Below are 72,089 nucleotides of genomic sequence, written 5' to 3'. Positions count from 1 at the left end.
GCCCAGCCATGGCGGAGATGGTCGGGATGGAGAACACCAAGAGGAATGGATGGCCTGGCGGCGGACAAAGGGAGGAGTAGGATGTGGCTAGGGTTTCGAGACATCGTCCGGCTTAAATAGTCGGAGCTTCTCCTCGGGCGACGAGCCAGAGCGGTGTCACCAGAGGAGATGCCCATCGGACCACTGGGTTTCCGGAGCAACGTCATGTGGCGTTCACACGTGAATGCGAGGAGACGCCCGTCAAACCGTTGGGTTTCCCCAATAAAGGCACGAATGTGACTCTTTGTAAAGCATAACCATGCCTGTCTGGGCTTCACGGCTGTGCCTGTGCTCGCGGACGGCTCAACGGAATCATTTGGAACACGAAGACAAACTAACATGACTCTACACAATAGCACACCGTGACTTTCTGGGACTCACGACCGTGCGAGCAATATACCAGACCAACGTCTCTCGAATAGGCCATTCCATGCCTCACAGAGTAAACAGTGGGTGTTCACATCTGAACCAATTCCGCTGGGTCTCCGCAATTAAAGAATGAACGTGACTGTGCGTAAGACAAAGCTTTGCCTTTGTGGGCTTAACGACCGTGCCTCTCCATCTGATCAAGTGGACGGAATCATTCGGAACACAAACACAGGCGAGCGTGACTATATATAATACAATACCATGCCTGTGAACCTTAACATTGTGACACATACAACGATGAACCTCCACGCCTCTATCGAATAATATACGTAACATCAAGCAAAAAGCGTGACGCAACTCAGTACGCAATTGTGTCCGTAGAGAGTTCATGTTCGTGCTTTTAAAAACAAGGGAATAAGCTTTTAAAAACAGCGTCTCGCGAATTGGCCATTTCGTGCCTTACAGAGTAAACAGTGAGTGTTCACATCTGAACCCATTCCGCTGGGTTCCCCCAATTAAAGAACGAACGTGACTGTGTGTAAAAATAAGCTTTGCTCTATGGGCTTAACGCCTGTGCTTCTTTGTCTGATCGAGTCGACGAAATCATTCGGAACACAAATACAGGCAAGCGTTACTCTATATAATACCGCACCATGGCTTTGAGTGCACAGGTCAAGACGCTACTTGGTATAGAACCGTGGCTGTAGAGACTTCATGCTCGTGCTTGGTCTGCGTGTACAATAGTGCATCTCGTACCATCAAAGTCGTGGCTCAATTCAATATTTCAAGCAGCCATCTACCATTTACTTGTTTTTCTTGTTACGAGTAGTACTTAACCCGGACCATCCCTTAAAAAAAGTGGTAATTAATCTGGACCCCTCCGCTCCTCGTCGGTATTTAAGTCATTTCATGGATGGATATGCCATAATTCATTTTTCCAGATCCACCTCACTGAGCGCTGGTCGTGGGCGGCGCCACCCCAGGATTGGAGGTGGAGATGCAATGCGCTGCTCGTAGCACCAAGAGGTCGAGAGTGGTGCCACCGGCGCCGCCGACTTCTGGTGGTGTGCTGGTCATCGGAGCGGAGGGAAGCGGCGAGCATGCTCTCCCTCGATCCAAGGATGAAGAAGGAGAGTCTCGTCCGGACCGCATCAGTGAGCTCCCGGACGCCGTCCTTGGTGAGGTCATCTCTCGTCTCCCCATCAAGGAGGACATCCGTACTCGAATCCTCGCACGTTGGTGGTGTCCTTTTGCATGGAATCATCTGTACCAATATAAGAAGCAGTCCACTATATCTACCTATATACGTTATAACCCGTATGATTCCAAGTTCATACATTATAACACGGTAGAACCATTCACGCCGTGTTAAAAGGTCGGCCATTACGTTAATGTTCACATATGTACCCATAAACTTGGAATGAACGTGACACAGGAAACCAAAACACATTTGTTATCAAAGTTACTGACAACACGAGGTAACGCAAGACAAAATAAGAAACTTTTAGTGCACTGCTTAATAGCTTTAGATACGACGATCAGGGTCGCTGTTGTCTAGTTAGTCCGGCGAGACTTCTTTTTTGGTGCTCGGCGCGAAGTTCCTCGATCTGTTTTTTCATAACGTATGATTCCACCTTCAGCTTGTCGCGCTGAAGTTTGATCTGCGCCTTCTCATCCATAAGACGTGCAATGATGGCTTTGTTCTCGTCGTTCAACTTCGTGCTTATCTCCACGAGGTTGGAGAGGTTAGCTTCCACAGTCTTGATCAGGTTCTTCACCTGGACAAAGGAGAAGGTGTCAGATTGATGGCAAGACGCACCCTCATCAACTTAGGAGGAAGCTCACCACAATAAGCCACGTTTCACAACTAAATCAAGTAGACGAAAGAAAGAAAAATGAATGAAGCTGAAGCAGAGCGAACTTATAGCTGAGTAAGTGCTGGCAGCCGAGATCTCCTCCTGCGCCTGGACATGGCACTCCGGAGTAGTCTCCTTCCGCACAGCCATGGCTGAGAGTGTCAGGATAGAGAACAGCAAGATGACTGGATGGCCTGGAGGTGGACATAAGGAGGAAGGGAATGTGGCTAGGGTTTCGAGACTCCGTCTGGCTTACTCATGTTTCATAACTAAATTAAGTAGCCGAAGGAAAGGAAAAACGAATGAAGCGGAAGCAGAGTGAACTTACAGATAAGGAACCCTCACCAGCCTGGATCTCCTGCAGTGTCTCGACACGGGGTTCCGCAGTAGTCTCCTCCTACCCAGCCATGGCGGAGAGGGTCAGGTGGAGAGCAGCAAGACGAATGGCTGGCCTGGCGGCGGGTAGAGGGGGGATGAGTGTGTGGCTAGGGTTTCGAGATTCCGTCCGGCTTAAATAGCCCTAACCTGGCCTCGGGCGAAGAGCCAGGGCCACCGGAGAAGACGCCTGTCGGACCCTTGGGTTTTCTGGGGCGGCGCCACGTGGCGTTCACATCCGAATACGAGGAGACGCCTGTCGAGCCATTGGGTTTTCGCAAAAAATGCACAGGCGTGGCTCCGTGTAAAACGCAAGCATGCGTTCCTAGGCCTCCCAACCGTGCCTCTCCTGGTGATAGAGTCAACGGAGTCATTTTGAACACAAAGGGACACGAACGTGACTCTGGATAGTAATAGGTCAATGCGTTTGTGGGCTTGACAACCGTGCCTATGACCTGAAACACTGAGACACAGAAAGTAGCCTTCATGTGTAAAGAACCGTGACGCTACTAAACACAGAAAGTCGCCTTTGTGCATTTGAGTTAAAATCTCCCAATGAGAACAATTGTAACACAGACAGTCGCTCGTCACTCTGCATGACTTAATGACCATTTGTTTACGAATATAATTGAAGCAATTACAGAATTGCGTGTTCTCACGGCCGTTCTTCTGCAACCAATGCTTGTCTGCAAGTAATTGAAATATAAAGCACATAACCGTGCTTGTGATGCGTGTTCAACCGTGCCTCATGTGCGTTCACTTCGTGCTTCTGTGATGCAAAGATTTCAAACACAACGAGTCACGGTTGTGTTTGTGTTTCTGTTTCACAAATGGATATAGTGCCTGGCAGTAGGTTCACGGTGTTTCCTGTGAGAGAATCACGTCTTTACATGCTACTACAGCACGTGGAATCACGGCCGTGCCTGTGTGGCATGTAGAACAGTGCGCGTCATATCACTTCATGACCGTTGTGTGGTACATGGCAAACCATGTGTTTGCCATGGTCGTGCCTATGTGACAGGTAGAACAGTGCGTCTCGTATCACTTTCCTACGAAGGCATGATCGTGTGTGTGGTTGCTGACAAACCATGGCTCTGCCATCACTTCACTTGCTTGCTTTTTCCTGTGAGCTTTTCGGCAGAATCATCTGCAAGGCAGAGGCACAGCCTTGAATCTACTTAACTTTGACACAGTCTTTATAGTTACTTAATTGTCAACGTGCCCGTGAAAATTTTGCCGCTTACAAAGGCAAGATGATTATAGAACCGTGTTTCTGGCGTCGAACAGATTCTTCAAAGTAATGTGTGCGGTAAATAATTAAAACACGGAGGGGCACACCCGTGCCTGGTCTCCGTGTTCAACCGTGCATCTCGTACCTTGAAAGCCGTGGCTCTATTTAATGTTTCAAGCAGCCACCTACCATTTACTTGTTATGAGTAGTAATTAACTCGGACCCTCACGTAAAAAAAAGAGGTAATTAATGCGGACCATTCTGCTCCCCGTCGTGGGTATTTAAGTCGTTTCTTGGATTGACAGGCTGTAATCCATTTTTCCAGATCCACCTCATTGAGCACTGGTCGTGGGCAGCGCCACCCCAGCAACAGAGGTGGAGATGGAAAGCGCTGCTCGTAGCATCAAGAGGTCGAGAGTGGCGTCGACGGCGACGCCGCGTTCTGGTGGTGTGCTGGTGGTCGGAGGGGATGGAAGCGGCGACCGTGCTCCCTCTCGATCCGAGGAGGAAGAAGAGGGATGTCGTGCGGACCGCATCAGCGATCTCGCTGACGCCGTCCTAGGTGAGATCATCTCTCGTCTCCCCATCAAGGAGGGCATCCGTACTCGAATCCTCGCTCATCGGTGGCATCCTTTATGGCCCACCACTCCTCTGAATCTCGACTGTTGCGAGATCCCTCTCTTTCACTTTTAACGATGGAGAAACAATTCATATCGAGACCACGTCTAGGTTGTCCGCCTTCACCGACGAGCGCGTCCGTAAATGCTATTCCGGAACTCGGTGCCCTCTAAAATGTTTCGCTGATGTTGTCAGTCTTCCGGAATGCATCCTGTCCAGTCATGCTGGCTCAGTTAGCCGCCTCTCTCTCCCGGCGTGCTACCTGGAGTGCAGATCCTCCACTGTTGATGCCTGGCTCGAATCTTCAAAGCTTAACAATATCCAGGTTCTTGTGTTCTACTACCTGTTCCCAGGATTCCTGACGAAAGAGGTTACACTACTGGATGTATGCAATTCATGTACGCCCTCAGCACCCGAGTCCGTGTTTCGGTTTTCCTCCTCACTACACACCCTCGCCTTTGCTCTTTGCCAAATACCAGACAATTATGTAGGGACGCTTAAGCTACCGCTGGTGAAAAGACTCTCGCTTGTGGAGGTTGATATTCCAGACGTCTCGCTGGAAAGCATAATCCACTCTAGTTGCCCTGCACTTGAGTCTCTGCTGCTTGTTTGCAGTAGAGGAGGTCGTCGGATCACAATAAACTCGTCTAACCTTGTATGCATTGGCGTTCGTTGTGCACATGGCGAACTAATTATTGAGGATGCCCCTTTGCGTCGACGGTTGATCCATGATATTCAGGTCGACGACTCGGTGATAACCGTCGTCTCTGCACCTAAACCGGAGATGCTGGGTCAATTTGTGTTTGTGAAAGTCAGTAAATTTTTTGAGGTACTCACTTTCCATGATACTTTCAGCTGTACTTGTCCGGGTCTTTGTTTCTATTTAATCTGATGATCTATGTTTTATGGTTCACGAAGATGGAGGACTTGGTGAAAATCGGTGTCTCTGCAACTGTACTAGATAAATTCACGGATACTTGGGGTGTGTCATGCCTTGCGGTACTGAGTTTTCCTAATACTTGCAGCTGCAAACAAGTTTTATGTGATCCAACCTTTCTTATATTAGTTTTGTGATCCATCTTCTGTTAATTTTTATGAAGGGTTTGGGGGCATTCGGGCTAACACGATTGCGGCATTCTGTCAAGACCTTATTTATCCTCATGCCTTATATAGTCGACTTGGTTGTTCCCTTGTTGCAGTTGTTTCCAAATCTGCAGAACTTGTTTGTCCAGGTGATTATCTTCATAAACGTTCATACTGTAGTACTCCTTCCATCTCAAAAAAGCTTGTGTTACATTTGACTGTAATCGTTACACCCGTATCTTGACAAGTGTATGACAAGCTTTTCGGGACGGAGTTGGTAGAATTAATTGTTTCAGTCGTTCTTTCGATGGGCTATCTCTTTTTATATAGGTCAGCTATTTGTTGCTTTCATGTATTTTTTTTAGGGAGGATGCATCCGTCATGGTGAAAAAAAATGGCGTGTTAAGCACGGGCAGTTTCTCAAACATCACAACATTTGCGTGAAGAAATAACGCTGGAAGATTATGATACCTTGCCAAGTAACATTGAATTTGCAAGGTTCTTTGTTCTCAGTGCAAAGGAGCTTGACACCATCAACATTAAGTTCCGCTCGCCTCCTACAGAGTTCAAGGAAGCATTTACAGAGAGCATCAAAGGGTTCTCAAGTGTGCCAAAAAGGCTTCTAAATGTGCTCGTCTTAGGTTATGATCAAGTTGCAGGCATGCTTTTTCGGAATTAGAAAGCAGAAGTGTCGAATATCTGGATTTGACGGATCCATTCAGATGTGCATGCTGAAAATAGGTCTTGAGTTGGTTGGCCAAGTTCTTGGGACTTATTTCTTGTTGTGAACTTTTTGTGTTCGCGTTTTGTGTAAATCTTGTCAAACAACCGTTGTACTCTTTGCACTATCTGTGGGCTTTGTTTGTCTTTGTGCTGTGCGCAGCCACGAAGGAGATTCCAACTGATGAAATCAATCTACCTTCATGTCTTTTATGTTTATGTTACTTTATGTCATAGTCGCCAGTCATGTGGAAATGCGCCAATAAACGTGTGCCTCTTTCTATCTCTCCAATTGGCCATTACGTGCCTCACAAAGTAAACAGAAAGTGTTGACATCTGAACAATATTCTGTTAGGTTTCCGTAATAAATGCACAAACGTGACTCCAGGTAAGAACAAACCATGTCTCCGTGGCAGTCACGTGCGTGCCTATCCTTCTGACCGAGTCCACCGACTCATTCAGAATACAAGCAGAAAACCTTTGTGCGTTACTCCGTATAATAGCATGCCATGCCTTCAAGGGCTTTATGTCAGTGCTTGTGACCCTTAACAATGAAACACAGACAGCCACGAACGTCCACGCCTTTTATATCGAATAATATACGGAACATCAAGAAAGAAGCGTGACACAACTCAATACGGAACCGTATCCACAGGTAGTTCACGTCCGTGCTTTTAAATAGAAGGAAAGAAGCTTTTAAATACAGCGTATCTCAATTAGGCTATTCCGTGCCTCACAGAGTAAACGCCCGTGGCTGTGCGTAAGACAAAGGTTCACTTCTGTGGGCTAAATGCCCGTCCATCTCCATGAGCATGACTCTATGTAATACCATCGACCATGCCTTTTGAGCACTTCAAAAACAGCGTCTCTCGAATCTGCCACTCATTGCCTCACAAAGTAAATAGCGAGTGTTCATATCAGAACCCAATTCTATCCGGTTTGCGCAATAAACACATGAATGTGACTCTGCCTAATACTAAAGTATGCCTCCATGGGCTTCTCGTCCGTGCCTCTCCATCTAAACGAGTGGACGGAATCATTCGGAAAATTGATACAAGCGAACATGACTCTATATAATACCACACGATGCCTTTGCGAATTTGGCGCCCGTGCCTGTGACCCTTATCACGTAAACACAGAAAGTCACAAACGTACATAGCTTTGGCTGCAGAGACTTGAAGTCCGTTTAGCTAATGAAATGTACGGCTTGCGCAATAAATGCATGAACGTGACTCTGCCTGAAACTAAAGTATGCCTCCATGGGCTTCTCGTCCGTGCCTCTCCGTCTAAACGAGTCGACGAAATCATTCGAAAAACAGACACAAGCGAACATGACTCTATATAATACCCGACGATGCCTTTGCGGATTTGGCGCCCGTGCCTGTGACCCTTATCACTGAATCACAGAAAGTCACAAACGTACATAGCCGTGGCTGCAGAGACTTCAAGCCCGTTTAGCTAATGAAATGTACGGCTTGAGCAAAAGACCGTTTAGCCAGAGACCAAAATACCGCGTCAACTGTTGGCAAGATTTACAGATTGAGCAAAAAGGTACGGGCATTGTTTCACCACACCTACGTAAAACCAAAACCGGAAAGTGGCAGCAACATCTCACTCCATCACTGTTTATAGCACTTACAAGTGAATGGATCCTTTAAATCCTGGTGCTCAACGCATGCGTGCCTTAGATCCAAGTTCCCGTGCTTGCAACTTGACGACAACCTAAGGCAAGCATGTTTAGAAGCCTTTTTGTCCCACTGAAGCACCTCTTGTTGCTGTTTGTAGAATTGTTCCGTGAAGTCTTCTTGAAGAAGAAACTTGATCCTGATAGTCTCCAGCTGTGCTTTGTTGAGAACAAAGAATGTCGCGAATCGAATGCTTTCCTTGCATTGTACATAGCTTTCCAGCGTCAGTGACTTCAAACGAACGTCGTGATGGTGCTTACAAGAACAGTCGTTCGTAAGACTTTCTTCATTAGAGGCTCTTCCCTAAATAAACATGAAGATTTGAAATGGTTAGGCTCCATAAAGAGTGATTCTGTTGGGAGAGCAAGTGAAGGAATAATTCTATAACCTCCATTGTGATAAAAGCTTTTTTTAGTTTTGTCTACACACAGATGTGCCTAATACTGGTCCATGACCATATACAACTTTTTCCATTACATACAAATGTAAGTGACGTTTTTTTATGAATGGAGATCTACACCATGCATGGTATGTGTTTAAAATTTGTGTGAGAAGCATCACCTTGATATACAAGTTCTCCAAGCTTCGGAAGCGTTGCACCATGGCAAAGACTGCGTGCACGTCATAATCCATGCTAATAGATAACGTCTTGATAGAATGAACCGCTGTGGATGTGCTGACTGTCGGCAAACACTTCATGTAGAATAAAACATCATATTATTAGAATAAAGGTTGGATTACATGGAACTTGTTTGTACGAACGAATGGAGGTGAAAGTATTATCGAAAGTCGATACCTGAATAATTATACGGCCATTTGCAATGCTGGAAATATAAGAAAATTTGCCCATGACCTGCAGTTTAGGTGCAGAGGTGATAACTATCCGCAAGTTCTTGCTATGATCATCACAAAGCAACCGTTGAAGTGAGGAGGCATCCTCTATAACAACTTTCCCATAGTAACCACAAATGCCGATGCTTATAAGGTTAGGTGAGTTTATTCTGATACAATGGTGCCTGACTGTCCAAACAAGCAGCAGAAACTCGAGTGTAGGAGAACTAGAGCTGATTATGCTTTGTAATGAGACGTCTGATACATCAACATCCACTAGCGAGAGTCTCCTAAGCAGAGGTAGTTTAAGCGCCCGTACATAATTGTCTGGTAACTTACAAAGAGCAAAGGCGATGGTTTGGAGAGAGGAGGAAATCTGAGGGTTGAATGCTGGTGGTGATGGCATGAGCGAAGGGTATGAGAATGGCACTATGTCACGTTGTCTCAAACATGGTGGAAACAGGTAGTAAAACTCGAGCACCTGGAGATTGTTCAGTCTTGGGGATCGAAGCCAGGCGTCGACTGTGGAGTGTCTCCAGTGGAGGTAGCTAGTCGGAATGCAGAGGCGGTGAACTGTGCTCTCACGGCCGGAGAGGATGGCCTCTGGAAGGTACGAATCATCTTCACCGACATGTTCTTCACTAAAAAAAGTTCTGGTGTATGTTATGCGGATGAGTTCCTCCGGTGTGGCGGAGTTCGCGGTGATAACCCCGAAATGTACTTGATCTAGAGGGTTAAAAAGAAGTGGGACATGGATCTCACGGCAGTCGAGATTCAAAGGAGCAGCGCGCCACAGAGGGTGCCACCGACGTGCGAGCATTTGAGTGCGGATGCCCTCCTTAGTGGAGAGACGGGAGATGACCTCACCGAGTACGGCGTCCGGGAATGCGGTCTGGAGCAAACTCCTCTTCCTGATCCTCTGAATCAGTGTGCGGCAAGCCGCCGCTTCCAGCCGCTACCTCCAAACCACCGGAGGAGGCTGTCGTCGGTGGCCCTAGCCTCGCACCCTTGGTGCTCGGGGCACCGGAGTGGACCTCCATCTCCGTCTCCATTGCTGGGTTCGCGCCGCCTGCGAGCGCTGCTATTTGTGGCGTGGATCTGGAAGGATGGCTAGGTCTTCACTGCAGGCGGATCCCGCGTGTGAGGAAGGGAGGGGAGGGGACGTCGACCAGTTGGTGGACGTCGACCAGTGGATCTGGAAAGACGGCTAGGTCTTCACTGCAGACTTCGCAAATTAGCAGCTAGCGACACCCTCCTATATAAAGAACGCAACTCTCTAACCACGGGTCACCCTCCATCTTCTCCTACTCGGATCCAACTACCTGGCCATCAGAGCAAGAGCAAGACGGTGAGAGATCGGCCATGGAGGCGATTCAGGCGACCACCGTACGTCTTATCGAGGTGGTCAGGGAGAGCAACCCGCAACCCAACGCACTGCAGCGCCTCCAGGGGCTGCTCATGTCCGCCATGACGCGTTCCTTCTTCGACGCCAGCTTCGCCGCCTGGCTCAAGGGTGCACTGGAAGACTTCATCCACAAGTTCAGATTCGCCAACAGCAAGGTGAAGGACCTGACTGCTCGCCTCCATTCCATGTGTTGCCTCCGTAAAGGCTGTGCCTCCACCTCGGCTTCTGGGGCCCGGCTCGCCGGCCTCCATGGGAACGATCTCTTCCGCGCGCTGATGGCCCTGCAGCTCCCGGTCGGCGCGCCACCTGAGGACCACCTGGAGGTCGCTCTCTCTGCGCAACGCCTCATCGTGCATGATGACATCGACAAGTTCAGCCAGATCTACGGACAGATTGTTTATGAGGACACCTGCAGCGCCGTCCACGAGGTGACCATGGCGGCCTACTTCGACCACAGGAAAACTTTGGCGAAGCTCGTTCAGGAGCACATCCACCTCGCCGACGCCACCCCCACTTCCCGTCCAACCTATGGACCATCAAGGGCACAAGCCCGGGCGCCTTGATTAGGTCCTTGCCTTGGCTCTCCGTTTATTTGCTGCAAGCCACATCCCACATGCTTGGAGGCAAGTTCTATATATTTATGCTAGCTACTACTACTTTTGAGTTTTCAGTGACCCAGTCGATCTCTCATGATTAGGACTTCTATTTATTGAGTGTGTTCTACTATACGTTTGAGTCTAGTATTGTATGCCTGTCGTTAAGTTCCATTATTAATTAATACCATCAATCATTTACTATTACCAACTTAGTTTATCTCTTGTAGTCCACTTTTTATGCATCTCTCTATATGCGTGTGCATGTATAATCTGTTTCATTTCGGATGATGTTAATCAACATGCCTCCTCATGCCTCTTGTACCTGTAAGATTGTGCGTCTGTTATCACTGCACGACACTTCCTCTATGTATGTCCGTGACCCTGTGGTGAACGTTTGGGTGGAAACATGCTGCACAGCCTAGAACATAGGGTCCTGTAGAACCACGACAGTGCCGTTTCTGCAAATCGAGACATGCTTGTAGTGGAACCACTGTGCTTATGCTTTGTTTAAAAGCGTGCCGTCGTTCGCTTCGCAAATTACTGTGCTCGTGCTTCACTGTGAAACAATGTAATACAGACAGCCACGAACGCCCACGCCTTTTATATCGAATAATATACGTAACATCAAGAAAGAAGGGTGATGCAACTCAGTACGGAACCGTGTCCGTAGGGAGTTCACGTCCGTGCTTTTAAATACAACGAAATAAGCTTTTAAAAAACAACATCCCTCACATAGGCCATTCCGTGGCTCACAGAGTAAACGCCCATGGCTGTGCGTAAGACAAAGGTTCAGCTCCGTGGGCGAAACGCCCGTGCATCTCCGTCTGATAGAGTCACAGGCTAGCGTGACTCTATGTAATACCACCGACCATGCCTTTGAGCGCTTCATGCCCGTGCCTGTGACCCGAAACACAGAAACAAAGAAAGGCAGGAACGTCCACGCCTTCATGAGTGCACAAGACATGACTCTAGTTGGTACAAAGAACCTTGGCAGCAGAGACTTCACGCCCGTGCTTTTAAAAACAGTGTCTCTCGAATCGGCCATTACGTTAATGTTCACATCTGTACCCATAAACTCGGAATGAACGTGACCCAGGAAACCAAAACACGTTTGTTATCAAAGTTACTGACAACGAGGTAACACAAGACAAAATAAGAAACTTTTAGTCCACTGCTTAATAGCTTCAGATACAACGATCAGGGACGCTGGGCGCGACGTTCCTTCATCTCTTTTATCATAACGTATGTGTCCAGCTTGAGCTTGTTGTACTGAAGTTCGAGCTTCGCCTTCGCCTTCTCATCCATAAGATCGTACAACCTCGTGGATATCTCCACGATCTTCAAGAGGTGAGCTTCCGTAGTATCGAGCAGATTCTTCACCTGGACAAAAGAGAAGGTGTCAAATTGATGGCAGGACACACTATCATGAACTTAGGATGAAGCTCACCATAGTGATCCACGTTTCACAACTAAATCAGGTAGCCGAAAGAAAGAAAAAACGAATGAAACGGAAGCAGAGTGATTACAGATGAGGAAGCCTCGCCAGCCGAGATCTCCTCCTGCGTCTAGGCACGGCGCTCTAGAGTAGTGTCATCCTGCACAGCCATGGCGGAGAGTGTCAGGGTAGAAAACAACAAGAGGAGTGGATGGCCTGGAGGCGGATGAAAGAAGGAAGGGGATGTGGCTAGGGTTTCGAGATTCTATCTGGCTTATTCACGTTTCACAACTAAATCAAGTAGCCGAAGGAAAGAAAAAAGGAATGAACCGGAAGCAGAGTGAACTTACAGATGAGGAACCCTCGCCAGCCTTTATCCCCTCCAGTGTCTGGACACGGGGCTCCGCAGTAGTCTCCTCCTGCCCAGCCATGGCGGAGAGGGTCAGGATGGAGAGCAGCAAGAGGAATGGATGGCCTGGCAGCGGGCAGAGGGGGGAAGAGGGTGTGGCTAGGGTTTCGAGACCCCGTCCTGCTTAAATAGCCGGAGCCTGTCCTCGGGCGACAAGCCAGAGTGGCGTTACCGGACGAGACGCACATCAGACCCTTGGGTTTCTGGAGTGGTGCCACGTGCCTTTCACACCCGAATACGAGGAGACACCCATCAAAACATTGGGTTTCCGCAATTAACGCACGAACATGACTCCACGCAAAACACAAGCATGCCTCCCTAAGCATCCTGACCATGCCTCTCCTGGTGATAGAGTCAACGGATGCATTTTGAACACAAGGAGACACGAAGATGACCTCTGAGCTGAAACACTGACACACTTGATGGTTTGGCGACGGTTCGTGCATTTGAGTTAAAATCTTATATCTTACAACGAAAACAATTGTAACACGGATAGTCGCCCGATTCTATTAGGTTTCGGTAATAAACGCACAATCGTGACTCCGGGTAAGAAGAAACCATGCCTCCGTGGGCTTGACTTCCGTGCCTCTCCTTCTGACCGAGTCCACTGACTCATTCGGAATACAATTAAAAAACCTCTGTGCGTGACTCTATATAATTAGAAAACCTTTGAGCGTTGTATGACCGTGCTTGTGACCCTTGACATTGAAACAAAGATAGCCACGAACGTCGGCGCCTTTTTCGAATAACATACTATGGACTGCATGTCCGTGCTTTTAAATGCAAGGAAATAAGCTTTTTAAAATAGCATCTCTCATATAGGCCAATCCATGCCTCACAGAGTAAACGCCCGTGGCTATGCGTAAGACAAAGGTTCAGCTCCGTGGGCTAAACGCCCGTGCATCTCCGTCTGATAGAGTCACACGCTAGCGTGACTCTATGTAACACCACCGACCATGCCTTTGAACGCTTCATGCCCTTGCCTGTGCCGCGGGTTTCCGCTATAAACGCACAACGTGACCCCGCGTAAAACGCAAGCATGCCTCTCTGGGCCTCCATACCGTTCCTCTTCTGGTGATAGAGTCAACGGAATCATTTGGAACACAAAGAGACACGAACGTGACTCTGGATAGTAACATGTCAATGCGTTTGTGGGCTTGACAATCGTGCCTGTGACCTGAAACACTGACACACAGGAAGTCGCCCTTGTGCATTTGAGTTAAAATCTTACAACCAAAACAATTGTAACACGGACAGTTGGCTGTCACTCTGGAGCACTTAATGACAGTAACGTTGCACTGCAGAGAAGCATGGTGTATGTACAACCTGCTCTTGCTACTCGGATCGACGAGCGTGCCTCTATTGCATGCAGGGCAGTGCTCCCCTATTCTAAAAGGCTGTGCCTCGTTTCCTTCCTCAAACAGGAAAGAAATAATTTTAATATTTATTATTTTGTGGGGGAAATAATATCAATATTAATAATATACTTGTTCTCCAACCGCCCCTTCGATCCTGTTAAGATTACTTAACATGGTGGTTAAGGGATTAACTCCCGCTTGTAACGGAGGTTGCTTTCTGCAATCGCGTCGGTTCCGTCCGAACGGACGCCCCCTGAAAACGCCTGTTCCAGTGCTATATATAGCACTTCATCTAATGCAAAGAGAGGAGTTCGATCATTTTTTCTTGTCGATCCTGAACAGATCCCTCCACTCCTCTCCCCTTCCTTCCCGTCCCCAGTTACGCTTAGCCGTCTTTTCAGATACACGCCACATATAGCGGCGCTCGCAGGCGTTGCGAACCCAGGAATGGACACGAAGATGGAGATCCACTCCGGTGTAGCATGCAACAAGAGGGCGAGGCTCGCGCCACCGGCGACGCCGTCCTCTCGTAGTTTGGCGGCAGCGGCTGGAAGCGACGAGGGTCCGCCAACTGATTTCGAAGATCAGGAAGAGCAGTCTGGTCCGGACCGCATCAGCGACCTCCCGGACGCCATCCTCGGTGAGGTCATCTCCCGTCTCTCCACTAGGGAGGGCATCCGCACCCAAATGCCCGCACGTCGTTGGCGCCCTGTTTGGCCCACCGTTCCTCTGAATCTGGACTGCCGTGAGATCCCTGTCGCTCGTCTTTTTAACCATCTAGAAACAGTTCATATCGAGATCATAAGTAGGGCCTCTGCCTACAGTGAGGAGCTTGCTCGCATACGATACATCGGAACTTGGCATCAGGGAAAAACAGTTCCTGATGATGGTTCGTGCCTTCCAGAGTCCATCCTCTCCAGCCATGTGGGCGCAGTTCTCCGCCTTTGTATACCGGCGTGCTACCTCCAATGCAGACCCTCTACTATCCACGCCTGGCTTGAGTCCCCCAGATTGAACAATCTCCAGGTGCTTGAGTTTTACTACCTGTTTCCACGATTCATGAAAAAACGGTCAAACTATCACACACATGCTCTTCATCTACGCCCTCACTACCGAAGTCCGTCTTTCGGTTTTCCTTTTCTCTACGCACTGTCAACTTCGCGTGTTGCCAGATACCAGACCATTATGTAGAGGTACTTGAACTACCATTGGTCAAGAGACTTTCGCTTGTTGAGGTTGATATATTAGACTTCTCGTTGCAAATCATGATCAACTCTAGTTGCCCTGCGCTAGAGTGACTGCTCCTTGTTTGCAATAGAGAAAGCCATCGGATCACAATAAATTCGCCTAACCTTGTAAGCATCGGCATCCGTGGTGAGAAAGGAAAATTCATCATCGAGGATGCCCCCTCACTTCAAAGGTTGATCCACGATATCCAGAGCAATAACATGGAGGTATTCATCGTCTCTGCACCTAAACTGGAGACATTGGGCAAATTCAGGATCTCGCTTGGCTCCACAGGTGTTATGGTACTGACATCTATCTATCTATCTATCTATCTATTATCTATTATATACATAATACAGAAGACAAATAAGACACCACGTTCTTCCACATATGCTAAAATAATGTACATCGTTGATTAATAATATTTAAGGCTGAGATTGAAAGATATTACGTTACACCCAAAAGTTATATGTGTTGAACCGACACGTACAAGGTGCATGAATAAGAAGTTGGGAAAAAAGGAAAAAAACTACAACTATGTTTTTCTACAAAAGGTTGCAGGAGACACATGTATGTACGTCTTAGAGTCCAACACATGTATGGGGTGCAAGCGTTGCATGTTCTAATAGGAAAGAAAAGAAGAGAGAGAGAGAGAGAGAAAAGTGCTACTACGCTACGTAAAATAGGATAGTACAACTAAGTTTTATTTTTCTAAAAAAGGTTGCCGGACAGACACATATGCACGTCTTAGAGTCCAGCACATATTCCCTCAAAGAAAAAATAGTCCAGCACGTATACGACGTGAAAGCGTTATAGGAAAGAAAAGAAGGGAGAAAAGAAAGTGCTGCCACGTACTGCTACAAGCATTAAAAAAAGCAATTACTGCTGCTATATCACATTTCTCTTCAAATCAAATATATTGACACGTATTATAATGATTTTTATCGGTAAAAATACTGTTGCAGGGAAAAATCTTGCATGCTCCAAAGAAAAGAATATGTGTTCCTTTTTCACAATTCAAACAAGAATAAAATGGAACATCAATGTGGAACATTGACATGTACAATTTTTCCAGCTGACACGTGACCACGTTCAGCCAAATTAATGTACCAAAAGCGTGATGAATTGCTAAACCTGGTGCAATCCGATAGTAAAAGGCCGTAGTGTCGAGCTAAAAAAAAAGAGCGGTGGAGTCTGATTCTAAAAGGGTGCAGTGTTCATCTAAAAAAAGAGCACAGTACGATTTCATGCAGGAGTAGTAGACCGGCCGGTTTCATCCAACTGATGTCAGCCGTCATTGGATTAAACAAATTTGTTTCATACATGAGTGCTTAGCCATGTTATATCTGGCCATGAATTTTTGGCACTTGATCGAGATACGTAAAATCATTGTTTTATTGTTTGGATAATGAGTAAATGTATGATTTAAACCTACTTATTTATATAATAAACTTTATATGAAAGATTTATTAATATGAGATTAAACCAAAAATTAAAATGAGTGATTAAAATAAAATAAAATTATGTGTCAACGTGCATGGCTTATCTAGATGTGTCAATGTACACGGGTTTAACAATATACTGAGAAAAGATAAAAAAATAACATGAGTTTGACAGAGTCTAGCAGATTGTGTCTCAATTGTGTTCATGTGAAGCTCATAGTTGCGGAAAGTAATTATCGATGACGTGGAAGCATAAGGCATGCCTCACACCCGGCAATAGAATAGGCAATATCTCCCAATGTCTCCAGGTGATGTATCGTCTGATGGAAATAAAATTTTGCTGCGGCTAAAAAATTCATGTGAAGTATACTTCATCTTTTACAAAATATAGGACGCTAACCAGCCAAATTCAGTCTTCATGTGATTATCATTCTCTTAACGATCAATGAAATAAACATTCACGACCAAAACTTATAATTAGAAGACATGTACCTTATGTTTGTTAAGCAAAAACTATGCAATAAGTTATTTTAATCATGCTCCCTGATGGTACGTAAATAAGATTGCATGTGTCAGAAAGAGTAAGCTATCACGATGGTATAGAGTGAAAGAAAATGTTCTAGAAAATGCGGATATATTGATAATTGCTTTAGGTATACCATGAAAGAGGTATTTACAATAAAATGAAATATGAATCTAAGTGATGAGATTGCATACCCACTCCTCTTTACAAAGAGCTAGGCCTACTATTTCCTCTCATGATTATATTGCCATATATAGGGAAGTGAATTAGGCAAAGAAACTTGACCATGGTGTAAAACATCAACTATGATTAAAGTGATTGTGGGAGTAAGTATTAGCAAAAATGGCAGCTCTGAAGGGGAACGCGACAGAAAACAAAAAATTTCCGACCTACGCACCAGCCCAGGACCACTATTGAGACTGCATACATGGTTTGATCTTTTTCGTTACCGACTCGTAGCGCAGCGGGAAGTAGAGTCGATGACGATCGGCGGTGCAGATCCCCGCAGCTAGGATTTACAACCTCCCAACCGCGAGGATGTATACCCTCATCTGCTCCTCAGACAGCCCTCCGGGAGGCGGTCGAACAGCCCCCCGGACGGTGTCGCGGACAGCCCTTCGGGAGGACCTTCGAAACTCGAACGGTCACTCGGACAGCCCTTCGGGAGGACCTTCGAAACTCGGACGGTCACACGGACAGCCCTTCGGGAGGCACTCACGAACTAAGACCGAAACTACGATCTCTCTACAGAGTTGCACACATACGGTGTCATCTATCCGGCAGGGCTTCGCCGTCCAGAACTAGTTCCTGCCGGAACCCAGACAGCCTTACGGCTCTACGAAACTCTTTTTGTGGAAGGGAGAGAAGAAGCCAGATAATGCATGGCATGTGTATGAGAGCAAGGGATGAGTGTGGAGGGCTGCCCCTCCACCTCTATTTATAGGAAATCCCAAGGGGGTAGGGTAGTTTCACAAAAAACCCAAAATGCACATGAATGAAGTCCTTCCACAAGGACCGAGGGGTGAAACCAAGGAACAAGAGGGTCCCCAAGGGGGGATACCCCATGTGGCCGGCCACACCCCCATGAGGGGCCCAAAAAATGGCTCCTATCCATCCATGTCATCCCCAAGATCTTTTGGAGCAAAGCCCCAAAAGGTGGCTTTCCATAAAGTAACCATAAAGCTGATTTTCACTATTCACGATGACATTTTTCAGCGTCTGATCGAACTGAAAATATTTATGTGGGCTAAGAACATTTCCAGTACCCACTAAAATGATTTTCAACGTGTTCCAAAACAATTCCGGTTTTAGTGATTTTCATCTGCGAAACGCATCTGAAGTGGCTCCGGCAGCTCCGGAACATTTCCGGTTTTTATCTCAGAAAATTCCAAAAAGCTTCCAGCATGATTCTGGCATCCTCCAAGAATTATCAGGCATGTGCCGAAACCAATTTGACTTCATGGTGTATCCCGAAACAACTTTTCGGTATCATCGAAACTTATCCGATGACCTCTCTCTGCGGTACGATTCCGCTGTCCGAAACTTTTCGGTGTCCGAAACTTTTTCGGTGATTTTCTCTCAGACTCCCTGTCTAGTATTCAGCAGATAGATGACCCTTAAGCGTGTGACCCTATAGGTTCGGTGAAGTATAGACATGACCCGGAACCCCTTTCGATCAATGATCAACATCGGAGCCGTGGACACCCATATTGACCCCTATACCCACACGAATAAATATTCGAGTGAACCTCCAGTTGCCGTGTGCTATTCCTGTTGCTTCGCGATATGTTACAAATACCCGAGGTGAGACATGTTGGCATTCCCGTGGATCAACAACATGTCCACTATGCTACTTACCTCGTTACCGGTATTGTTCTCTTTTCTCGTTATCGTGTTCCGGCATCCCCGTGATCAAATCACAAAGTGTCTGGCCAGACGATGATGGATACCGTAACACCGAGAGGGCCCAGAGATATCTCTCCATCGTCGGAGGAGCAAATCCCAATCTTGAGCTATCAAGTTACTTGACACACTTTTCCATGAACCCGTAAGCCGCCGTAATAGCCACCCATTTACGGATGACGTTTAACAAACCCCAAAGTTCATGAAGCAAGCATGAAGAAACTCGATACTCTCATGGTCTAAGGAATCATGCAAACGTTAACCATCTCTGTGTTATGTACCAATAAACTTGTGACGAATGAATCTCATAGCATAACATCAATCCGGGTCGATTCAACACAAATGTTCTCTTAACATTGTGCCCTCAAAGTTGCTGGCATAGACATGCCCATGACCAGGAAAACAGAATCATCATGGAACACTTGAGCTAGTCTTAGAGGCCAGACTAGGAATACTTCTTACCGTTTATTATTCCACACGTGCATTTGAGTCTTCCTCCGAGCCTCGTGGATATTGCAGACTCGAGAATCATTGCAGTTATAGCATGGAACATAAACATAATTATGAACTCGGAGATAAATAATATCATTTATTATTGCCTCTAGGGCATATCTCCTACAAGCTCAAGTATGCAGTGAATTATGCTAAAAAATACAACTCGGTACAAAGAATATAGACACGATTTGAGAAAACTGCCATGTGCATCTCCGAGTAAAAAGTCATGTAGATGACATCACTTAAGAAGAATTGAGAAATCATGTGGGATTGACTATCAGAAATGAGGAAAGTTGACCATTATGTAGTAAGTCTTTTCAGTTATGGGAAATAACATAACTTGGAGCAACCAATACTTGCACGATGAAAGAAAGGTAAGTCATGTTGCAGATACTACATGCATGATTTGATAAAGGCAAGGTGTACATATATATGCAAGAGTTGGAAGACACGTATTGTTCTAGCAATTTTTGTTGAATATGAATACATAACGAATTAGAGCAAGACTGCATGTGTTAGACATGTCAATGTATGTTATTTCACTAATGGAACCTAATTGAAATTCCACTGATGATAAGATACGGCGATAAAAAAAATCAAGTATTTTTATGACCCAGCAATATCTCAATTGGTCCTTATTTGAAATTTCTCTAAAATATATAGAATGCTCAAGATGTGTTGCTATTTTTTGGTGTCTGAATTCTCAAGGTCAGTGAACCAGATTGAGAAGAAATCACATGGTTAAATGTAATATAGCAACTATGTTACAGCTATAATTAAACAACACGAAAAAATCTAGTCGCGCAAATGCGCGGGTCACCCCGCTAGTTTCACAATTATTCCAGCTGCATTTGCTTGAGAAAGTAGTTTCATGTCATCCAACCTTTTGTTCTAATAATTTTATGTTTTATTTTCTATGTTTTGTGAAGGGTTGGCGACGGTCATCCTATCTACAATGCGACAATCTGTCAAAACCTTGCTTTTGGTCATGACTTATAAAGTGGACCTGGTCATTCACTTGATTAAGTGCCTTCCAAATCTGGAGAACTTGTTTGTTGAGGTGATGATTCTCACGCCCAATGAGAAGCTCATACCGTGCATAGTGCAGCACTCCTTGCATCTCAAAAAGCTTGTCTTACATTTTGTCTGCAATGGATACACCCTATGTCTAGGTATGTTTTTTTATTATACATACATCCGTATCTGGGGAAATGTTCGACGAACTTATTGGGACGGGGGTCATAGAATTTATAGTTCATTTTCTCCTTCCATAGATCTTAAGTATCTTTCAACCTTTATACGTTTTCAGGGAGGATTCGTTCCCTATGGTGCAACAAATATTTGGCGTCGCAAGCACCGTGCGTTTGTCAAAGAACACATCATTCGTTTAAAGACAGTAACGCTGGAAGATTATGAAAAACGCGGGAAGAACACTGAGTTTGTGAGGTTCTTTATTCTGAATGCAACAGAGCTAGAGACCATGAGGATTAAGTTTCGCTTTCCCCCAGACTTCACGCAAGAATTTTACGAACAGCAACAGAAGTTGTTTCTATGGGAGAATAAAGCTTCCAAACATGCTCATCTCAAATTATCAGCATGCTGCAATCATCTGTGCTTGGATTTGAAACACAGGCGTGTTGAATGCCTGGATTTGTCAGATCCGTTCACTTGTGCCTGCTGGACACAGGGCTGTAGTTAGTTCCTCAAGCTAATACAGTTAGATGTTTTTGCGCCAATCCGACACTGTGTTATGTCTAAACATGGCCAAACAATCCATTCGCCTTTTGCACCATTTTCTAAGCTTGTTATAACAATGCTTTTGTGCTATGCACATGCTGTTCTAATAATTTGATAGTTTTATGTCATTCTATCGTGATGCTACAAAACATTCGTGTGCGCTAGTTGAGCAGGGAACAAAAACATTTGGAAAAGAAGAGGCAGTGCCTTGTCTGTTCTACAATGAACGTGCATCTAGTGCATGTAAACCAGTGCATCTGCTGTGACCGGATGGCACTGCCTCCTCGCACATACACACATGGCCGTGGCTCTGCTTAATCTCAAACCATGCTCCCGGCGACCTCAGACTGTACGTGCCTTTCGTGAAAACGCATGTCCGTGAAAGAGTTTATGTCTGAGTACAAACAATCGAGTCACGGAGGCACAGACGTGCGTCGGCTTCAGGAGTAAGCGCGACTCTGTTGATTGTAGATTTTATGTGTGTCAGCGCTAGTGCGGTGCTCCTGTCTCACATAGGACTGTGCCTTTGACAAGTCAGTGCCACGTTACCAGAGGCATGGTTCGCCATGCCTGCCAAAGCGATATCTGTGCCTTGCTAGATTATAGTAACCCATGTCCCGTGGAACAATCCAAGACGAAAGATTGCCGATGCGCCTCGCTAGCAGCACGTTTCTTTGAAATATAGAATATTCAAGAGATCAATATTTGATGTGCGTAGACCGTCACACACCCTCTGAAAGATTGCAAAAAATGAGATACATGCCTTTAGCCAAGTAACCATGCCTTTAGTCAAGTAACCATGTCCAAGCATAAACTTATACTAGACGAGTATCCCTTGCAACGTTTCAAAAGAAGGCAACTGTTAATGATCATTCTTCGAGGATTGCCTTGATCATCAGGAGGTCATCAGTGTTTGCGAACCCTTGCCCCAAAAGATCACAGATGACGCTTTGCATCTTCTTTCTGTTCTCCTTCAGCTTATGCACCTCCTCCTTTTGAAAATCCCTGTCCAGCTTAATCTCACCCGTCTCGTCCTTAAGATTCTGAATGGCACTTGTGAGAGACCTCTGTATGCGCTTGACGTCTTTATAAACGATACCATCTGCTTCTTCTGCCTGTCAATCTTCATGGTAGTAACATTAGTTCTTTCCGCAGTTGCAACAAGATTCTCGAGCTTAAGGTTCACTTGTTCAATATCCATTTTAAGCCTGCTTATCTCTTCATTCTTTGCTTGCCTATCATCATTGCTCTCATGCAACATCCCCCAAAGCTTGAGTAGGCACCTCTGCATAATGATAGGCCATGGGTGGTCAACCCATTCGATGACTCCACAGTTCACGCCTCTCTGCAAACAAAAAGGAAGAAAATGAACAGAGACTATTAATACACTACTGCACAAGCTCTGGGATATAATAAAGTTGACATATACTTGGTTTATAACCTCATTCAACTAACTATGTACCGTGTTTGTGCAATGTGGCACGTCAATGGTTTGGTACCCACATTACTAATTATGGTACTTCGCCCACCCTGTCTGCGGAGTTATTTCATAATTGTACTTGGTCCCTTTTAAGCCAGCTTGAATTAATCTGGAGCAACCTTTGCATTCAACTTATTTAGAGTTTTTTTTGGGAAGTATATACTGACCATTAAACAGAAGTCCCATTTGTAAACAAACATTAGAGTGTCTAAATCACTTCTTTTGTGTTCGGTGATGTATAATAAGTAGTGACCTTTACCTTTTATGTAAAGTAAAAGGACTACACAATGTTTCCTACAATCAACCGCAAAACACAAGAAGTTATCAGTCTTCTTTGGAAGACTACATGTCCTATATCCAAATAGTTTGATTCAATAAGAAAGTAGCTCAGATTTTTGAAAGTGACTAACATTCTCAGCACAGCCATAGAACCTCCTCCCCGTGTCACTTCCTTTAAAGGCCACACACCTGAGAGGCTTGGTATCATGGAGAACGCAAAAAGAGGACGGTCGAGCTCTTTGCCACAGAAATCACGGTCTTCGATGGTATCAGGATTCTCCTACAAGGACAAATGAACGTTTAGAGCTCAGATATTCTCTTGGGAAAACAAACCCTAGTTCAACGCTCTGCATGTAGCAGGAAATCACCTACATAGAAATCAAAATCCAGCTCAAGGAAGTTCAAGCCTTCCTTCCTCCCCTCTTCTCCAAAATTTGGTGTCGATATGGCCCGGAGGATGTGAGCAGATGCGGTGCCATAGGCGGCGTCGAATTCGAGAGGAGAGAGAGATGGGAAGAGATATAGTGAGAGTGCGAGAGGGTAAAAGAAAGTGAGGGACTTCGACATGGTCCGGCTCGACCAAATATTCCACCTACTCGCCAGACCCACCACCACCCTCCCACCTTCCCCTCCTTTTTTTTGCTGGGATGGCAAGGAGCCATTTACTATTGTCAATAGTTTCAGTTTTGGCGAGCGAGTACACAAAATTACTCCCCTCTCCATAATTACTCCATAAATATATCGTTATGTGTGTCTTCTCTCCCGAGTCACTTGCTCTTCCGCTCCCCCTCTTGTTTGGTTCCTTCCGTCTTTCTTGCTTTGTCTTCTTGACTCTACAGTCCACACAGATAGATCTACGATTCGCCCACTTGCTCTGAAATACAGTAAATTTTTCCCCCTGCTTACTACTTACGCGTTGTGCACTGTGTTTTGTTAGTTGGATTCTTGTTGTTTGTTACCCTTTTAATTTTAGTTTTTGTGTTAAGATCTTACCTCTTTTAAGAGGTTCTATAGGGGAATAATCTTGGAGGACAACAGAGTATTTTTTCAGCTAGTTCGCTGCAAGCTTGTAGATTTGAGGAGGGCTGTGCGTGTTTTTTCATTTTTTACAGAGGCACTAACATCAAGGGATATCACCATATCAGCATTCGCTCCGCTCTATCTTACTTGTTGAAACATGCGTATATCAGTGATGTACAGTCCTTTAATTCTTTGTACCATTAGCGGAGTGTTGAAATAAATTTATCTTTAATAATTAATGAACCTGAGTCTTATATATTGTTACATCTCGCAGACAAACATGGCGTGTGGTGTTTGCAGGAACCTCAACTGTCCCGGTGTTGAATCTGATATTGCCCAATCTTTCTTGATTGTGTCTTTGCCTCGTTGTTATGAGTCATGCCTGGTAAGTTTTACTACCAATCACGTGGCCAGTAAAAAATCTTCGTCACTGTATTTGTTGCAGTTGTCTTTATTCCGCGGTCAGCGCATGCTTGTTTTTATTTTATAGGCCTTGATGTAATTAGAAGCTCAATTGTGTTGTATAGGTTTAATCAAATGTCATAGATGGTGCCTGTGCCTGTGCCTGAAAGCCAAGAAATTTCAAGGAAAAAAACACTTTCATGCATTTTTTCTAAAAATCAGTAAAACATTTATATACCTTTGTCTTAATTTTACTTTTATGCAGTATGTCCCATGCTACTACCGGAACCAGGTCCTTTCTTTGATCTCTTTATGGAAAGATGAAGCTTTCGAGGATGGTTTTGAAGAAGAAGATTTTGACCTTGTGGTCGGCACTACTGAGGAATTGTCTTACAAGATTAAATTTACAGATGGCAACCATAGGTCTAAGTTTCATGGACGTGGATGGGAAAAGTTGATACGTGACTATGATCTGTTTTACGGTGATATCATAAAATTGGATTTGGAAGCAGAAGATTTCTTCTTTCCCATTGACTTGATGTTGAGTGAATCTCGAGGAGGTCACAAAGCGTTTCCCAAACCTTCCGTTGGTATGTTCTGATCGCTTATCAATATTTGTTCTGGTTTAACATTTATCTATTATAATTTTACTGTCGCATGCCGTTGATATTTATGTGCTTAATCTCTGTGATATAATGTATTAAATCTTTCTTTGTACTCACAATGTAGTTTAAAACTGAAATTTCCCATTTAAAACCCATTATTCGTTTATTTTAGTTTTAACTGCTCTATTCACTGCTTCACACATAGTGGCTAATACATGGTTGTATTTATTTAGCCCTTGAAGGCCTCAGTTTATCGGAAATGAGCTACATAGACGAGACAGTCTACACCCGGGGCATAAAACTTTCCTATATCGACATGGCTTGCATGATTAAACTAGTCCTAAATGCTAAACACACCCCTGCCATTACCTTTGTGCACTGTCTATGTTTCACCAACGTTCACACAGACCGTTTGGTACGTCGCTGTTTCTTTCTCTAAACCACAGTCAACATGTGTGTCCTCCTAGTCTAATGCCAGAATAATTTGTTATTGTACAGAAAATCCTAGCTACTGTTACCAATGATCTTAGGATGAAGCTTGATATTTTCCTCTCAAAGGAAGCATCAGGCTTTTTCAAATTTTCAGCAGCCTTGATTTGCCTGGCACCTACTGTATACACAAAGATGGAAGGATGGCGATCACCGGGATTTCTGCTTTTGCAGATGCAGCCAGGCTTACAGTTGATTGCGTTGTACTCATCAGTATCCAGTGGCACACTGTGCGCGGGGAGGACTCTCTCTCTCACTTGTGATCACCGGTCTTTACAAAAAAAACGGCATGACGCGAGATGTGCAGGGTGATGGAGGGATGGCATTACACCATATAAATTTTAACTACTATGGTATTAACTTAAGTATCGTATGTGTGTTATTTCAAACTATGAGTGCAGTTGAAATCCTCAGAGTACATACCTAATATAACTTATCACTTCAAATTCTTATTCAGAGTATGGTACTGAAAGCAGATGCAATCCTAAACGTGGTTGTCGTCGCTGTTGTTGTTGTTGTTGTTGTTGTTGTTGTTGTTGTTGTTGTTGTTGTTCTGGTTGTTGTTGTTGTTGTGGGTGTGTCTCTCGGTTTGACATGTTTCCTTCGACATGTTTGCTCAGAGAGGCACTTGAACCTAGTGCAGCTTCAGTCCTGTGTTAAGAACGCCCATGGTCATGCCTCTGTGCTTTGATTAACTTAGCTGACTTGTGCAGCAAGAGAGGCACAACCGTGAAGTTAGTGAAGGCACGGTCATATAGTATAAGAGGAGATGGTCGTGCCTCCCAGTTGTCATTATTTCAGCTGAGTTGTGTACTCAGATAGGCACATTGGTCGAGCAAGCGGAGGCACGGTCCCATATTAGGAAGAAGACTTGCGGTCGTGCGTCCCATGTAAAAAAAGAGCTGTGATCGTGCGTCCGTGTTCAGTATGTTTGTAGTGACACGTTGCTCGGAGAGGCATCTGCGTGAATCAAGTGGAGGCATGGAGTCCGACTTGTTGCCACTGTCCGATGTCACTGTTCTTGCAATGACATCAGTTAAAAAATACTACTTTTTTTGATAAACGGTGTTGTTGCAACACCTCCGTCCTCCAAACCGTCTTTCCAGATCCACCGCACCCGTCGCTCCTAGATGGAGTCCGATGCTTCTAGTACCAAGAGGGCAAGGCTCGTGCCACCGACGACGCATTCTTCTGGGTGTTTGGCGGTTCCCGCGGGGACTGGTGAGGGTCCGCCCACTGGATTTGTGGAGCACGAGAGAAAAAACTCGTCTGGACCGCATCAGCGATCTCCCGGACGTCATCCTAGGTGAGATCATCTCTCGTCTCCCCATCTTGGATAGCATCCGTACTCGAATCCTCGCTCGTCGGTGGCGTCCTTTATGGCCCACCCTCCTCTGAATCTCGACTTCCGTGAGATCCCTGCCGCTCGTCTTTTTAAGCCTCTAGAAACAGCTCATATCGAGAAAATCTCCGTAGCACCTCCTACCTAGGAGCTCTCCCGCGAAAGGCACTTCGGAACTCGGTGCCCTCGCAAATATGGCACTGATGATACGACCCTTCCGGAAGCCATCCTCTCCGCCCATGGGGGTGCACTTCACCGTCTCTGCATCCCGGCGTGCTACCTCCAGTCCAGACCCTCCGCCGTCGACGCCTGGCTGGAATCGTCCAAACTGAACAATCTCCAGGTGCTCGAGTTCTATTACATGTTCCCAGATTTCGTGAGAGAGTGTGTCGTACGACCACTCACACACCCAGCATCTGCACCTTTTGCACCGGCGTCCTTCTCTCGGTTTGCATCCTCCCTACACACCGCCACCTTTGCTCTTTGCCAAATACCAGACAGTTACGTTATGCTCTTAAACTACCACTGCTCAAGAGACTTTCACTTGTGGACGTTTGTATATCAGACATCTCGCTTGAAAGCATGATCCACTCTAGTTGCCCCGCACTCCGGTGCCTACTGCTTACTTGGAATATGGAAAGCTGTTGCATAAGAATAAACTCACGTAACCTTGTAAGCATTGGAATTCGCTGTGGACATGGCGAACTTGTTATAGAGGATGCCCCGTCACTTCAGCGGTTGCTTAACGATATTCTCAGCAGCAACTTGCAGATAACTGTCATGTCTGCACCTAAACTGGAGACTCTGGGCAAATTCCATGATTTTTTCCCTGAATCCAAGGTCACGCGTAACCCTACAGTTATCCAGGTACCTGGTTTTCAGCTGCATTTGTCCGGGTAAACAAGATTCATGTAATAGAACCTTTCGTTCAATTTTTAAAATCGTTGTGCGTGCACCATGCAGGGTTTGCCAGCAGTCAGTCTGTCAACAGTGCTTCGAACGGTCAAGACTTTGCCCATCAAGATGTGTTTTGAAGTGGACGTCGTGGTTTCCCTGATGCAATGCTTTCGAAGCCTTGATAACTTGTTTATCGAGGTGATGATTCTCGCACACATTGAAAGCCCATAACATGCATACTTTACTACTTCTACTGTATGTCTTAAAAAACTTGTCTTACATTCGTCTGTAAATTGATTCACCCGTGGCTATACATGTTTTAGTATTACATACACTTGTATTTACAAAAATTCCAATAAATACTTTACAAAGACGGAGGTAATAGAATTAATCATTCATCTCCTCTTTCGACAGAATCTCGTTTTTTGAGCTCAAATATTTTCAATCTCTGTGTACATCTAGGGAGGACTCTGTTACGGAGAAACAAATACATGGCGTCGTAAGCACCGACCATTTGTCAAACGAGATGACTTTCATTTGAAGACAGTACTGCTGGATGACTATGAACCCTGCTTGGTAAACATTGAATTTGTGAGATTCTTTGTTCTAAGTGCAAGCAAGCTTGAGACCATGAGACTTAACTATCGCTTTCACCAAGACTTCACGGAAGAATTTTTCTAAAAGCAACAAAAAGGCTTCTGAATGTGCTCGTCTTATATTATCAGCAGCGTGCAAGCACCGATTCTTTTATTTAAAACTCACGCCTGTTGAATACCTGGATTGACGGACCCATTCAGCTGTGAATGCTGAACACAAAGCCGGAGTTAGTTGTTCAAGCTTGCAGGGTTACATGTTGTTGCGCCCTTTTGAACGTGCGTTTTGTCCAAACATGAACAGACAACCCTTGTACTTTTTTGCACCGTCTGTAAGCTTGCCATAACAATCCTTGGTTAGAAAGTGTTGTAACTGTGCTTGTCTTCTAACAGGCAACACCAGTTGTAAGCAATTTTAATATGGTGCCATTTGATATGGCTTTATATCATGTTACTAAATTGGTTCTGTGAAGTAGAGCAGTACGCAGCTGGAAGGAAAAAAACATTGAAGCTACAATAAATATATTTGTTGTTAGAACGAACAAGATGCTCATAGTGTGTTTCAGCGGAAAGATTCTGAGTTGTAAACTCGTGCTCCGTGCCACGGGACGTCCGTGCCTTGCACATTGAATGTTTCAGCGGAAAGATTCTGAGTATTTACAGTCATGACCCTGACTCTTGTTAGTATAGGACCATGCTCCTGATAATGAACTCGTCAGTGGAAACCTTTCCAGTACCGAAGCACGTCCGTGCTTCGTACGCCCATAAAACCGTGCTTCTCGTGACATGATGACCGTTCTTCGTCTTAAGGTCAGACTTTGTGTAAAAATTTCACAATTCTGGTTTTCTAACGGAGTATCCAGAGGGCTGGTACACGTGCCTGTAGAGGCCTCACTTCGGCGCCTTCTGCGCACAGTTTTGTGCACCCAGAGAGGGTTTATGCCGAGACAGGTCTGGAGAAACGCCTGCCCGTGCGTGTAGTGGCTCCCCAACAGTGCCTCCGGTGCCTGCATCTATGTGGGTCACGTGACATAAGCCGTGACTCTTACGTGCCCGTCCAGCCAGATGCCCGTGGGTCCAAAGATTTCCCAACGGTGCCTCTCCAACAGAGTATTCTCACCCATGCCTCTGCCGCCACACCTTTGTGCATCTAGAGGGTTCACACTCGTGCCTAAGAGGTTTCCTTACCATGCTCCGGTGTCTCAATCCACGCGCCTCACATGACACATGCCGTGACTCTTACGTGCGCATGATGCCACACCCTTGTGTGGTTCCACAACCGTGCCTCACTAACTGAGTATTCAGATCCATGCCTCTGCCACCATAAGTTTGTGTATCCACATGGTTGACAATCGTACGTGCCTGTAGAGGCTAAAATTTGGTGCCCCTGGAGTCTGCACCCTTGTGCCTCACGTGAAACGAGCCGTGGCTTTTACGTTCCCCTAGAGACACACGACACGTGGATCCAGAGACTTCACAACCGTGTCTTTTCAACTGAGAGTTCGCCGCCATGCCTCTGCCACCACACTTTTCTGCATCCAGGGAGTTAACTTGATACATGTGTCTGTAGAGGCTTCAATGGGGTCAGTGCCTGTACAAACTGCAATTAGGTGCCTCCAGCGCCTGCACGCACGTGCCTCAGATGACACTTGCCCCCATGTCGTGGCTCCACACCACCGTGTCTCTATAGACCGCACAACCGTGCGTCCTTAACTGAGTATGCCGACCCATGCCTCTGCCACCAAACATCTGTGTATCCGGACGGTTGATAGCCGTGCCTCATGAAGATGTACGTCTGTCGAAGTCGTGACTATTCCACCATGTCTGTCAAAATCTTCTAGATTAGTTACGTATATATATTGTCATCTTTGTGAATCGTAAAACCCCTAACCCTCTCTCCAGATCCACCGCACCGAGAGCTGCAACGGAGGCGGCACGAGCTTGGCAATGGAGATGAAGAAGCGTGCCTCTAGCAACAAGAAGACGAGGTTCGCGGGTGTACCTGTGCCCTCTAAGCTCGTTAAGAGGACAGGGGCGGACCCAGAACCAAAATGTCCCGGTGTCCAGATGTACACACTACACGGTGGATAAATATAAAAAAAATATACATAAAATTAACACACTCAGCAATTTAAAATGTCTAGCGGTATTTTCTTAACCAAAATGAAGCGTTCCTCATGAAATACTATTTGATTTTGTAAAGTTGAACAATAAAGCATCAGAACTCCAACCGATAAAAACAACAATGGCAACATAGAACGATATATCTTGATTACATACAAAAGAAACAAAACCAAGTAGTATTGTGCATTTACTTGCCATCCGTTGTTACTGCTGCCGAGCTTGGTCGATAAATAATCAAAATAGATGGGAATCACTAGGGTAATTTTATTAATCGCAGCAACCCGATTCTCAAATCTAATACCCTTAAATTTGAAAACCCTAACCATACAATTTGGACAAACATAACTAGGTAAAATTAAGATAAATGCATGTGATTGAGCGAGAATGGTCACCGTACCTAATTCGCTTGGTTATTTAGCGCTGGGCGAGGGCAGGAACAGCGGCTGGCGGCTGGCGATTGGCGACTGGCTGCTGAGCGTGTGACGGCGGACGCCCGTACACCGCGTCGCTGTGAAGTTTTTTTAGACAACCGCGTCGCTGTGAAGTCAAGCAGCCGAACAGGCAGCACGCTCTAACACTCCAATCAATCCAAAGCCATTGGATGGGTTATTACTAGACTAGATGAGTTGATAGATGGGCCGCTCCTGCCGGTGTCTAGCTCAGAAATTTACCGGTGTCCAAGCCCAGTATCTCGGCTACATATAACGTACTAGGAATTTGCACCCGGTGTCCTGTGACACCGGCTAGCTATACGTGGGTCTGCCCCTGTAAGAGGAGCAGTTATTGAGGGAGTCCTGGATTAGGGGGTCCTCGGACAGCCGGACGATATACTTTGGCCGGACTGTTGGACTATGAAGATACAAGATTGAAGATTTCGTCTCGTGTCCGGGCGGGACTCTCCTTTACGTGGAAGGCAAGCTTGGCAATTCGGATATGCAGATCTCCTCCCTTGTAACCGACTCTGTGTAACCATAGCCTCCTCCGGTGTCTATATAAACCGAAGGGTTTAGTCCGTAGGACAAGAACAATCATAATCATAGGCTAGCTTGTAGGGTTTAGCCTCTACGATCTCGTGGTAGATCAACTCTTGTAATACTCATATCATCAAGATCAATCAAGCAGGAATTAGGGTATTACCTCCATCGAGAGGGCCCGAATCTGGGTAAACATTGTGTCCCCCGCCTCCTATTACCATCCGCATTAGACGCACACTTCGGGACCCCCTACCCGAGATCCGCCGGTTTTGACACCGACATTGGTGCTTTCATTGAGAGTTCCACTGTGTCGTCACGATAAAGGCTTGATGGCTCCTTCGATCATAGGCAACGATGCGATCCGGGGTGAGGTTTTTCTTCCCGAACAGATCTTCGTATTCGGCGGCTTCGTACTGCGGGCCAACTCACTTGGCCATCTGGAGCAGATCGATAGCTACGCCCCTGGCCATCAGGTCAGGTTTGGAAGCTTGAACTATACTGCCGACATCCGCGGAGACTTGATTTTCAACGGATTCGAGCCCATGTCAGGTGCGCCGCACAGTGGCGACGAGCATGACTTAGCTCTGCCGTCGGATGGTGTTCGGGAGATCACACCCGTGGCTACTCCGGCCCTCAATCCGGAGCAGATTGCGCCATCCGAGGACGGGTGGATGGACCCCGCCACGGAGGCCGCACACTCAGCGGCGATAGAGCCGAATACTGACTTCATCTTACGAGACCTGTGTTACCGGACCCTTGGATTCGTCCCCGGCCACGGGCTCCGAACCGCCTGCGTCTGTACCAATCGAATCTGATTGGACGCCGATCATGGAGTTTTCCTCCGCGGATATCTTTCAGCACTCGCCCCTGGGCGACGTGCTGAATTCATTAAGGTCTCTCTCCTTGTCAGGAGGCCCTTGGCCAAACTATGTCCGGCTCGAGTGGGAAGCGGACGACGAAGAAATTCGTTACCCACCCACCACCCACTTAATAGCCACTGTCGACGACTTAACTGACATGCTCGATTTCGGCTCCGAAGACATTGACGGTATGGATGACGATGTAGGAGAAGAATAGGAACCACCGCCCACAGGGCACTGGACTGCCACCTCATCATATGATATATACATGGTGGACACCCCCAAAGAAAGCGATGGCAATAAGGCAATGGAGGATAATCCCCTCGAGAAGCAATCTAAGCACCGGCGTCAACGGCGCCGCTCTAGACCCTGCCATAGCAAAAGCAGCGATACCGGCACAAGAGACAATAACACTGAGGATAGTGCCGAAGACAAAGATAACCCCCTCCAGCCAGGATTCGAGCGGGAGGATGGGCAAGCTAGCCCTGAGGAACAGGCAGCAGACGGAGAATCAGAGGATGACAATTACATGCCCCTCTTCGAAGACGAGGAGAGCCTCGGCGACGAAGAATTTATCGTGCCTGAGGATCCCGTCGAGCAGGAGCGCTTCAGGCGCCGGCTTATAGCCACAACAAAAAGCCTGAAGAAAAAGTAACAACAGCTTCAAGCTGACCAAGATATGCTAGCAGACAGATGGACTGAGGTCCTGGAGGCCGAGGAATACGAAGTCGAGCGCCCAACCAAAAGTTACCCAAAGCGCAAGTTGTTACCCCAACTCGAGGAGGAGACAAAGAAGCATTAAAGCCCACACTTCCAGCGTATGATGCGGCTGACCGGCCACCTCGTGGCCGAGACAAAGCGGCATATCAGCCCGAAGTCCAGCCCGCACCCCGTCGCCATGTAAACAAAAATACCAAGGCCCGGGGTAACACGCAGGACCTGCGAGACATATTGGATAACAAAGCAGGACATACAAGATCGATCTACGGATCACGGGGACGCGCCCCAACGCGTGACGATGACCGTCACGCCGGATATACTAAAAGCAAATCCGGCCGGGCCGAATACAACACACAAGACTCGTATGAACTGCGTCGCGACATAGCCCGGCACAGAGGCGCCGCACACCCCCTATGCTTCGCTGACGAAGTAATGGATCACGAATTCCCAGAGGGTTTTAAACCCGTGAACATTGAATCATATGATGGCAACAGACCCCGCGGTATGGATTGAAGATTTCCTCCTCCACATCCACATGGCCCGCGGTGACGATCTACATGCCATCAAATACCTCCCACTAAAACTGAAAGGACCGGCTCGGCATTGGCTCAATAGCCTGTCGGCAAACTCCATTGGCAGTTGGGAGAATTTGGAAGATGCATTCCTTGACAACTTCCAGGGCACTTATGTGCGACCACCGGATGCCGATGACTTGAGTCACATAACCCAACAGCCAGGAAATTCTGGACTTGGTTCCTAACTAAAAAGAACCAAATTGTCGACTGTCCGGATGCCAAGGCCTTAGCGGCATTTAAGTATAACATCCGCGATGAATGGCTCGCCCGACACCTCGGCCAAGAGAAGCCGAAGTCCATGGCAGCCCTCACAACACTCATGACCCGCTTTTGTGCGGGCGAGGATAGCTGGCTGGCTCGCAGCAACAACACATCAAGAAACCCTGGCAACTCAGATTCCAAAGATAGCAACGGCGGGCCACATCGCAACAGATACAAGCGCCGCAACAATGGTGACAACGTCGAAGACACGACAATTAATGCCGGATTCAGTGGCTCTAAATCCTGTAAGCGGAAAAGGCTGTTCAAAAGAAGCAATCCGGGCCCGTCCAGTTTGGACCGCATACGCCGAAGCACCCGGTGTCAAATTCACGGCACCCCCGATAAACCAGCCAACCACACCAACAGAGAATGCCGTGTGTTCAAACAGGCCGGCAAGTTGAATGCCGAAAACAAGGAAAAGGGGCTGCATAGTGACGACGAGGAGGAGCCCCGACCGCCGAACACAGGAGGACAGAAGAAATTTCCTCCCCAAGTGAAAACGGTGAACATGATATACGCAACCCATATTCCCAAGCGGGAACGGAAGCGTGCACTGAGGGACGTCTATGCGATGGAGCCAGTCGCCCCAAAATTCAACCCATGGTCTTCTTGTCCGATCACCTTCGATCACAGGGACCATCCCACCAGTATCCGTCATGGCGGTTCTACCGCATTGGTCCTTGACCCCATCATTGACGGATTTCACCTCACTCGAGTCCTTATGGACGGTGGCAGCAGCCTGAACCTGCTCTATCAGGATAAAGTGCGCAAAATGGGTATAGACCCCTCAAGGATCAAACCCACCAAAACCACCTTTAAAGGTGTCATACCAGGTGTAGAGGCCTGTTGCACAGGCTCAATCACACTGGAAGTGGTCTTCGGATCTCCAGACAACATCCGAAGCGAGGAGTTAATCTTCGATATTGTCCCCTTCCGCAGTGGCTATCACGCACTGCTCGGGCGAACCGCATTTGTGAGATTCAATGCGGTGCCACATTATGCATACCTCAAGCTCAAAATGCCAGGACCTCGTGGGGTTATAACAGTTAATGGAAACACAGAACGCTCGCTCCGCACGGAGGAGCACGCTGTGGCCCTCGCAGCAGAAGCGCAAAGCAGCCTTATGAGGCAAACCCGCCGATTCGGCGAAAAAGACCCTGGACACCTTCAAGCGAGTCCGGAGTACCCTGCAAGAGGATCGCCAGGCACGTTCAGAGCTCACCTAGCAATTCGGCCTCCGTCCTACTCTCAGTCAAGCGGCGAAATTTGCGTCGTGCGTACATAATTATGCACTCAAGATACCATGGGCATAGGCGGAGGCACGACTATGGCACAGCCCACAATGCGGCTCAACCGCTTCAGGACCCGTATATCTTTAACATTTTCTTCCTTCCAGGCCCTATTTTCTGAAGGCCCTCTCCGATTGCCTGATTATCGGACCCGTCACGGGAAGGAAACACCAAGGAAGCAAGAAGCTTTGACGTACAAGGGAATCCCCAGGTGGTCTCTGATAACGATCGCTATACCTGTTTTACATACCCACACGCAGCTTGCCCTTGGATAGGACATGTCAAATAGTCCTATTTTTACTTATTGCACTACTTGTATACATACGTTTTGACGTATCACTTAAATAACAATGTACAACATTAGCTCATTATTGCATTCCTTCATCTTTTTCCCTTGTCTGCTTATTTACGACAAATTGCACCCGTACATTCTGATACGTTCAGTGCGCCAGGGGCTTCAGTGTACCCCATAACACGGCATGAAAAGTCCGAACACTTTCGACAGTGCGGCACCCCGAACTTATAGCATTATATGCATCAGCTCCGAATCATGTCTTGGGTCAATAGTTGGGTTTGCCCGGCTCCCATGTTTTGGTACCTTACGTTCTGCTATATCGGCTAAGGTAGCACAGGGAGAACTACTGCGATTGTGTCCCGGTTCTTCCGGAGGAGCACCTCAGTAGAGAAAGCCGAAAACTGACTGTCATGATGCAGCGAGAGCTGGTCGCTATCCGAGAGGTCTCAAACCCTTAAAAGATTTTTCCCGCTTAGGGCGAGGAGTCGGCCTTGACCGATTTAGGCGTATGTAGCGCCCCAAGTTCGGCCTTCCGAATACTAGGGGCTTCGCCAAAATTTAAAATTATAGACTTCTATGGCTAAGTGAGAGTGATAAAGCTTTATAGTCCGATTGCCTGGTTCGTTGTGCTGAACACCTCCTTCGAAGGACCCAAAACTGGGATAAAGAGTGATCAGGTTTATCCCGAACACCTCAGTACTAGTTACATGGGGGCAGAAGCCGACGACTCGCCAACTCTCAAATTTTATAAACGGCCGCACAGAAGGTAATATTTTAAAACAACAAGCGTTATATAGCGCACATGAACTCGTTTTCATATTACAGGATCACATAAATACATTCATTCAAATATTATATCCTTAGCACATTCCTCCGCCACAAGGCGAGCACCCTTCAAAACACTGTCATAATACTTTTCGGGGTGGTGATGCTCCTTGCCCTCTGGCGGCCCTTCCTTCACCAGCTTTTCGGTGTCCATCTTCGCCCAGTGATCTTTCGCCCGGGCAAAAGCCCTGCGCGCACCCTCAATGCAGACAAAAAACTTTATGACTTCAAAACGTGACCGAAATTTCTGCCAGGCAGGGGCTTGCCAGGCCACATCCGGACTATGAGACCCTTCATGGCCAGTTCGGCCGCCTTGTGAAGCTCGACAAATTGCTTCAACTGGTCGCTCAAGGGCATCGGATGTTCGGTCCCAGTATACTGAGACCAGAACAACTTCTCCGTCGAGCTCCCCTCCTTGGCCCGGTAGAACTCCGTGGAATCCAACACACTGCTGGGTAGATCTGCGAACGCTCCTGGAGAGCTCCGAATTCGGGTAAGTAAATGGAAAGTTTCCTTCACATGCTTGCTTTGCATAATGAATTCCTTACCCGCCGCTATCTTCTTGACCCCCTGAATTTCCTGGAGGGCCTTTTGGGCTTCGGCCTTGGCATTCTGTGCATTCTCGAGGGCCTTCGCAAGCTCGGACCCTTGCATCTTAGAGTCACGCTCCAAGGACTCGTATTTCTTGACAAACTCCTGGAGCTCTTGCTGAACCTCGCCGACTCGGGCCTCTTGCTTCTCGCACTCGGCGCGCTCCTTGACCGCTTTACCTTTGGCCTCGGACAACGCCTTTTTCAGGGCCGCCACTTCGGTCGTGGCCCCTAGCAAAGTTCATGACGATCCTATGATCTAACAACCACCTTCTTTTTTCTTTATCAATAAACAGACGGGGTATCACTTACCTTTGTTCTCTTCGAGCTGCCTCTTGGTAAGGCCGAGCTCTTCATTGGACCGCTCAAGGTCCCGCTTCAGTGCGGAGACCTCCGTCGTGCGAGCGGCAGTGGCCAGCAGCGAAGCCTGCTTATTCACATAGACATGTTTTGATTAGACTCATGTGATTATTATTTGACCTCTGTTCGGCCTTTCTTTGCGAACACCAAACAGAGCATCAGGGGCTACTGTCTATGCTGTAACATTTTCTCATAATTTGATTACTTACCTCAAAGCGTGTTAGGAGGCTGGCACAGGCTTCAGTCAGTCCGCTTTTGGCGGACCGAACCTTCTTGAGCACCGCACTCATGATAGTGTGGTGCTCTTCGTCAATGGAAGCGCCGCGAAGCGCTTCCAGCAAATTGTTCGATGCCTCTGGATGGACAAAGGCCATCGGCACAGACGGCTTGCCCCCCTTGGCGAGGGGTCGCCTGACAAAATCCGGAACCACTGGAGGTTCCGGCGCAATATTCGGCTGGGGGCTAAACTTGATGCCCCCGGCATTAGAGCCCATGGGAGTCTTGCCCCCCATGCGCCCAGCGCCTGGAATGTCGCCTTGGGGCGCCTCCGGAACTATCTCCCCTTGATTCAGTGCCCTTTGAGACAACACCTCAACATCGTCCGTAGGGCGAGGGGAGGAGGCGGTCGGGAGTGAATCGCTGTTCATCTCCGCCTGGCCCAAAGACTCATCCGAAGAGGATACGTCGATATGGGCTTTGGAGGGACTGCATGATCATGTTTGGCATGATAAGAAGGAATAAAACGAAACATACCAGAACTATTATGGTATCCGGATACTTACGACTTCGCCAGGGACTTGTCCCTGGTAACCACTCCTCGTCGCTAAAAGCGGCCGCTGTGGAGCAGTCCGGAAGGACGGTCCTTCCCTTCTTGGACCCTTCGGCCTCCCCAGATGGGGAGGCCTTCCTTTCCTTGTCTCCCCCGGCTGGGGGGGAGAACTTTCCTCTTCCTCCTCCTTGTTTTCATGGGAGGAGGGTGCCTCGGTATTATCGGACGATGAGTCCGATACAACCTTGCGCCGGAGACCTTTCCTGGTCCCTGCGACCTTCTTCTTGGCCTTCTTCTCCGGCGCCTCATAGGGCGCCGGATCCATCATCTCCGTTAGGAGAGCCCTTGCTGGATCTTCGGGCAGTGGGGCCGGACAATCGATCCGCTCCGCTGTCGCGACCCGGTCCTGTTAAATGGCGTGGAGGCTCAGATCCCTCACATGATTATACTGGGGAAAGGAACATCTTATGAGATATAAGGAGCTTACCGGATTGGCAGGGTGCTTGTCGCTGAGTCCGCGGTCCTCAGTAAGGAGAGGAGGTACCTCGGCGGACTTGAACATCACCTTCCAGATGTTTTGGTGTGTCGTGTCGAAAAGCTCTCACAGCGTTTGGTGCTTAGCCGGGTCGAACTCCCACATATTGAATGCCCGTCTTTCACACGGGAGGATCCGGCGGAAGAGCATGACCTGGACCACATTGACGTGCTTGATTTTCTTGCTTATCATGTTTTTTAACACAGTTCTGGAGTCCGGTCAGCTCCACCGATGAACCCCAGGATAGGCCCTTCTCTTTCCAGGAGGTGAGCCGCATGGGGATGCCGGATCGAAATTCAGGGGCCGCCACCCAGTTGGTGTCGCGCGGCTCGGTGATGTAGAACCACCCCGATTGCCACCCCTTCACGGTCTCCACATAGTAGCCTTCGAGCCAGGTGACGTTGGGCATTTTGCCCACCATAGCGCCTCTGCACTCCACTTCCTGGCCCACCAATACCTTCGGTTTCACGTTGAAGGTCTTCAGCCACAGGCCAAAGTGGGGCTTGATGCGGAGGAAGGCCTCGCACACGACGATAAACGCCGAGATGTTGAGGATGAAATTGGGGGCCAGATCATGGAAGTCCAGCCCGTAGTAGAACATGAGCCCGCGAACAAATGGGTGGAGGGGAAATCCCAGCCCGCGGACGAAGTGGGTAAGGAATACAACCCTCTCGTGGGGTTCCGGAGTAGGGACAATCTGCCCCGCGTCTGGGAGCCAGTGCGCGATGTCTGCGGCCAGGTATCCAGCTTCCCAGAGCTTCGTAATGCTCTCCTCTGTAACGGAGGAAACCATCCACTTGCCCCCCGCTCCGGACATGTTTGGAATGGCTTTGCGGAGAAAATGGGAACTTGGGCGCTGGAGCTCGAGTGCGCAAGAATGGATGGGCAGAGAAGAAGAAGGCGTGGGTAAAAAAAGAGGAGTCCTTGTCCCTTTATAAGGGTAGTGGAAACTGTGCGCCTCCCCACTTGCCTGGTTAAACTCGCTTATTCCCCAAGCGCCGTGATTAATGGCGCGGTTGGGTTACCCACACCTGTATTGATGAGAATCCCATGATAAGGGGACACGATCTCTGCTTCGGCAAGACGTGCCAAGAAAACCGCCTCGCAATATGTGCAGTAGCTGGTTGAGAAAACGGTTCGAATAATCACCGGGCCGTGGCGTGATGTCACGCTGTGAAATTTGTCAGCAGATTAGATTTGTGGGATATTGTACTCTCTATGGTGGAATGTGGAATTTGTTTTGCAGAGCCGGACACGATCCTTGTGTTCAAAATCTTTTATGGAGTATTCGGAGGAGGAACCCGCCTTGCAATGCCGAAGACAATCTGCGCGCCGGACTCGTCGTCATTGAAGCCTGGTTCAGGGGCTACGGAGGGAGTCCTGGATTAGGGGGTCCTCGGTCAGCCGGACTGTATACTTTGGCCAGACTGTTGGACTATGAAGGTACAAGATTGAAGACTTCATCCCGTGTCCGGGTTGGACTCTCCTTTGCGTGGAAGGCAAGCTTGGCAATTCAGATATGTAGATCCCCTCCCTTGTAACCGACTCTGTGTAACCCTAGCCCCCTCCGGTGTCTATATAAACCAGAGGGTTTAGTCCGTAGGACAAGAACAATCATAATCATAGGCTAGCTTGTAGGGTTTAGCCTCTACGATCTCGTGGTAGATCAACTCTTGTAATACTCATATCATCAAGATCAATCAAGCAGGAAGTAGGGTATTACCTCCATCGCGAGGGCCCGAACCTGGGTAAACATTGTGTCCCCCGCCTCCTGTTACCATCCGCCTTAGACGCATAGTTCGGGACCCCCTACCCGAGATCCACCGGTTTTGACACCGACAGCTATGGCCCGCCCACTGGATCCGAGAACCATGTTGAGTCTGGTCCGGACCGCATCAGCGATCTCCTGGACGCCATCCTCGGCGAGATCATCTCTCATCTACCCATAAAGGATGGCATTCACACACAAGTGCTCGCATCTCGGTGGCGCCGCATATGGCGCACCGCACCCCTCGATCTCGACTTTCGTGTGATCCTTGATAATCGTTCTACCAGATCTCTGGAAAAAATCTGTTGCCAAATCATCCGCGTTCTCCCGGGCAAGCAAATCGTCCAGGAAACATATGTCGGAACTCAATGCCGACATCTTAGTTGCAACTGCCGTGGAGAATCTGTGGCTGATGGCTTCCGTCTTCCTGTATCTATCCTCTCCGATCACGAGGGCCCGATTCGCAGCCTGTGCATCCCGACGAGCTACCTCCAGTGCCAACCTTGTGGCGTCGATGCGTTGTTCCTGTATCGGAATCTGGACAAACTCCAGGTTTTAGAGTTCTATCATATATTCCCAAATTTCTTCTACCCAGGGCCCAGGCAAGCACACATAATCCCTTCTTCTATGCCGTCTCCACCGGCATCCATCTAGAGATTTCGCTCGTCTCTCCACACCTTCACCTTCGCCATGTGCAAACTAGAAGACAATCTAGTAGAAATGCTTTGCCTCACACTCCTCAGGAGACTTTCGCTGGTGGAGGTTTATATATCGGATGTCTCCTTGCGGAAGTTCATCCACCACGGTTGCCCTACCCTGCAGTGCCTGCTGCTTGTTTGCAACAAGAAATTCTGTTGTCTACGAATAAACCCAGCTAGGCTTCTAAGCATTGGCATTCGTTCCGACGGAGGAAAACTGATCATTGAGGATGCCCCTTCCCTCTGGAGACTGCTACATGATTCTGTAGATGCACAACTACAAATAACAGTTTTGTCCGCGCCTATGTTGGACACATTGGAAAAAATTTATGAATTACCCAATGAAACAAATATCGTCATTGGGTCTACCGTTATTCAGGTACTGCCTCTGCACGTTACTTTGACCTGCGTTATTCAAAAGCACATGAGATTCACATCCACGAGCTAATAATATCACGTTATGTGCTCAATGAAGGGTCTCTGCATAAGTAGCCTACACGCGGTGTTGGATTCTGTCAAGACCTTGTTTATCTCACATACACGCTTTAATCTCGATGAGATTGTTGACTTGCTACGATGCTTTCAATGCTTGCAGAACTTGTTTATCGAGGTGATGATTTCACACACATTGAAAGCCCATGCACAATATACATAATATACTGGCACTAACTGCTCAGTTTGTTCTTCATGTGTGTTTAGGGGGGAGGATGGGATCAAAGAGGTATAACAAATGAATGGCGCCACAAGCAGCGGGTGTTTCTCAATAATCACGACATTTGTTTGAGGACATTAACGCTGGAAGACTATGAAGTCACAGATGCAAACACTGAATTTGTTACATTCTTTATTCTCAATGCTAGGATGCTATTGACCATCAGGCTTAAGTTTGGCCTGCGCAGAGATTTCACTCGTGAATTTTACAAATGGCAAGAAAAGGTACTGCAGATGGACAAAAGGGCTTCTAATTGTGCCAAGCTTAAATTAACAACAACTTGCAAGCATATGCACTTGGATTTAAAAAACACAGGTGTTGAATATCTAGATTTGCCAGATCCATTCAACTGTGGATGCTGAAAACAGGTCTGGAGAGATGTACTTGCTATATTGAATGAGTGCATTGTGTAAACATGGTCAAGCAATTTTCACTCGTTTTGCACCATACCGTCCGTAAGCTTTTTTTAGGCAGTAACCTCGTATTTTTAAAAATAGGAATATGAATGTTTATGATATCAATTACGTGCTTTCTGTTTACAATATTGATCATATGTTTCTGGACCCAATGATAAAGGAAATCAGCTCACAGAGATGCTAAAAAATCAAACTAGTATCCTCTTGTTTATGTTAGTTGCTTGGCATGAAATTCTGTCTTTTAAAAGCAACATGCGTCTACTGCAAACCTGCAACTGCTGCAACTGCGCCTCTCCGAACGACGTCTGTACACCCCACAGGAAACGAACGTGCATCAAGAGGTTGTGAAAACCATACGTCCGTGTGAACGTGTCACTGAAAACATTTGGAATGCTGTGATAATGACTTAAGGTGAGCAACGAACCTCCAATCACTTTGTAGATGCTGGGTTTCCATTCTCATTAACGTATTGAAGAAAACTGATGCATCCGAAGAATTCGTCAAAGCGATTCCGTGCCCCTTTTAATTGCAGACACCGTGTCCCTCTGAGAGACCGTGTCAGAAAAGAACAATTTGGAAAATGGTAGCACGGTCTTGCGTCATTTAAACGTACACCCGTGCCTAGCTGAGTGAACAAGCAACTTAAAATGTTACGAAAACAGAGGCACTTCAGTGCATTTTCTCCTTGGAGAATCGTGCGCACCGCGGCTTCACTCCCCTGTCCCTCAGAGTGGCCGTGTCATGCGAAAACAACTAGGAGAACACAAAAGACGTTTGTGCGTCGTGCACATGTACAACCGTGCGCCAACTGCTTAAAGACCACGCGTCTGTCAATGAACATGTAACTGAGAACATTTAGAATACAGAGGCCCTTCTGTGCGTCTCATTCTTATCCTTACAGGACGATGCGCACCGTGGCTTCACGTCCCTGTCCCTCCGAGAGACCGTGCTAGGGAAAAATACTTCGGAAAACAGAAGCATGGTCGTGCGTCATGGACATGCACAACTGTCCCGCGACTGCTTAAAGACCGCATGTGTCTCAGTGAACGCGTCACTGAGAAAAATTGGAAAACAGAAACAAAGTCGTGCCTTATGTGCATGTAAATCCGTGGGTGCTGGGGCCGTTAGTCCGTGCCTCTATGCTCCTAATAAGCCAATAGTCTTGTCTTTGCCGTTGTACAGTAGCCCGATGTCAGTGAGCAGGCGCGTATTATAACTGTCTATTCTGTTTCGTGCCAACCCAGACCCCCCTCCCACTCACCCGCTGTAGAGTTCATCGTCTCTTCTCTCTCGATTCTCCCTCTGATCTAGGTTTAGTCCATTTTCTCTTAATTTCTATGTGAATTTTTCGCTACGATCCGTTTCCCTCTCTGTTGGTTTCGTCTCTTCGTGTATGAAAGCGACGCATCTACGCTGTTATGCTAGGAATTGCCTGGAAATTCGTTGTGATCTAAACCAAATCCGCGCAGTACAAGGCCGAACCTGTACACGACCCGTGCTTCTTAGGGGTGGGGTTGAATGGGAGTCGGCGTTTGTGCTTGAGAACGCTACGAGCTGCAGCGACCTGCGGCGTCCAAGTCCTAGGTGAGCGATGAACTTCGCCGAGGGAGGTTGGTAGTTTAAATTAAATCCCGTTAGGTCTTGCAAACAAGGGCAGTGGACGAAAGTCCAAGGGAGTGGCCAGACGTTGCGCTCTATTGCTTAACCGGCCACAGGGTGCTGGAGCTCGGCGTTTGGGGTGCTGTTGACTCGGAGTCGGCGTTTGGGATCGTGTAGGCTGGGGACAAGGTTAACGTTGATAGATCACCCGTTTCAAATACCACCTAGCCACACATGTTCGGGTGGTTAGCGTCGGCGACGGTAGGGTAGGGTTGCGGATGACGTTGCTGGGTGCAGCTCTGACGAATTTAGATAAAACTTTATTGTTAAAAACACTTTTTGAGCCGCCTGGTGATAGATTATTGTTTCTGCTTTTTGGTTGTCTTGTCTTGAAATATACATTTGCTAAAGCTGCTGTTATAACCAAGCAGCAGAGATCCTTTCACTCATTGACATTGACAGCCAAGATTGTGAACTGCTCTAAAAATAGTTAATACTGAATTGTGATGAATTAAGCAACCATTTTTGGAAAATAGAATACTGATTTAATTAAATTCATATTTCATCTGTTTTTATTATCGTTGTAGAACTGTCAAGAGCTTTGCACATGTCTTTTTAGGAAATTGTTTGTGAACGACTATTTATGAAAAGTGCCCCTTTAGCCCAATAGTTTTTCAAGATAATATAATTTTCCTTGTGTTGAGAATTTTCATATAAACATTGTTTTGCAACGTATTCCAGGGGAAACCATGTACTGTGATATATGTACCAACTTCAGTTGCCCTGGATTGGAGTTAGGCATTCTTCACAGCGCGATAACAGTGTCTCTTCCTCGATGCTACAAGACATGCCTAGTAAGGAGAAATGTTTGGCACACCATGCCGCCCATCAGTTACTACCAACTACTGTATCTTTCTGATTGCACGAAATAAAAATTTCTCCCATATTATTGGAATGGAATGCCTACATTTAAGCATTTAACGAGATGTTTTCAATTTTCCAATATACCTTGTTTTATCAAATGGCAACCTGTTGAAAACAATTTGTAGATATATGATAAGCGCTATCTGTCTTGATTATACATGTAGGTATTCAAGGACTCCTTCTTGCCGGTTTGAAGATTTTTTTCTTGCGCAGTATGTGCCATGCTATTGCAAGCAGCAAGTCACTTCTTCAATCTATGAGTGGAAAGAGGAAGCATTTCAAGAAGAAGGAAAACAAAGGAATCCAGTACTGATAACCAACGAGGATCTGTCATATGAGATCTGCATCACCGATGAACCTAACAGGTCTAAAATTCAGGGACTTGGCTCGGAAAAGTTAATTAGTGACTACGATCTTCATTATCGAGATCTAATCATCATAAACCTGAATACTGGGAGTCTGTCCATTGAGATAGATCTGAGACTCAGTGATTCTCGAGGAGGTCACAAGCCCCTTCCCAAACCATCACTAGGTAAGTGCACCAACTTCCATCCTGTTTTATCAACTATGTTTATCAGCATACTTTGGTGCTCCTACCTCTGTCCACTAAATGAATGTCATACTTACAGTCGAAGTTATTTTCAAAACATTTTATGCAATTCTGTTGATTATCATCCCAACTTGATCACATGCATTGAATTTAACCCTTTCCTTTTAAACTTTAATAGCGAGTTCATTTGTTTAAACAAATTCGTTTGAAAATGAGTTATTTTTTTCCATGCAGCTCTTGATTTTCTAAATGATTCTGAGAGGGAGTACATTAGGAAAATAGTGTTTGGTTGAGGTGTAAACCTCTCATACAGACAATTTGGACAGATGATATACTTTGTGTTTGAGTCCGACGACTTCCCCACCATACCCTTTGTGCAGCGTCTAAACGTCACCAATGTCATAAATGTTCGTCTGGTTAGTCATTGAATATTTGTTTTGATCCACTGCCATGGTTGTGTTCATTATTTTCAATGTTTTATGTCCTTGTACATTGATTTTATCTAGTAATATCGATACAATCTGCGGAGAATCCCGTCTGCCGTTGTGAGGCTTCTAAAGATGAACCTAGGATATCTACCTCAAAACGGTGGAATCAGCCTAACAGAGGTGTATGATGCAATAGACATGAGCACAACGTACTCCATATGAACCGACGGCAGAATGGAGGTGACCGATTTTTCAGATTTTGCCCGGGAAGCTCAGCTAAGGGTTCGTTCAATTGTCCTCGTCACAATTGAAAGGTGGTGGCCTACTTTGGGAAACATGAAGCTGCTGCGGATGATAATCAACGACCTTTCCTGATAGAGCGTTGCCGGTGGCTATACTTCCTATATCACTATTCAGTAATTTATGTCTGGTTTTTGAACAGGCTGTACACACCAGTTTTGTTATTTAGTTATGTCGTGGTATGTAACTGAGCATATAATTATGTCCAAGAGGACGGTGGTGAAAATTCCTGGTCAAAGAAGGTGAAACACTTACGTGGGTTACTTTATTTATCTCTGATAATAATAAAAGGATTCGCTGACTAATAATGGAGGATGAATGGCTGTGGTGAAGTATGTTTCTGCATAGTTTAGTGAGGTTGCTAGCTCCCCACGTCAGTAGTATACATATTTTTCACTATGGTGCTCCACAGAATAGCGTGATGCCAAGTAGTTTGTTGCGATGAGCTCAATCATACACCTCTGTCAACCGCACAACACTTCTCCTAAAAAAGTAGTGCCTTCCCCTATGGCTCTGTCACCTTAAACATCCATGCCTTTACATAGTGTCACTTAAAACATTTGACAGAACACGGGCACGGATTGACGTCCATGCAATCACATAGCTTCATTTTCGTGCCTCACGTAGCATCATACTTGTGCCTCTAGCTGTGCTTCTCGCTGTATAAGTGCATTTTGCAGCTGCATGCCCACGCCCCTCGTTGCTTCTCGTTTTTTCTGCCCATCTCATCCTTGCAACTATTTCAGACATGACCGTGCCTGTTGCGTCGGCACATTCATGCCTCTAGAGACTGTGCCTCGACAAGAATAACGACCGTGCTTGTAACAGTGAAGCGTATAGATGATACATTCAGGACACCTTAGGGACCACCTTGCAACTATTTCAGATATGATCATGCCTGTTCCGTCGGCACATTCATGCCTCTCACAGTTAATTGAAAAACATTCTGGAAAAATAGTAACGGACGCCTATTGTCAATCCTCACGTCACGTACATTCGACGTTCATTCCTTTGTCACAGAAGTAATAGTCGTGCCTCTGCCACAGAACATATAAGTGAAAATGATTCCTCCTACACTTGTAAAACTCCAAATGCCCTGGATAAATGTCGAATCCCATCTTGCGGTAAAACCATGGAGACCGGTGCTTCTCAGAAACAAATCTGTGGCTTTTTGCGCATGTAGTGGAGTGCACGGCTAAATGTTCGTGCCCGTGCCTCGCATAGGACCACAGCACGAATTGACGTCCGTGCAATCACGTAGCTTCATGTCCATGCCTCACGTAGCATCATATCTGTGCCTCTAGTTGCGCCTCTTGTTGTATAAGTGCTTCTCGCAGCTGCATGTCCACGCCTCTCGTTGCTTCTCGTTCTTTCTGTCCATCTCGTAGCGTCAGTTGCAACACGGACACACAACAGTGCCTCTGAAAAAACACAGCAGTGCTCCTCCCACGGAATGTATCACTGGAAACAATTGCCACTCCCAGTGAATGTATCACACCCATGTGTCTGAGAGTTAAACCAGCCACATCAAGCATGCTTCTCTTGGTCAGAGACTCGTGCCTTTACATACTGCCCCTGCATGCCTCACGAGATAAATTGTAAAAGTTGACATTTGACAGCAAACTACGCAAGACAACGATCTTCTCCCCGGCTTGCTGGAGATACAACGGTTGTTAAAAACATAACTGCTGATTTTATTTTTATTTTTTATATAAAAAGCACGACAAAAAACCCAGGATGTGCACAACCGCACCGACAGGAAGATGAAACCACGATCCACAACCCACGATGTGCACAACCGCATCGACAGCGAGATCGGGCGCTCCGCCCTTAAATTTAGACTTGCGCGGCGGCCTTCTAACACACAAACAACAGAAATCGCCATTGCGCTCCCACTCATTGTTCCCCATGAAATACCAGGTTGTAGGAGGACGAACTGCTCTAGGCCATGGGATTCACCAAGGAATTCATGGAGGTGCAGGCCCACGGCAACACCAAGTTGCACGTGATCCACACCAACGACTTGCATAAGGCGGCAACCACTATCGAGCACTACGAGCGACACCTCCAGTTCTAGCGCCACAAGATCGTCGGAGTTGATGTGTACACCAACGACGTTGGCGAAGATCAGAAACCGGCCCTCGTCCAGCTCTCCGTCGGCAAGGATCATCCGGTGCTGCTCTTCCAACTAAGCATCGCCGACAAGAACTTCACCAGGTTCGACAACTTCCTCGCCGACCCCAGATACACGTTTGCTGGCTTCTCCATCTACGGCAACATAGAGATGCTCGGCCGCGTCGGACTGGAGATCGCCCTCTTCGTTGACATCCAGAAGGAATGGAGGGTAACTACAGCTACCAAGCCTCTGGACTCCCTTGGGGATGTCTCAGGCATCCTTGTCCACGACTACTACAACGACATGAAGAAGAAGCTCACCAACGCAGAACACAAGCGCTGGGCGTGCATGCCCCTGTCCATGAGGCACATCGAGTACGCGGCAGAAGACGCTTATGCTGTGTACGAGATATGGAGCCGCCTCACCACCATCCAGGAAGAGCTCTGCCAGGCGAAACTCGAGAAGGAGCAGTCCAGGAAGCGCGCTAGGTCCTGGAGCGACTACGACTACTGAAGCAGGTGGTCCCGGCCAAGAAAAGTATCTAGAAGATTGCTCATGCCATTATAGATTTCTCATTAGATTTGCTTTCTCTCAAGACTGTCGTTTGCTTGTTATAAATTCAGGTTTGCTTGTGTCATAGTTAACCTTGTAGTTTGCTTCCAATTTACATATCTTTTGAACAAGTTTATTTCCAGTGCAATGTTGGAGTTATCTATTAGTAGAATATATTGGCGTGAACTGAAAAATATAAATGCAGTACAGATAGTATACGATTAGCGTAACGCATAGAGCAGTTACACATAGCTATCCACAAAAATGACGAGCATGCAACGCACAAGTACCTTTGTGGATGCAGCATCAAAATGCAGGGACAACAATTACAAAATGCTCCTAAAAGCAATGCACAATGTTCTAACAAACCATTGCACACACGATATTAAAAATCGTTCGTATGGAACACTTTAGAAAAACATTTTGAATACAGAGGTAGTTACGTGTTTATTCTCCTTGGAAAACATTGCTTACATCCGTGACCCTCAGAGAAGAACACTAGAGAGGCACGGTTGTCCGTCAATTACACCAACTACTTAAAACACCCACGGAGGCACTTGTATGCCTCCACTCCTATGGGGACCGTGCGTAACTTGGCTTCACGTCCATTAATGAGGCCGAATGCCTTTGAAGACACATGGAACACATAGGGCATGGCCCCCGCAATGAAAACGTGTCAATGAAAGCTTCTTGAAAAGAGAGGCACACCTTCATGTGCTTGCACCATGATCCTTCGCGTCCCTACCTCCCTTAGAATCACGTCTGTGCCTCCAGTTCTCCCCGTGTGTGCCTCTACCTCAGGTAAAATCATACCTCTCTCATGCGTAACATGTTAAGAAAGTTGCTGACAACAAAAACATCACAAAGCCGATCCTTACGTCCACCCTGCTGGCACTAAATGTGACGTCACCGAAAACGCAGAGGCAGGACCGTGCCTTACGGCCAGGTTCTGACGTATCGGGTCTATGAAGACTTGCTTCCTTCTTAATATGGGGCGTGACTACTGCAAAGGCATTGTCCCCATCCTTCACGTCCGTGCCTCGACAAGAATAATGACCGTGCTTGTAACAGTGAAGCATATAGGTGATACATTCAGGACACCTTAGGGACAACCTTGCAAGTATTTCAGACATGACCATGCCTGTTCCGTTGGCACATTCATGCCTCTCACAGTTAATTGAAAAACATTCTAGAAAAACGGTAACAGACGCTTATTGTCAATCCTCACGTCACATACATTCGATGTACACATTCACGCCTCTCATAGTTAATTGAAAAACATTCTGGAAAAACAGTAACGGACGCCTATTGTCAATCCTCACGTCACGTACATTCGAAGTTCATTCCTTCGTCACAGAAGTAATAGCCGTGCCTCTGCCACAGTACGTATAAGTGAAAAATGATTCTTCCTACACTTGTAAAACCCGGAATGCCCTAGATAAATGTCGAATCCCATCTCGCGGTAAAATCATGGAGACCACTGCTTCTCAGAAACAAATCTGTGGCTTTTTGCGCATGTAGTTGAGTGCACAGCTAAATGTTCGTGCCCGCGCCTCACGTAGCACCACATCACGAATTGATGTCCGTGCAATCACATAGCTTCATGTCCGTGCCTCACGTAGCATCGTATCTTTGCCTCTAGTTGCGCCTCTCGTTGTATAAGTGCATCTCGCAGCTACATGTCCACGCCTCTCGTTGCTTCTCATTTTTTCTGTCCATCTCGTAGCGTCAGTTGCAACACGGACACACAACAGTGCCTCTGAAAAACACAGCACTGCTCCTCCCACGGAATGTATCACTGGAAACAATTGCCGCTCCTAGTGAATGTATCACGCCCGTGTGTTTGAGAGTTAAACCAGCCACTTCAAGCATGCTTCTCTTGGTCAGAGACTCGTGCCTCTACATACTGCCCCTGCATGCCTCATGAGATAAATTGTGAAAGTTGACATTTGACAGCAAACTACGCAAGACAGCGATCTTCTCCCCGACTTGCTGCAGGTACAACGGTTGTTAAAAACATAACTGCCGATTTTATTTTTAGTTTTTATAAAGAAAAACCATGATAAAAAACCCAGGATGTGCACAACCGCACCGACAGGAAGATGAAACCACGATCCACAACCCACGATGTGCACAACCGCATCGACAGTGAGATCGTGCACTCCTTTGTGGCTGCCCCGCCCTTAAATTTAGACTTCCGCCGTGGCCTTCTCACAAACAAACAACAGAAATCGCCATTGCGCTCCCACTCATTGTTCCCCACGAAATACCAGGTTGCAGGAGGAAGAACTGCTCCAGGCCATGGGATTCACCAGGGAATTCATGGAGGTGCAGGCCCACGGCAACACCAAGTTGCACGTGATCCACACCAACGAGTTGCACAAGGCGGCAACCATCATCGAGCAGTACAAGCGACACCTCCAGTTCGAGCGCCACAAGATCGTCGGAGTTGATGTGGAGTACACCAACGATGTTGGCGAAGATCAGAGAACCGCCCTCGTCCAGCTCTCCGTCGACAAGGATCATCTGGTGGTGCTCTTCCAACTGAGCGCCGCCGACAAGAACTGCACCACGTTCGGCAACTTCCTCGCCGACCCCAGATACACGTTTGCTTGCTTCTCCATCGACGGCGACTTAGAGATGCTCGACCGCGTCGGACTGGAGATCGCCCACTTCGTCAACATCCAGAAGGAATGGAGGGTGCCTACAACTACCTAGCCTCTGGAATCCCTTGGGGAGGTCTCAGGCATCCTTGTCCACGACGGAGAGCTCACCAACACAGAACACAGCCGCTGGGCGTGCATGCCCCTGTCCATGAGGCACATTGAGTACGCGGCAAAGGACGCTTACGCTGCGTACGAGATATGGAGTCGCCTCACCATCATCCACGAAGCACGCTAGATCCTAGGGAGACTACGACTACTGAAGCAGGTTGTCCCGGCTAGGAAAAGTATCAAGAAGATTGCTCATGCAATTCTAAATTTCTCATTAGATTTTCTTTCTCTCAAGATTGTCGTTTGCTTGTGTCCCAGATAACCTTGTTGTTTGCTTGCAGATAACCTTGTAGTTTGCTTGCAGATAACCTTGTAGTTTGCTTGCAGTTTACATATCTTTTGGACAAGTTTATTTCCAGTGCACAACAGAGGCACTTTTGTGCCTCTTATACTAAGGGGACCATGCGTAACCTGGCTTCACGTCGTTTTACGCAACATTCTCGACGTCAACCCAAAGCTTCACCCTCTCTCTGATAAGTTCATTAATGAGGCCCAATGCCTTTGAAAACACATGGAGCTCATAGGCCATGCCCCCCTCAATGAAAACGTGTCAATGAAAGCTTCTTGAAAACAGAGGCACACCTTCATGTGCTTGCATCACGATCCTTCGCGTTCGTACCTCCCTTAGAATCACGTCCGTGCCTCCAGTTCGCCACGTGCGTGCCTCTACGTCGGGTAAAATCATACCTCTCTCGTGCGTAACATGTTAAGAAAGTTGCTGGCAACAAAAATATCAGAAAACTAAGCATTACGTCCACCCCGCTGGCACTAAACGTGACGTCACCGAAAATGTAGAGGCAGGACCGTGCCTTACGGCCAGCTTCCGACTATCGGGTCTATGAAAATTTGCTTCCTTCTTAATATGGGTTGTGACTATCGCAGAGGCATAGGTTCCATCCTTCACCTACGTGCCTCGACAAGAACGACGATCATGCTTGTAACAGTGAAGCGTATAGATGATACATTCAGGAGACATTAGGGACCACCTTGCACCTATTTCATACATGACCGTGCCTGTTCCGTCGGCACATTCATGCCTCTCACAGTTAATTGGAAAAACATTCTGGAAAACAGTAACGGACACATATTGTCAGTCCTCGCGTCACGTACCTCCGACGTCCATTCCTTCCTCAAAAAAGTAATAGTCGTGCCTCTGCCACAGAACATATAAGTGAAAAACAATTCGTTCTACACTTATAAAACCCGGAATGTCCTGGATAAATGTCGAATCCCATCTTGCGGTAAAACCATGCAAGACGGTGCTGCTCAAAGCACATCTGTGGCTTCTTTGCGCATGTTGTTGAGTGCCTCTCTAGAACCTAACCATGTTGGAACCATATTAAAATCTAACCACACTGAAATATCTAGAATCAAATATGTGCCCCATTTGAGACATTTATTTTGTACTTGAAACTGCAATTTATAATAAAACAATACAGTGTAATTAAACATACGCCTTCCGACCCAAATATAGTACTTGAAACTGCAATTTCTAATAAAACATACGCATTCTGTCACAAATTAATTGGCTCAACCTTGTACTAACTAGTACAATCTGAATTGTACTGCCTGGTACGAAGTTACTAAAAAGTTGACACATTTATTTTGGGATGGGGTAGTGCTACTACTTAAGAACAAAACACATCCATTCTGACATCGACGATTGCTTGACATTGTTCAACCATTACAGGCACACAAAACATGGAAAGCGTAAAAACCATGCAAAGCAAACATCTACTAACAAAACTACACTACTCCCCGTCGTCGGAGATGTCCACTATCTCCATTCTGACATCGACATCATCGGCCTCCGCCTCCTGCTCCACATCCAGCTCGTCGAAGAGCACATCGGTCTTCGCCTGTTCTTCCCGCAGGAAGTGCCGGTTGGACTCCACGTACGCCTCATCTTGGATGGAGTCCAGGATAGCGGTCTGCTCCGCCATCAAGGCCGCCTCACCGAGATAGAACTCCGCCTTGTCTTCCTCGTCACCCCACTCCTTGTCGTCCTCGTCATCCTCGTCACCCCACTCCTCGTCGTTCTCTTCTTCCTCATCACCCCCTCCTCGTCATCCTCGTCAACCTCGTCATTCCCCTCCTGGTCGTCCTCGTCATCCTCGTCACCGCCCTCCTTGTCGTCCTCATCATCCTCATCCCCACCTTCCTCGTCCTCCTCGTCACCGCCTTCCTCGTCGTCCTCGTCATCCTCATCCCCGCCTTCCTCACTACTAGAAAAACGGCTATAGCTAGTATGGACATTAATGGCGCACCGTGTCACTGCTATATAGCAGTGGCGCACCAGATATAGGTACGCCATTATTGGCCACATTACTAATGGCGCACCTGGTGTGTGGTGCGCCAGTACTAGTTTTGAAAAAAAAAATATAAAAAAATGTTAGGACTGGCGCACCAGTGGATAGTGCGCCACCCTGGTGCGCCACTACTAACAATTTTTTTTATCTTTTTTTCAAAACTAGTAATGGCGCACCACACACCAGGTGCGCCATTAGTAACCCTGGTTACTAATGGTGCATTCTTAGGTGGTGCGCCATTGGTAGCCTGGCAGCAGCTAGATATTGTTTACAGCCACCTACCACACTCACTTTCCCCACTTCATTCTCTCCACCTCTACCAAGCTTGGTCTCGGCTGCCTCCTCCTCCTCACCTCATTTGCACCATAGATTCACCCAAATTAAGTGGTTAAATTTTTTTGATAGGTAAGTAAGGGGAAAGCTTTCTTTATGTTCTAGATCTACTTTTTTCTCCCTCCAACAACGTACACACTTTTTATGGCCTAGATCTACGTATGTTTGTGGTGTTGCATATGTTTGTGTTTGCAGATACCGGTAGTCGAAATGCGATAGTTGCCAATATTTTGCCAGAATGTTGATTCATTTCCGTTTCGGCGAGAATTTGGCACTATGCATTCTTTTTTGTCCTATTTTTAGGCAAAGTCATGCCAAAAATTTTTTGGTTCTAAAATATCGTTTTGCTCTACCCCGTAGGCGACCATGGTCCGCACGATGACCGAAGGCATCGTGAATAGGTTTTTGAGCTCCGCGAAGGCCGAGATGCTTCAAAAGAACGAGACAGAGATAAGATGTCCGTGTCGAAAATGCAAGCTGAAGAGCCTTATGGACCCGGATTCCGGATAGGTCCGGGACCACCTGCTCTTGCGTGGTTTCATTGATGGCTATCGGTGGCAAGGTGATGAAGATGATTATGAAGTCGTCCATGGGGGAAGGGCAGCAGGACAACCGCGGCGAGGGTGGGCGAGAAGACGAAGAATCTCCAGGACATGATCACGAAGTAGATGTAGGACACAGTCATCATGTAGAAGATGCCGGACATGATGATGAGGAAGATCAAGACGAAGGGCATGATCATGAAGATGAAGATGTCGGAGCAGACGACGATGGACCATCGATGGGCTGGGTGCAGGACCCTCATATTCAAGAGCTGCTTCTCAAGCAGACGGGTAACGCAAGAGCTGCCGCCCGAGAGAAAGCCAAGCTGGATCAACTGGAGATAGACGCGGTTACTCCATTGCATGAAGGATGCATGCCCGAGGATACCCGGCTGAAAGTAACGCTCATGGCTCTGGAGATGAAGGTAAAACACAAAATGACCGACACATGCTTCGACGAGAACATGTCATTCTGGCACGAACGTCTTCCCAAGGGGAACAAGTGCCTGACCAGTTTCGAGGAGGCAAAGAAAATCGTGTGTCCTCTGGATTTACCGCACGTGAAATACCATGTGTGCATGAACGATTGCATCATTTATCGGGACGAGCACGCGGAGTCTACCATATGTCCGGTGTGCGGCGTCACTCGAGACAAGAAGAGGAAGAAAGCTCCTCGAAAAGTGGTGTGGTACTTTCCGATCACTCCTCGTCTACAGCGGTATTTCGCGGACCCTAAGCTAGCAAAGCTCCTGCGTTGGCACGCGGATAGGGAGGAAAGGAAGCGAGAAGATGACGGAAATGATCCGGAGATAAATAAAAAAGACAAGATGCTGAGTCACCCTAAGGATGCGAGCCAGTGGCAAGCGTGGAACTTCGAACACCCAGAATTTGGGGACGATCCAAGGAACATCGTGCTCGGCGCGAGCACTGATGGAGTCAATCCGTTTGGCAGCCAGAGAAGCACACATAGCACCTGGCCTGTGTTTGTGTGGATGTACAACTTTCCCGCTTGTTTGTGCATGAAGGGGAAGTACATTCACATGAGTATGCTAATTGAAGGGCCGAAACAACGAGGGAACGACATCAATCTGTATCTGGGGCTGCTGAAAGAGGAGCTAGACACGGTGTGGAAAACGCCAGCCAATACGTGCGACGCCGCAGAGAAAGAATTTTTCCCTATGAGAGCCGCACTGCTCACGACGGTGCACGACTATCTCGGTTACGGATATGTCGCGGGGCAGGTGGTCCACGGATTTTGTGCATGCGTCAGGTGCATGGATGACACAACGTATCGCCAGCTAGATAGAGATCCCAAGTCTTCGAAAACCATGTTCATGGGACATCGAAGGTGGCTTTGCGACGATGACTCATGGAGAAAATGCAAGGATCTGTTCGATGGTGAAACCCAACCCCGAAGACGCCCGCGTACGAGGAGCGGCGAGGAAATAGATGAGCTGTTGAAAAATTGGAAAGAGTGCCCACCGCCGGGAAACAATCGAAAGGCGCCAGACATGGGAAAGAAGCGAAAGGCGACAGAGCCGGTGCTGAAGGTATGGAAAATGAGGTCTGTTTTCTGGGACTTGCCGCACTGGAAGATCCTCCGAGTGCCTCACAGCCTTAATGTCATGCATATCACGAAGAACGTGTGCGAGAGTCTACTTGCTACCCTGCTCAACATGCCAGAGAGGACCAAAGGTGGGCCGAAAGCAAGGGCAGACTTGAAATCAATGGGCATCAGGGAGAGGAGCTTGACGCTAATGATGATGACGTTGATGATGATGAGGCGAAGGACACGGAAAGTCGTCGCAAAGTCAAAAATGCCAAGAAGATCGGAAATGACTGCCCTCCCGCGTGCTTCACTCAAAGTCAGGAGGAGATCGAGCAGTTTTTCACCTACCTCGTAGGAGTAAAACTTCCGTACGGTTACGCGGGGAAGATAAGCAGATACCTAGACTTAGCGAAGCAGAAGTTCAGCGGGATGAAGTCTCACGACTGTCACGTGCTGATGATGCAGATACTTCCAGTTGCAATCCGTGGGATCATGGACGCGCATGTCTGTGAAATGCTATTTGGCCTATGCAACTTTTTCGACGTCATCTCTCGGAAATCGGTTGGCGTGAGGCAACTTAGAAGGCTACAGGAAGAGATCATGGTGATACTATGCGAGCTTGATATGTACTTCCCGCCCGCATTCTTCGACGTTATGGTGCATCTACTGGTCCATATCGTGGAGGATATCATCCAACTCGGGCCGACGTTCCTGCACAGCATGATGCCGTTCGAAAGTATGAATGGTGTAATCAAAGGATACGTTCCCAACATGTCACGTCCAGAGGGAAGCATAGCCAAGGGCTTTCTGACCGAAGACTACATCTCCTACTACATGAATTATCTAGGCATCGAGAACCCCGTTGGTCTGCCCGTCAACAGGCACCTCGGCAGGCTCGCTGGATGGGGTCACCGCGAGGGTCGCCGCGAAATGCATGTCGACTTCAAGGGTCGACTCGCCGACTTTGAAAGAGCAAACCTAGTCGCGCTACAACACATAGACATGGTTGATCCTTGGGTGGTAGAGCACAAAACCTTTATTGAGAAGACGTACAATGACCGAGGCCAACAGAGGACAGACGGAGATATAATCAAAGAGCACAACTCATGTTTCACGCGCTAGTTCAAGGAGAAGCTTCTGTCGTACCCTTTACATGAGGATTCTTCCGCGGAAGAAAAACTCATATTCGCCTTGTCACAAGGCGCCGAGCACAACCTGATGAGCTATGAGGCGGACGATATCAACGGCTACACATTCTACACCGAGGAAAAGGACATGAAGAGCGATGATTATCAGAACTCCGGGGTAACGATGGAATCCTACACCGGTAACAACAAGGACAGATACTACGGAAGGATCGAGGAGATCTGGGAGCTGAGCTACGCTGGAGAGAAGGTCCCGATGTTTCGTGTCAGATGGGCCAAGAGCGTCCTAAAAGAAGACCGGTATTTCACCACCATGGTTATACCCGAAGCCAAATCCAAGACCGCGGGCGCAAACGTCACCGCAAAAAATGAGCCATGGGTACTGGCTTCCCAAGTGGACCAATGATTCTTCATTACCAACCCGTCAAAGCCCAGTCGTGTTGTCGTGAGGAGAGGCAAAAGGAAGATCATCGGAATGGATGGAGTCGCCAATGAGCAAGACTTCGACAAGTACGGCGACCCGAAGATGGAAGATGACGACGACGATGAAGTACCATACACCACAAGAAGAAGCAGGACCACCCTACCTAAAGGAAGTCCGTTCAAGAGAAGAACTCCATTTGCGAAAAAGAAGGGCAAGAAGATTGTGAAAAGATAGCTAAGATCGAATCACGACGTGTCGGACGCGCGTGTGTGTGTGTGTCAGTGGCAAGCTCAATTATTACATGCAACTAAATTATTACATGTATCACTTGATTTCAACCATGTCATCTAATTCTAAATCTTTGCACAATGGTTTAAATTGTAGTCTTCATTTCTCGATTGTATTTCGACATATGGAAATGGCATTTCTTCTATTCTAGTCCTCTATCTAGTAACCTCTTCTGTTCCAAACAGTGGGGATTAATGTTTTCTTCTGGTATTTTAATTGTTTTTATATATTTTTATTCTGGTAAAATAAAAAAAGATAGTAATGGCGCACCAGGAGAAGGTGCGCCATTGCTATCACGGTGTTTATGGCGCACCCCTAGAATGTGCGGCATTGATATACCAATTTTTATTTATGTTTATTCTGGTATTTTATTTTTCAGTGTTCCTTTTCTTGCTTAAATTTGCAATATTTTTTGAAAATGTGAACATTTTTCTAACTCACAAAAAGTATTGAATTTGTTAATATTCTTTGAACTCGTGAATATTTTTAAATTTCATGGGCACTTTTTGAATTCATGAATATTTTTTCAAATTTGATGATATTTTTTCATATTCATAAATGTTTTACCAATTCACAAATGTGTTGCAATGCAAGTAATTGAGAATTAGTAATAACTACTTATATCGTAACATTTTAAAATGTATTGTCATTTCTAAAAAATTATTATATGCAACTAAAAATCCAAAAAAAAAGTTAGTAATGGCGCACCAGGAGAAGGTGCGCCATTGCTATCACGGTGTTTATGGCGCACCCCTAAAATGTGCGGCATTGATATACCAATTTTTATTTATGTTTATTCTGGTATTTTATTTTTCAGTGTTCCTTTTCTTGCTTAAATTTGCAAATATTTTTTGAAAATGTGAACATTTTTCTAACTCACAAAAAGTATTGAATTTGTTAATATTCTTTGAACTCATGAATATTGTTAAATTTCATGGGCACTTTTTGAATTCATGAATATTTTTTCAAATTTGATGATATTTTTTCATATTCATAAATGTTTTACCAATTCACAAATGTGTTGCAACGCAAGTAGTTGAGAATTAGTAATAACTACTTATACCGTAACATTTTAAAACGTATGGTCATTTCTAAAAAATTATTACATGCAACTAAAAATCCAAAAAAAAAGTTAGTAATGGCGCACCAGGAGAAGGTGCGCCATTGCTATCACGGTGTTTATGGCGCACCCCTGAAAGGTGCGCCATTGCTAACCCTCCCCCCACTAAAATCACCCAGCCGGTCGGTCGTCTCCCCCCTATCCGCCTCCCTTCCTCTCACCTCCCCAACGACCAGACCAGAGCCAGAGACCTGCGCCGCCGCCCCGACCCACTGTGCCGCCGCCCAGACCCACTGCGCCGCCCCTAGCTTCCCTCCACTCCTCAATCGCCCTCTCGGCCTCCCTTCCTCCTCCAGATCCGCCGCCCCCACCCACCCGCGACCTCGCTCCGGGGCTCTGTCGCCCCCACCCACCCCCTCCCTCGCCTTCGCCGCTCCTGAGGCGCCTCTCCGCTCGAGCTCCACCGTGCGAGGCGACAGGCAAGGCGGCGGGCGGAATCTGCTTCAACACCGGGCCGGCGAGCCGCGGAAGCAGGGCGCGACGGCGCTCCACCCCTCCACCCCCTCCGTCTCCCCGACGCTCCCCGTGATCTCCAGACTCGCTCCGCTGGGTCGCACCAGCCACCGCAGGCTGCTCAGCTGCCCCAAATGCTGTCGTTGAACAAGGTAAGGGCAAACGTGTTCTTTTGTTGCTACCACAGGAGATCTTGGCGCTCCCGAACTTGCTCTGAACCTCCAGCGCCTCATACCTAGCACAAATTATGGATGAATTTCTCTGCTGCTCTAGTAATTGTGTTTATAAGTCATGGCTCATGGGTGTGCAATGCAACTTAGCTTCTGAAAAGTGTTTGATTGGGGTGGTTTAGGGAGAATGTGTGTGTAATTTTTGTTGATAGGATAAGCTGATCGATGTGGTCTTCAAAGTTGTAGTCTTTTTCTTTTGATGTTGGTTCAGTTCAAGATGCTATCATGTGCTAGATTAGATAAAAATAGTTTAGAAAGTAACAACGCACGATCAAACTAGCTATTAGGGTCTTAGTTCATTTCAAGCTGCTGTTGTACTACCTTAAACAATGGAAACAATATTAAAAGTGTTTAAACAGAATCAAATTCAAACTTATAATAGTGCTACATAGTAGGATATGAACATATGCACCACCGCAAAATAATACACTGGACTGCTATTCTTGCCTAACATTTTCACTGAAGAATTCACCTAGCTGGTCTTTTATATCTTGGAGATCGTCGCATGCAGTCTTAGTTAGTTACCTGGTACTCATGTTATTTCAGTGGCTGAATGCAGTTACCAGGGCGATACTTTGGACCTTGTTGGTGCCTTTCCCAAGCCAGCATGTCAAATAAAATACCAAATCATGGTTCAAAAATTAATACCAACCATGGTAAATAATGCAGAAACCTGCACTGTTTTTTATCGAGAGAACTGAACGCAAAGTAGATGCTATAAAAACATCCCCAGGAGGAGGAATTCCAAAATTAATTAGTCTACAAAATACAGAAGAAGCAAACACTTTGCGCGGTTCAAAAAAATATATATGTAGAAGCCATGCTAGGCATGACCTTGACAGTTTGACTATGTACATGCTCATCTCATTATATTCACTGCTGCTGTACTACTTGTGATGATGTTGCTACTGTACTACTTGTGATGTTGCTGCTACTGTAGATCTTCTGAACTTGTGATCTTCTGAAATGACCCCTTTCTCCTGAAATGTTGATTAATTTCCGTTTCGGTTGAGAATGGGGCACTCCTAGGTCAAGAAAATTAGCAAAGGTCATGCCCAATTTTTTTGACCTAGAAGGTGCCCGATTCTCAACCGAAACAAAAATTAATCAACATTTATAGTTTGACCTAGAAGATGCCCAATTTGTTAACTCTAGTAGTGTACTCCTGTTAAATGCAGTCTAGTTACTCCTGTTGTTCAGATTCACGATGTAAGCTCATAGTTTAAATGTTTGTTTAATAAGTAGATGCCACAAGAAACAGTTGTCCCTGAAAAAGAATAAGTAGAAGAATACCTATAGGAGTAGATGGAAGATCATGGAGACATAACATAGATGGCATAACCAAGTTACCATAACTAAGTTACCATGGAGACATAACCAGAAAAGAGAATACCTTTGCGATGGAAGATCAATCCCTTTTAAGACATCAACAATTTTACTCCTTGGCAGGAAAGGGGTTTAATCGGTATTATCATAAAAGTTAAGACGTCAAGTTCAGTAGGCTCCTCGCGAGGCTCGTCGGTCACTTCACCCATTGTGGCCAACAATAATCCCTCACCAGCATCACGCCCTATAGCCACTACTTCTTTAAATGGCTTTTGTACCAGAGAAAATATTTTCTGGACGAGCAGAAAGGAAATGCTTGTCAACGCTAGTAGCCTTTATTCTGAATTATACTGCAGGTATTCAGTTAACAAACTAGACTGCATTTAAGAAATAACTCTAGTAGCCTTTTTTCCTATTTAGAGCGAACATGGCCAACAACGATAAGGCCGACGGTTCGGGCAAGGCATTCTGGGAGCTGTCCCAGGAGATGGAGGAAGAACCTCACCGCTATGAGGACGCCGCAGAAGACACCGACCCCGACTACACAACCCCTACTGGCGTCGGGGATGACACCACTGATGGTGCCGCCGGGGATGCCACCACTGATGATGGCAGCGCACACACAGATGGCAACCAACCGAACGTGCTCGGCACCGTCAAGGAAGAATTTACTGAAGTGTCCTCCAGTGGGCATCCAACGGCGCCCAAAGAATTAGTCAGTGAGTACGCGGACAACTCGGGTGCATTCTCCGGAGCACCGTCTCGATCAACACCGAGAACCTAAGGCATCGTGACCGAGGGAATTTGTGCAACCTCCTCTTCACGAAGCTGCATGAACGATACAAGTTCCCCGGTGACTTCGCAAACACACGCCTCTCAGGGAATAAAGTGAACAGTGCCGCCCTCACGAAGATGAGCATGGCCCTGGCTACTTGGAGAGCTGCGGTGAAGAGAAGGATTCTAAGAGGTGATAGTTATGAGAAGATCGAGGAGACAAATCCTTCGATCAGCAAAGCTGACTACCTGGAGTTCAAGATCAAGTGCGAGAGCAACACATCTGCGGAATCAAGTCAGTGGGGGAAACATATGCGGGACTTGAACTTAGGGGTCCACAAACTCGGTCCTGGCGGTTATAGAGTGGCGGAACCTATATGGGACAAGGAGGACGCAGAGCGTGCCGAGCAAGGCCTACCGCCCCTCTTCGATAAATACCGTGACAAGCAGACCAGGAACTATGTCAGGGCCCGGTACAAGGTGGACCCGGTAACAAAGGAGCTTACCACGGATCCGAAGACCAAGGCGCTTGAGCTTGTTCTGGTAAGGAATACACCCCCGCGTAATTAGCTCCATATGGTTGCATTCTAATTAATGAAGCCAAATTTCTAAATGGTTCAAGTTCCTTCCGTAGGAAACTGAAAGCAGTAGCGCGGGGTCGTCTCAGAGCTCCCCTTGGGACACCACTTTAAATAGGGCGTTGAACGTAATGAAACACAAGGATAAGTTCAGTAAGCCGTCGTCACCTGGTCGTGTGGCCAGCAAAGGCTTGTCCACGAAATGGTCGGAATACTATAACGCTGGGCGAAAGGAGAGGAATACCAGCTTGGAAAGCCAGGAGCGCGAGGTTCAAGAACTCAAGGCACAAGTGGCGCGGATTCCGGAGATAGTCGAAGAGCAAGTGCGAGACCAACTGGGAGCGACGATCACCGCCATTATGCCTACCTTGCTTGAGGGGCTGCGGGCGTGGATTGCGGGCGGCCAACAGGGGCCGCCCCCGATTCCCAGCTTCACGGGCAGCAACTCGCACAACGCGCCAGTGCCATTGGTGTCTCCGGCGGAGGCAGCATTGGTGTGTCCGGCGTCGGCGCCGGCATTGGAGCTTAATGCACCCGGGTGTGGGAAGAATACGCCGGCCGGCACCTCGGCAGCAAGCGGCCCCTCCGTCACTTCTACGCCCGCCGTTGGTGGTGCCTCAACATTAGCCAAGCTCGACGCCATCACGGTAACTAAGCCTCGGCCGATGACTTCATCTCCTTGCCTTTGACTGGGCATCCCTGACGCCCTACATATTTTCGCAGGGTGCCGCCGACGTTCAATGCACTCTCCTGCACTTCGTGGACGTCCAGTTGATCGATGTCGCCAAGGCCAGAATCGTTCAACCGGGCAACCGCGTGTTCCACGGTAATCCAATGCCACCCAACGCGTATAGGGTTCAACTGGTTCGGGTGCTGCGGGGCTGCGACGACTTGTTACCTCCGTATCGACCCCCTGGGGTCGACGGAGATGATGTGATGACCCTCAGCGCCTGTATAAGCTGGTCCATGCTTTGGCCGAAGAGCCAGATTCGTTTGGGGGCAGGGGACACCACCCCACAGACAACACCGCCAGTCGTGCCGGCGCCAAGCCATGGCAAGACCGCCGCAACACTACCGCCGTCAGCTGATCCGGACATGCATATGTCACAGGATCCGGACGACGACGGTACATTTTCCAACGTCGATAAGTACTTCAACGAACATGTGTCCGGTGACGAATTCTTGGGGCCTCCTTCTCAAGAACCCAACCCTGCAAAAGTCGATCACGATCTAGCTGGTACTGCAGAGAAACCCAATTGCAACAGGCGTCGTCTGGCGTTCAGTTCTCAGGAGACGCCTCCAGCTGCCGCTTTCACCGAGCCTTAGATAACCGAGGTGCGAAATATTATCAGCCCCAACACACTCAAGAAGGTGGTCTCTGAGCAGAACTTGATCCCATTACAACAGAAGAAGCAGAAGGGACGGAGAAGAAAAAATAACAAGGGTGCGAGCCAGCCGGCACCGAGTACGATCCGTGCTCAGGACGGGCCACCTTCACCTAAGGATATCTCGAGGAAGGTGCATGTGGCGGGTAGGCCGATGCTACCGACTAATCTGCTCAATGCTGCACCCGGTGCTATGCGGAGTCTGCATGACAGTGTTCTTTCTATGGAGAAGCGGCGTCTCTCCCAGAATGATGTGGCATACCCGGTTTTCGTCGCCAAGGTGCCAGAGGGCAAGGACTTTGTCGATAGCACCATCGGGGGTATGATCGTCCTGCGGTTTGATGACATCTTCGCTATGTTTAACCTTCATCCGCTGCACTACACCTTCATTCGGCTATTTTCGCTCAGTATGGAGATGCGGATCATTAGAGACAAGACCCCGGACATCGTGATAGTCGACCCCTTCTACATGCATGCCAAGATCTTGGGCAGCGCTGGGGACCGGCAAGTCACTAGTTCATAGCTCGAAGGTGTCATTCGGGCGAACCCAGATAAGGATAACTTCCTCATGCCTTACTTTCCCGAGTAAGTCATCCCCTCACTGCCCCGTAACATATGATTTCTTAGATTTCAATCGTTCTTTTTTTTCTAACATTCCGTGTTTTCTGCAGTGACACACATTGCACACTCATCCTCTTAAGCCCGAAATATTCCATGTCCACGTATTTCGACTCGGACCATCAGTCGAAGAAAGACTACACAAATATCAAGAAAGTTCTTGATGATGCTCTCCCCGGCTACGCCAAATCTGGAGGCACCTTGAGGAGGCCAATTTGTAGGTACGACAAGCACGTGTTCACCCACGTAATGACGTTCCCCTGCGTCAGGCAGCCGCCTGGCAGCCAGAGGATGCCTACTATGCCCTCCATCACATGCAGGCGATCGTACGGGACCATAATCAGCTTATGCTACCAACTAATCTCAAAGATTGGGCCGCACGCTTATCGGCAATCCAGGATGCGGACATCAGACAAGAATTCTTTCGCATCCAGTCGGAGTTTGCGGAAATCATCTATCAAGATGTACTTCATACCTCGGGGAAGTTCTACCTCAAATATCAACCGTCCAACAGTGAAATAGAAACAACGCTACAAATGCAGGCTGACAACGATCGCGATTTCATGACCATCACGAAAGACGGCTGCTTCATCCATGCTCCGGTCCCTGAGTCTAGTCAAAAGTAATGATGCTATGTAGTTCTGAGATATCGATTAGCTCATGTTGTAATTAAACTTTAATGAACTTGTATGTCTCTTTAGTTTGGACAATCGTTCAACTTATATGTATTCAATGCTATTTATTAGTAGGACCATGAATTGTGCTATTAATGTGTTGCTTTTCTCTTCCGATCCTTTTGTTGCATACTTATATATTACTTATATATTGTCTGTGAATTGCTACTAACGTTTTGTTTGTCTAGTGCATAGAGGTGCCGTCGAATGTCGTGTACAAGGGTAAGGTTCCCGGAGTCTACGACGACTGGGAGGAGTGTCGGAGACAGGTTCACCGTTTCAGCGGTAACAGTTACAAAGGGTACACCACTAGGGCGGAGGCAGAAGCTAGATACGCGCGCTATCTAGTGGGAGAGAGGAGGGAGCGGAGGAGGAACCGGATGAAGACCTGTTTCATCGCGATGATGCTCATCGTGACCGCAGCTCTCTTCATGTGATGGTAGTTTAGATGATCGATATCGACTTTGTAATGTGACGACAAACTCGGCTAATATATATGATGAACTTTGCTAATGTCTCGAGACCTAAACTTGGCTAATGTTTGAACTTTGTTCGCTATTTTTAATTTTGAGACTAATATGATGAATTCTATTGTGTGATATTTCTATTCTGTGCTGTGTAACGTATTTTGTAACCTGTGCAAATACCAGAAAAGCAAATAATAATAATTCCAAATATTCATAGTAGTGGCGCACCATATTAAGAATTAGTGGCACACCAAGGCTAAGTACCAGTGGCGCATTATGGGGCATAGTAATGGTGCACTTGGGGGCATACGTGAAGGTAAATATGGCCCCATATATAGGAGGCATAGTAATGGCGCACTGTTGAACATAGTAATGGCACACTACCTGGTGTGCCACTATTATCTGGGATACTAATGGCGCACCAGAGGTGCGCCATTACTATTTGTTAATAGTGGCGTGTTAATAGTGGCGCACCTATTGTGCGCCATTAATAGCAAAAACAGGTGCGCCACTAACAACCTTTTTTCTAGTAGTGTCTCGTCGTCCTCGTCATCCTCGTCACCCCCCTCCTCGTCGTCCTCGTCATCCTCGTCACCCCCTCCTCTTCCTCCATCACATCTCCCCCCACTGGATCAACTCCCTACATGAACTCTGACGCATCCCCCTCCACTTCCTCCACCTCCCCAATCTCCTCCGGCCCCGGCGAGTCTGGAGAGATGCCCGCTGCGATCCGAGCGGCGCACCTCGAATGGATGTCCTCCTGCAACTGGAAGCGGCGCTCGGGAGTAAGCATGGCGTAAGTAGTTTTGTTGTGCCGAACCATGGTGGGGGCCGTCACAAATGAAAAATAGAAGATGAATGATTCCTAGGATTGCTGGCGAAAGAGGGAGAGGCAGGATGATGTCTAGTGGTGGTGGACGCCGCTCGGCTTAAATAGCTGCTCCTTGACCTCGGGTGAGGAGCCGGAACGGTGACACGCAGCGTTCACATCGCCAACGGATGAGACGGCCGTCGGTCCTTTTGGCTTCCGCAGCACCCACATGTGGCGTTCACTCTATTAAATACCTCGACCTCCTCGAAAGTGGCGTCAGCGGAGGAGACGCTCGTCGGACCTTTGGGTTTCCGGAGCGGCGTCCACGTGGCGTTCACACCCGAATACGAGGAGACACCCGTCCAACTGTAGGGTTTCCGCAATCAACGCACGAATGTGACTCTGTGTAACGCATAACCGTGCCTCTCCGGGCTTCATGGTTGTGCCTTTTAGTGCGAACGATTCAACAGAATCATTTGGAACACCAAGACAAACTAACATCGCTCTACACAATACCACGCCGTGCCTTCCTGGGACCCATGACCGTGCGAAGAAATATACCACACCAGCGTCTCTTGAATAGGCCATTTCGTGCCTCGCAGAGTAAATAGTGGGTGTTCACATCTGAACCTATTCCGCTGGGTCTCCCCAATTAAAGAACGAACCAGACGGTGCCATTGTGGGCTGAACGCCCGTGCCTCTTCGTTTGATCGAGTCGACGGAATCATTCGGAACGCAAACACATGGGAGCGTGACTCTATATTATACGGCAGCATGCCTTTTAGCGCTTCACGCCCGTGCCTGTGACCCTTAACACTGCCACGAACATCCACCCCATCGTCAGTGCACAAGTCATGTCCCTACCTGGTACACAACCGTGGCCGTATTCACTTCACGCCCGTGCTTCTAATAAAAGAAGCGCGACGCAACTCAGCACAGAGCCGTGGCTTTTAAACACAAGGAACATTTCGAACATGAGGAGGAGACGCCCGTCGGACCATTGGGTTTCCGGAGTGGCACCACGTGGCGTTCACACCTGAATACGAGGAGACGCCCTTCGAACTGTTGCATTTCCGCGATAAATACACGAATGTGACTCTGGGTAAAGAATAACCATGCCTCTCCGGGCTGCACGGATGTTAACAGCACGGCACAAAACAAGAAGAAAACAACAAAGGAGAGGTAAAACATCCAAACCCACTTTGCCCAATACCGTCAACTCATATTGTTTCATCTATCAGGTATTACAAGCACAACAAAAGGAAGAGGATGCCCATGCAAAACAGAAAGTTGATGGACAAGAGCTTCTCAGCACAAGAGCATTCCACATGACCGATACAGGGGAGAAAGCCTCAGACACTCCACCTGATGACACACCCAAGGCTGGTATACAAAGCAAAGAAAAAGTGGACGAACAAACAGATATCCCAACCACCGGCGCAAAGGTAAAATTCAACAAGAAACATTTTTCCAAAATTTATAAGAAATGTACTGCCCACTACAACCTGTCACAGTAATACAAGAATTACAAGGAATGAATCATGCTTTTCCTTTTCATGAAACGCAGGAAACAAACGAGGACGGTCATGCCAAAGAACAACAAGGAGTGCAAACGGAACAAACCAAAAAACAAGGGCAAATGGTGACTCAAATGGTACCCAGTATGCTGACCAAAGAGCAGTCTTCACATGACAAACACAAGCGAGAAGAGATGCCACCAGCATCAAATACCAAAGAGGTAAAGTTACACGCACCTGCTCCTACAACATTAAAACAAAAAAGGTTATGCATGCACAGATGAAGTCCAAACTTTATTTACATTTTTTGATTGAACAGAAGAAAGAAACAAATGAAGCAGAAGATGTGCCTCAAGAAGCGATAGAAAGTGCTGCTACCGCTCGACAATGTACAAAAACTTCAGAAGACAAAGAAGAAGTGACAGGCACGGCACCAGAGACAATGAATGTAGAGGTCAAGCTACAAAACCTCTTTCTATAGCATATAAAAAAATACATCCACAAACAGAAATGCAGACACATTTTAATTACTTTTTGTGTTCCCACAGATGCAAGAAACAGAGGAGAGCACCAACATTCAAGACCAACAAACACAACAACAAAAGGGAATGGAACAAGCAGAAGAAGTTCTTCCAACAGCAGACAGCGTCGCCACTGTAGACCAAGCCAGAAAACCTTCACTATCCGAGCAAGAAACAACAGGGATGGCAACGTCGCAAAAGATTGAAAAGGTGAAGTCAGATAAGGTGCTTTTAAGGAAATTACAAATTTAAGTGAACAAAGACACAAATGCGATCTCATTTACCTACCTCTATGTCTCAAACAGCCACAAGACAAAAACGACGACACCACGGATGAACAAAACGAAAAAGATCCAGCGGAGGTCCAAAAACCTCCACTCACCGAAGGAAAGGTCGAAGAGGCAGCAACGGCGGAAACGGCTATAAAGGTGAAGCTACAATAAAAAAGTTCAAAGACACACCAAACATTTGAGTGTTTTTCTTAGGGAACGGACACTAAACTACAATGAAAATAACGAGCATATTTATTTATTTTTTAACCACGCTTTTGCACGATAACGCAGAAACCTCAACAAGACACGCACACGGTCACAAGCAAAGAAGCAAAGGGCCACAGTGCATTGGAAAACCATGCAGCAAAGATTCCAGAGAGAGTCAGACAACATCAAGAAAAAGGCCGCACCATCAGACAAGAAAGAATGTGCTGTAAAACATGTTGCCCCCACAAACACGACGGTAACCCAGGACGGCACTCAAACAGAACGTGAACCATTGATCATGCAGAACCTGGCCATCGAGGAAGGCACAAAAGATGAAAGGATCGAACACCTGTACAACAACCTGATGACAGCGAATAAGGACAAAGGGTAAGTTCATGTTACCACCAAAGAATTATTTTCTTCTAATGATTTCCTCCCTTAAACATTTTATATGTATATCTGTATATATATATATACATATACATATATATATATATATACAGGCACGAGATTTTAATAAATACAGAGACGTCAACAGTAACGGTCAGCCACATGGCACAAAGCTTCGAGATTGGAAAGGCAGTGCGCAGCGAAACCATGGCAGTCGTGCTACACATGTTGAAAAAGCAACTCAGGGGCACAAAGAGAAAGATTCTATCAGTATACAACACTGTAAGTAAAGCTCAAGTTTCAACAATGAATATCACTCTATCGATCAATCAACCTTTCTGTACAATTGAATTTACAATTTTCTTTTACGCACATGTGACAAAACAAGCAAGCATCAATACACATAGCCAACCATGAATATCCATTGGAGTTGAAAAATAAAGACAAAGCACACGTCAGAGACAAGACAAGGCCTAAAAGGCTTAAAAGATTCCTTGATGTGCAAGAAGGAGAGCAACTACAAGATTTCGACATGGTAAGCACATCTGATGTTACATATAAGAGATACAATCTCGGCACTACAATTTTGTCTAACGATCAACAAATCATGACTAAATCCAAGAAGGATCCCTTATTTATTTATTTTGCATTTTGCTGTTCTTTCTACCAGTTTGCATAGGTGAGCGTGTTCAACAAAAACAAGGACCTGTGGGCCACTTCTTTGTTGTTACAATTAACATGAAAAAATAGCGCTTTGAACTCCTTGACTCTTGAACAGATGAATATCCAGGCACAATGGATTACTTCAACACAGTAACAAGCAGAGTAAAGAGGATATGGAACCAAATAAGCCCATTGCTCCAACTGTCTCCAAGTAGTATTGACCATTTCGAAAAGGTCAAAATGCAGGTGCCACTTCAGGGGAAAACGTAAGCACTACAAACCTTTCTCCTTTTCCTTACTGACTGTAACAATTATTAATGCAATTCATAAAAAACATAGAAGGTTAGGGCAACTTCATCTAAACTGCCCAAACGTCTTTGGACAGCGACAAGAATCAATCATTCTTCTACCTGCAGACTGGACTGTGCGTTCTATATGTTCATGAACGCGAAGCACTACACCAACGGTGGAGAAACAGTGCTACTAACAGAAGAACAAGTCCCAGAGTTGAGGAAGAAAATTCTCTATTAAATAATCCGCCAATACAGAGATACGGCCGCACTGTCATTAATCAACTACAACACAGGTTTCTCTTTGTAAAGACAACAAAGTAAAATTTTACTTATCTAATTTTCGGAGACACACCAATAGGTTTTTATTTCTTATTTTAACAGATATGCTGAACTATGAGGTCGATATGGAAGACAGGGAAATGCAACGAATACATTTTGACATAGTAGAAGAAGACATTCCTCTAACTCCCGAGCACATTGGGACAAGCGCTCAAGAGTTAAAAGTTATTGAGATTAATGACACAAGCAGCGATGAGGAGAAAGAAGATTATCATGTGAGAAGCAAGGATACTACCAAAGTGTCTGAACAAGCACTCACGGAAGAACATGCCCAGACATATGCTGGTTTACAGAGGGAACAACATGCACAACCAGACACTGATTTACAAAGGGAAGACGAACGGAAAGATCCACCGATAGAACTAGATAGATCACCCCCAGATAGAAAGACATAAGACATAACAGGCTCTCCTTTAGAAGGTGATAACAGGACAAAGAGCGTACAACTCGCCAACAACAGCTTTCCAAACAGAACAAGAACCCTGTTGGCGAAGATCGCATACCAGGAACATCACCCGAGGCGAAACTTGCACTAGAAGAAAAAAGCAGAAAGAGATGGATTTAGTAGAAAAGATACTTCAAAAGAGGAAACGCGATGCTTTAATCTCACTAGAACCAAGCATCAAAAACAACAACACACAAAGGGGAACGTCAACATCTGGGCAGCCTAACGAACAGGCACCGTTCGGTCACGACAAGAAAAAGGCAAGGCATCTTGCAAGAGTGTAGACAAGTTCCCCAAAACCCTCAACGATTCAATCGTCAGAGATCAGCTCAGCAAACATAATCTCAATTAAGAGACCATTCAAGCGACCAAGCAAGGAATCTGGGAAAGTCAAGGTTGCATCACTTGTTCCAGGAGATTTCATTTACAAAGAAAAGGCCATGCAACTCTATAGATATCTGATGAGCCGACAAGCACAAAGAGAATGCGAAGGGTAAGCAGATTCTCCTAGTTCCATGGAAACGATTATAGAGAGCTGCAGATTCTCTAACATCCAACTAACCATTCACTCACCTACTTCCAAACCCTCCTTGCAGAGAACTGCTATATAAAATCTCAAAGCGAGAAGACTGCATTTCAGAAAAATCCTTCATGGAACAAGCAGGAAAAGAAGAAACACAAATGGAGGGCTCCATGCTAAACGCGTTACTGGAGGAATGGACAGAACAAGAACAATTCAACCCAGACAACACAACTGTACTCCCTGTAGGTTTCGGAAATGTATGCATACCTCACACACAAAAACACCATCGTCATTACTACGATAGAATATTTAACTAAAACCACACTCTCTTTCTTGAAGTTGGTGCTCGGTCTCATTTATAATAAAGGAGAGCTATCAGAATTCAACATGGACGATGCACTAAAAGGATTTGAACTCCTCGTGGGAGGTAAAAACA

The 72,089-nt window shown here is 46.8% G+C and overlaps 3 protein-coding genes across 3 annotated transcripts; all 3 read left to right on the top strand.

Annotated features, from left to right (window-relative positions):
• Positions 1-14,457: 14,457 nt before the first annotated feature.
• Positions 14,458-15,308, top strand: LOC109762711 (F-box/FBD/LRR-repeat protein At1g16930-like). Its single transcript, XM_020321587.1, has 2 exons — positions 14,458-15,036; positions 15,183-15,308. The coding sequence occupies exons 1-2, from the start codon at positions 14,458-14,460 to the stop codon at positions 15,306-15,308; spliced, it is 705 nt and encodes a 234-aa protein (XP_020177176.1).
• Positions 15,309-47,963: 32,655 nt separating this feature from the next.
• Positions 47,964-48,644, top strand: LOC141026827 (uncharacterized). Its single transcript, XM_073503678.1, has 2 exons — positions 47,964-48,050; positions 48,093-48,644. Exons 1-2 carry the CDS (start codon positions 47,964-47,966, stop codon positions 48,642-48,644), a joined length of 639 nt encoding a protein of 212 aa, XP_073359779.1.
• A 2,340-nt stretch (positions 48,645-50,984) lies between these two features.
• LOC141026826 (uncharacterized) lies at positions 50,985-51,401 on the top strand. The gene has a single exon (XM_073503677.1). It carries the CDS (start codon positions 50,985-50,987, stop codon positions 51,399-51,401), a length of 417 nt encoding a protein of 138 aa, XP_073359778.1.
• The last annotated feature ends 20,688 nt before the right edge of the window (positions 51,402-72,089 follow it).

Source organism: Aegilops tauschii, chromosome 7 (genome assembly GCF_002575655.3).
Source record: "Aegilops tauschii subsp. strangulata cultivar AL8/78 chromosome 7, Aet v6.0, whole genome shotgun sequence".
NCBI classification, from domain to species: Eukaryota; Viridiplantae; Streptophyta; class Magnoliopsida; order Poales; family Poaceae; genus Aegilops; species Aegilops tauschii.
Note: the sequence above shows the minus strand (reverse complement) of the source record. Positions and strands in the feature narration are given on the sequence as shown.

Coding starts and splice junctions, on each gene's coding strand:
- LOC141026827 (XM_073503678.1), top strand. CDS start 47,964: ATGGGATTCACCAAGGAATTCATGGAGGTGCAGGCCCACGGCAACACC. Junction 48,051..48,092: donor CCAACGACTTGCATAAGGCG/GCAACCACTATC, acceptor CTCCAGTTCTAG/CGCCACAAGATCGTCGGAGT.
- LOC141026826 (XM_073503677.1), top strand. CDS start 50,985: ATGGGATTCACCAGGGAATTCATGGAGGTGCAGGCCCACGGCAACACC.
- LOC109762711 (XM_020321587.1), top strand. CDS start 14,458: ATGGACACGAAGATGGAGATCCACTCCGGTGTAGCATGCAACAAGAGG. Junction 15,037..15,182: donor CCAGATTGAACAATCTCCAG/GTGCTTGAGTTT, acceptor GCGTGTTGCCAG/ATACCAGACCATTATGTAGA.